General features: G+C 49.8%; 1 non-coding gene across 1 annotated transcript; it reads right to left on the bottom strand.

Annotated features, from left to right (window-relative positions):
- Positions 1-30208: 30208 nt before the first annotated feature.
- TRNAK-CUU (transfer RNA lysine (anticodon CUU)) lies at positions 30209-30281 on the bottom strand. Its single transcript has one exon. It is a non-coding gene; the product is annotated as a tRNA-Lys (tRNA).
- Between the last annotated feature and the right edge of the window lie 40832 nt (positions 30282-71113).

Raw genomic sequence — 71113 nt, 5'->3', positions numbered from 1 at the left:
GACCTGCATGCTCGTAGGTATATGAATTACTTGTCGAAGCCATAAGAAATGTGTGTCCTTTAGCCTTCTGTCTTGCAAGAATCAGCTCCTTCTCGTGTTAGAAACGAAAAGTTGCACTTTGCGAGATGAGCTTCGCTTAAGGAACAAAGTTGTTTTTCACCGAGAAAGAAAGATCCAGGACTGGATTCTCAGATGCATATGAGAATTTTTCTAAAGCCATAAGAAATATGTGTCCTAATACATTCTTTCTGACAGGAATCGACTGTTTCACTTGTTAGCAGAAAAATGCTAGTCTTTGCGAGCTGAACTTCCCCTAAGGAACAACTGTGCTTTGCATCCAGAAAGAGAGCTCCAGTCCTGGATTCTCTGATGCATGTGATTCACTAGCCAGAGCCATAAGAAAGCTGTGTCCTGATGCCTTCTGTCTGACAGGAATCGACTGTTTCACTTGTTAGCAAAGCAAAGTTGCACTTTGCTCTTTGAGCTTCCCCTAAGGAACAACAGTGCTTTGCACCGTGAAAGCAAACTCCAGCCCTGGAGTTTTAGATGCATATGATTTACTTTCCAAAACCATAACAAATATGTGCCCTGATGTCTCCTGTCTGTCAGAAATCAAGAGTTTCACGTGTTAGAAGAGCAAAGGTGCACTTTGCGATACGAGCTTCCCGTACGTAACAACTGTGTTTTTCACCAAGAGAGAAAGCTCCAGACCTGCATGCTCGAATGTATATGAATCACTTGTCGAAGCCATAAGAAATGTGTGTCCTTTAGCCTTCTGTCTTGCAAGAATCAGCTCTTTCTCTTGTTAGTAACGAAAAGTTGCACTTTGCGAGATGAGCTTCGCTTAAGGAACAAAGTTGTTTTTCACCGAGAAAGAAAGATCCAGGACTGGATTCTCAGATACATATTATTCACTTACCAAAGCCATAAGAAATGTGTGTCCTTATGCCTTTGGTCTTGCAAGAATCAGCTGTTTCTCTTGTTAGCAATGAAATTTGCCCTTTGTGAGATGAGCTTCCCCTAAGGAACAAAGTTTTTTTCACCGAGAAAGAAAGATCCAGGACTGGATTCTCAGATGCATGTGATTCACTAGCCAGAGCCATAAGAAAGCTGTGTCCGGATGCCTTCTGTCTGTCAGGAATCGACTGTTTCACTTGTTAGTAGAAAAATGCTACTCTTTGCGAGCTGAACTTCCCCTAAGGAACAACTGTGCTTTGCATCCAGAGAGAGAGCTCCAGTCCTGGATTCTCTGATGCATGTGATTCACTAGGCAGAGCCATAAGAAAGCTGTGTCCTGATGCCTTCTGTCTGACAGGAATCGACTGTTTCACTTGTTAGCAAAGCAAAGTTGCACTTTGCTCGTTGAGCTTCCCCTAAGGAACAACAGTGCTTTGCACCGTGAAAGCAAGCTCCAGCCCTGGAGTTTTAGATGCATATGATTTACTTTCCAAAACCATAAGAAATATGTGCCCTCATGTCTCCTGTCTGGCAGAAATCAAGAGTTTCACGTGTTAGAAGAGCAAAGGTGCATTTTGCGATACGACCTTCCCGTACGTAACAACTGTGTTTTTCACCAAGAGAGAAAGCTCCAGACCTGCATGCTCGAAGGTATATGAATCACTTGTCGAAGCCATAAGAAATGTGTGTCCTTTAGCCTTCTGTCTTGCAAGAATCAGCTCTTTCTCTTGTTAGCAACGAAAAGTTGCACTTTGCGAGATGAGCTTCTCTTAAGGAACAAAGTTGTTTTTCACCGAGAAAGAAAGATCCAGGACCGGATTCTCAGATGCATATTATTCACTTACCAAAGCCATAAGAAATGTGTGTCTTCATGCCTTTGGTCTTGCAAGAATCAGCTGTTTCTCTGTTAGCAATGAAATTTGCACATTGCGAGATGAGCTTCTCTTAAGGAACAAAGTTGTTTTTCACCGAGAAAGAAAGATCCATGACTGGATTCTCAGATCCATGTGATTCACTAGCCAGAGGCATAAGAAAGCTGTGTCCTGATGCCTTCTGTCTGACAGGAATCGACTCTTTCACTTGTTAGCAAAGGAAAGTTGCACTTTGCTCGTTGAGCTTCCCCTAAGGAACAACAGTGCTTTGCACCGTGAAAGCAAACTCCAGCCCTGGAGTTTTAGATACATATGATTTACTTTCCAAAACCATAAGAAATATGTGCCCTGATGTCTTCTGTCTGTCAGAAATCAAGAGTTTCACGTTTTAGAAGAGCAAAGGTGCACTTTGCGATACGAGCTTCCCGTACGTAACAACTGTTTTTTTCGCCAAGAAAGAAAGCTTCAGACCTGCATTCTCGAATGTATATGAATCACTTGTCGAAGCCATACGAAATGTGTGACCTTTGGCCTTCTGTCTTGCAAGAATCAGCTGTTTCTCTTGTTAGCAACGCAAAATTGCACTTTGCGAGCTGAACTTCCCCTAATGAACAACTGTACTTTGCATCCAGAAAGAGAGCTCCAGTCCTGGATTCTCTGATGCATGTGTTTCACTAGCCAGAGCCATAAGAAAGCTGTGTCCTGATGCCTTCTGTCTGACAGGAATCGACTCTTTCACTTGTTAGCCAAGCAAAGTTGCACTTTGCTCGTTGAGCTTTCCCTAAGGAACAACAGTGCTTTGCACCGTGAAAGCAAACTCCAGCCCTGGAGTTTTAGATACATATGATTTACTTTCCAAAACCATAAGAAATATGTGCCCTGATGTCTCCTGTCTGTCACAAATCAAGAGTTTCACGTGTTAGAAGAGCAAAGGTGCACTTTGCGATACGAGCTTCCCGTACGTAACAACTGTGTTTTTCACCAAGAGAGAAAGCTCCAGACCTGCATGCTCGAATGTATATGAATCACTTGTCGAAGCCATAAGAAATGTGTGTCCTTTAGCCTTCTGTCTTGCAAGAATCAGCTCCTTCTCGTGTTAGAAACGAAAAGTTGCACTTTGCGAGATGAGCTTCGCTTAAGGAACAAAGTTGTTTTTCACCGAGAAAGAAAGATCCATGACTGGATTCTCAGATGCATATGAGAATTTTTCTAAAGCCATAAGAAATATGTGTCCTAATACATTCTTTCTGACAGGAATCGACTGTTTCACTTGTTAGCAGAAAAATGCTAGTCTTTGCGAGCTGAACTTCCCCTAAGGAACAACTGTGCTTTGCATCCAGAAAGAGAGCTCCAGTCCTGGATTCTCTGATGCATGTGATTCACTAGCCAGAGCCATAAGAAAGCTGTGTCCTGATGCCTTCTGTCTGACAGGAATCGACTGTTTCACTTGTTAGCAAAGCAAAGTTGCACTTTGCTCGTTGAGCTTTCCCTAAGGAACAACAGTGCTTTGCACCGTGAAAGCAAACTCCAGCCCTGGAGTTTTAGATGCATATGATTTACTTTCCAAAACCATAAGAAATATGTGCCCTGATGTCTCCTGTCTGGCAGAAATCAAGAGTTTCACGTGTTAGAAGAGCAAAGGTGCACTTTGCGATACGAGCTTCCCATACGTAACAACTGTGTTTTTCACCAAGAGAGAAAGCTCCAGACCTGCATGCTCGAATGTATATGAATCACTTGTCGAAGCCATAAGAAATGTGTGTCCTTTAGCCTTCTGTCTTGCAAGAATCAGCTGTTTCTCTTTTTAGCAACGAAAAGTTGCACTTTGCGAGATGAGCTTCTCTTAAGGAACAAAGTTGTTTTTCACCGAGAAAGAAAGATCCAGGACCGGATTCTCAGATGCATATTATTCACTTACCAAAGCCATAAGAAATGTGTGTCTTCATGCCTTTGGTCTTGCAAGAATCAGCTGTTTCTCTGTTAGCAATGAAATTTGCACATTGCGAGATGAGCTTCTCTTAAGGAACAAAGTTGTTTTTCACCGAGAAAGAAAGATCCAGGACCGGATTCTCAGATGCATATTATTCACTTACCAAAGCCATAAGAAATGTGTGTCTTTATGCCTTTGGTCTTGCAAGAATCAGCTGTTTCTCTTTTTAGCAACGAAAAGTTGCACTTTGCGAGATGAGCTTCTCTTAAGGAACAAAGTTGTTTTTCACCGAGAAAGAAAGATCCAGGACCGGATTCTCAGATGCATATTATTCACTTACCAAAGCCATAAGAAATGTGTGTCTTCATGCCTTTGGTCTTGCAAGAATCAGCTGTTTCTCTGTTAGCAATGAAATTTGCACATTGCGAGATGAGCTTCTCTTAAGGAACAAAGTTGTTTTTCACCGAGAAAGAAAGATCCAGGACCGGATTCTCAGATGCATATTATTCACTTACCAAAGCCATAAGAAATGTCTGTCTTTATGCCTTTGGTCTTGCAAGAATCAGCTGTTTCTCTTTTTAGCAACGAAAAGTTGCACTTTGCGAGATGAGCTTCTCTTAAGGAACAAAGTTGTTTTTCACCGAGAAAGAAAGATCCATGACTGGATTCTCAGATGCATGTGATTCACTAGCCAGAGGCATAAGAAAGCTGTGTCCTGATGCCTTCTGTCTGACAGGAATCGACTCTTTCACTTGTTAGCAAAGCAAAGTTGCACTTTGCTCGTTGAGCTTCCCCTAAGGAACAACAGTGCTTTGCACCGTGAACGCAACCTCCAGCCATGGAGTTTTAGATGCATATGATTTACTTTCCAAAACCATAAGAAATATGTGCCCTGATGTCTCCTGTCTGGCAGAAATCAAGAGTTTCACGTTTTAGAAGAGCAAAGGTGCACTTTCCGATACGAGCTTCCTGTACGTAACAACTGTGTTTTTCGCCAAGAAAGAAAGCTTCAGACCTGCATTCTCGAATGTATATGAATCACTTGTCGAAGCCATACGAAATGTGTGACCTTTGGCCTTCTGTCTTGCAAGAATCAGCTGTTTCTCTTGTTAGCAACGCAAAATTGCACTTTGCGAGCTGAACTTCCCCTAAGGAACAACTGTGCTTTGCATCCAGAAAGAGAGCTCCAGTCCTGGATTCTCTGATGCATGTGTTTCACTAGCCAGAGCCATAAGAAAGCTGTGTCCTGATGCCTTCTGTCTGACAGGAATCGACTCTTTCACTTGTTAGCCAAGCAAAGTTGCACTTTGCTCGTTGAGCTTTCCCTAAGGAACAACAGTGCTTTGCACCGTGAAAGCAAACTCCAGCCATGGAGTTTTAGATGCATATGATTTACTTTCCAAAACCATAAGAAATATGTGCCCTGATGTCTCCTGTCTGGCAGAAATCAAGAGTTTCACGTGTTAGAAGAGCAAAGGTGCACTTTGCGATACGAGCTTCCCGTACGTAACAACTGTGTTTTTCACCAAGAGAGAAAGCTCCAGACCTGCATGCTCGAATGTATATGAATCACTTGTCGAAGCCATAAGAAATGTGTGTCCTTTAGCCTTCTGTCTTGCAAGAATCAGCTCCTTCTCGTGTTAGAAACGAAAAGTTGCACTTTGCGAGATGAGCTTCGCTTAAGGAACAAAGTTGTTTTTCACCGAGAAAGAAAGATCCATGATTGGATTCTCAGATGCATATGAGAATTTTTCTAAAGCCATAAGAAATATGTGTCCTAATACATTCTTTCTGACAGGAATCGACTGTTTCACTTGTTAGCAGAAAAATGCTAGTCTTTGCGAGCTGAACTTCCCCTAAGGAACAACTGTGCTTTGCATCCAGAAAGAGAGCTCCAGTCCTGGATTCTCTGATGCATGTGATTCACTAGCCAGAGCCATAAGAAAGCTGTGTCCTGATGCCTTCTGTCTGACAGGAATCGACTCTTTCACTTGTTAGCCAAGCAAAGTTGCACTTTGCTCGTTGAGCTTTCCCTAAGGAACAACAGTGCTTTGCACCGTGAAAGCAAACTCCAGCCATGGAGTTTTAGATGCATATGATTTACTTTCCAAAACCATAAGAAATATGTGCCCTGATGTCTCCTGTCTGGCAGAAATCAAGAGTTTCACGTGTTAGAAGAGCAAAGGTGCACTTTGCGATACGAGCTTCCCGTACGTAACAACTGTGTTTTTCACCAAGAGAGAAAGCTCCAGACCTGCATGCTCGAATGTATATGAATCACTTGTCGAAGCCATAAGAAATGTGTGTCCTTTAGCCTTCTGTCTTGCAAGAATCAGCTCCTTCTCGTGTTAGAAACGAAAAGTTGCACTTTGCGAGATGAGCTTCGCTTAAGGAACAAAGTTGTTTTTCACCGAGAAAGAAAGATCCATGACTGGATTCTCAGATGCATATGAGAATTTTTCTAAAGCCATAAGAAATATGTGTCCTAATACATTCTTTCTGACAGGAATCGACTGTTTCACTTGTTAGCAGAAAAATGCTAGTCTTTGCGAGCTGAACTTCCCCTAAGGAACAACTGTGCTTTGCATCCAGAAAGAGAGCTCCAGTCCTGGATTCTCGGATGCATGTGATTCACTAGCCAGAGCCATAAGAAAGCTGTGTCCTGATGCCTTCTGTCTGACAGGAATCGACTGTTTCACTTGTTAGCAAAGCAAAGTTGCACTTTTCTCGTTGAGCTTTCCCTAAGGAACAACAGTGCTTTGCACCGTGAAAGCAAACTCCAGCCCTGGAGTTTTAGATGCATATGATTTACTTTCCAAAACCATAAGAAATATGTGCCCTGATGTCTCCTGTCTGGCAGAAATCAAGAGTTTCACGTGTTAGAAGAGCAAAGGTGCACTTTGCGATACGAGCTTCCCGTACGTAACAACTGTGTTTTTCACCAAGAGAGAAAGCTCCAGACCTGCATGCTCGTAGGTATATGAATTACTTGTCGAAGCCATAAGAAATGTGTGTCCTTTAGCCTTCTGTCTTGCAAGAATCAGCTCCTTCTCGTGTTAGAAACGAAAAGTTGCACTTTGCGAGATGAGCTTCGCTTAAGGAACAAAGTTGTTTTTCACCGAGAAAGAAAGATCCATGACTGGATTCTCAGATGCATATGAGAATTTTTCTAAAGCCATAAGAAATATGTGTCCTAATACATTCTTTCTGACAGGAATCGACTGTTTCACTTGTTAGCAGAAAAATGCTAGTCTTTGTGAGCTGAACTTCCCCTAAGGAACAACTGTGCTTTGCATCCAGAAAGAGAGCTCCAGTCCTGGATTCTCTGATGCATGTGATTCACTAGCCAGAGCCATAAGAAAGCTGTGTCCTGATGCCTTCTGTCTGACAGGAATCGACTGTTTCACTTGTTAGCAAAGCAAAGTTGCACTTTTCTCGTTGAGCTTTCCCTAAGGAACAACAGTGCTTTGCACCGTGAAAGCAAACTCCAGCCCTGGAGTTTTAGATGCATATGATTTACTTTCCAAAACCATAAGAAATATGTGCCCTGATGTCTCCTGTCTGGCAGAAATCAAGAGTTTCACGTGTTAGAAGAGCAAAGGTGCACTTTGCGATACGAGCTTCCCGTACGTAACAACTGTGTTTTTCACCAAGAGAGAAAGCTCCAGACCTGCATGCTCGTAGGTATATGAATTACTTGTCGAAGCCATAAGAAATGTGTGTCCTTTAGCCTTCTGTCTTGCAAGAATCAGCTCCTTCTCGTGTTAGAAACGAAAAGTTGCACTTTGCGAGATGAGCTTCGCTTAAGGAACAAAGTTGTTTTTCACCGAGAAAGAAAGATCCATGACTGGATTCTCAGATGCATATGAGAATTTTTCTAAAGCCATAAGAAATATGTGTCCTAATACATTCTTTCTGACAGGAATCGACTGTTTCACTTGTTAGCAGAAAAATGCTAGTCTTTGCGAGCTGAACTTCCCCTAAGGAACAACTGTGCTTTGCATCCAGAAAGAGAGCTCCAGTCCTGGATTCTCTGATGCATGTGATTCACTAGCCAGAGCCATAAGAAAGCTGTGTCCTGATGCCTTCTGTCTGACAGGAATCGACTGTTTCACTTGTTAGCAAAGCAAAGTTGCACTTTGCTCGTTGAGCTTCCCCTATGGAACAACAGTGCTTTGCACCGTGAAAGCAAACTCCAGCCCTGGAGTTTTAGATGCATATGATTTACTTTCCAAAACCATAAGAAATATGTGCCCTGATGTCTCCTGTCTGTCAGAAATCAAGAGTTTCACGTGTTAGAAGAGCAAAGGTGCACTTTGCGATACGAGCTTCCCGTACGTAACAACTGTGTTTTTCACCAAGAGAGAAAGCTCCAGACCTGCATGCTCGAATGTATATGAATCACTTGTCGAAGCCATAAGAAATGTGTGTCCTTTAGCCTTCTGTCTTGCAAGAATCAGCTCTTTCTCTTGTTAGTAACGAAAAGTTGCACTTTGCGAGATGAGCTTCGCTTAAGGAACAAAGTTGTTTTTCACCGAGAAAGAAAGATCCAGGACTGGATTCTCAGATACATATTATTCACTTACCAAAGCCATAAGAAATGTGTGTCCTTATGCCTTTGGTCTTGCAAGAATCAGCTGTTTCTCTTGTTAGCAATGAAATTTGCCCTTTGTGAGATGAGCTTCCCCTAAGGAACAAAGTTTTTTTCACCGAGAAAGAAAGATCCATGACTGGATTCTCAGATGCATGTGATTCACTAGCCAGAGCCATAAGAAAGCTGTGTCCGGATGCCTTCTGTCTGTCAGGAATCGACTGTTTCACTTGTTAGTAGAAAAATGCTACTCTTTGCGAGCTGAACTTCCCCTAAGGAACAACTGTGCTTTGCATCCAGAGAGAGAGCTCCAGTCCTGGATTCTCTGATGCATGTGATTCACTAGGCAGAGCCATAAGAAAGCTGTGTCCTGATGCCTTCTGTCTGACAGGAATCGACTGTTTCACTTGTTAGCAAAGCAAAGTTGCACTTTGCTCGTTGAGCTTCCCCTAAGGAACAACAGTGCTTTGCACCGTGAAAGCAAGCTCCAGCCCTGGAGTTTTAGATGCATATGATTTACTTTCCAAAACCATAAGAAATATGTGCCCTCATGTCTCCTGTCTGGCAGAAATCAAGAGTTTCACGTGTTAGAAGAGCAAAGGTGCATTTTGCGATACGACCTTCCCGTACGTAACAACTGTGTTTTTCACCAAGAGAGAAAGCTCCAGACCTGCATGCTCGAAGGTATATGAATCACTTGTCGAAGCCATAAGAAATGTGTGTCCTTTAGCCTTCTGTCTTGCAAGAATCAGCTGTTTCTCTTTTTAGCAACGAAAAGTTGCACTTTGCGAGATGAGCTTCTCTTAAGGAACAAAGTTGTTTTTCACCGAGAAAGAAAGATCCAGGACCGGATTCTCAGATGCATATTATTCACTTACCAAAGCCATAAGAAATGTGTGTCTTCATGCCTTTGGTCTTGCAAGAATCAGCTGTTTCTCTGTTAGCAATGAAATTTGCACATTGCGAGATGAGCTTCTCTTAAGGAACAAAGTTGTTTTTCACCGAGAAAGAAAGATCCAGGACCGGATTCTCAGATGCATATTATTCACTTACCAAAGCCATAAGAAATGTGTCTCTTCATGCCTTTGGTCTTGCAAGAATCAGCTGTTTCTCTGTTAGCAATGAAATTTGCACATTGCGAGATGAGCTTCTCTTAAGGAACAAAGTTGTTTTTCACCGAGAAAGAAAGATCCATGACTGGATTCTCAGATGCATGTGATTCACTAGCCAGAGGCATAAGAAAGCTGTGTCCTGATGCCTTCTGTCTGACAGGAATCGACTCTTTCACTTGTTAGCAAAGCAAAGTTGCACTTTGCTCGTTGAGCTTCCCCTAAGGAACAACAGTGCTTTGCACCGTGAACGCAAGCTCCAGCCATGGAGTTTTAGATGCATATGATTTACTTTCCAAAACCATAACAAATATGTGCCCTGATGTCTCCTGTCTGGCAGAAATCAAGAGTTTCACGTTTTAGAAGAGCAAAGGTGCACTTTCCGATACGAGCTTCCCGTACGTAACAACTGTGTTTTTCGCCAAGAAAGAAAGCTTCAGACCTGCATTCTCGAATGTATATGAATCACTTGTCGAAGCCATACGAAATGTGTGACCTTTGGCCTTCTGTCTTGCAAGAATCAGCTGTTTCTCTTGTTAGCAACGCAAAATTGCACTTTGCGAGCTGAACTTCCCCTAAGGAACAACTGTGCTTTGCATCCAGAAAGAGAGCTCCAGTCCTGGATTCTCTGATGCATGTGTTTCACTAGCCAGAGCCATAAGAAAGCTGTGTCCTGATGCCTTCTGTCTGACAGGAATCGACTCTTTCACTTGTTAGCCAAGCAAAGTTGCACTTTGCTCGTTGAGCTTTCCCTAAGGAACAACAGTGCTTTGCACCGTGAAAGCAAACTCCAGCCCTGGAGTTTTAGATGCATATGATTTACTTTCCAAAACCATAAGAAATATGTGCCCTGATGTCTCCTGTCTGGCAGAAATCAAGAGTTTCACGTGTTAGAAGAGCAAAGGTGCACTTTGCGATACGAGCTTCCCGTACGTAACAACTGTGTTTTTCACCAAGAGAGAAAGCTCCAGACCTGCATGCTCGAAGGTATATGAATCACTTGTCGAAGCCATAAGAAATGTGTGTCCTTTAGCCTTCTGTCTTGCAAGAATCAGCTCCTTCTCGTGTTAGAAACGAAAAGTTGCACTTTGCGAGATGAGCTTCGCTTAAGGAACAAAGTTGTTTTTCACCGAGAAAGAAAGATCCATGACTGGATTCTCAGATGCATATGAGAATTTTCCTAAAGCCATAAGAAATATGTGTCCTAATACATTCTTTCTGACAGGAATCGACTGTTTCACTTGTTAGCAGAAAAATGCTAGTCTTTGCGAGCTGAACTTCCCCTAAGGAACAACTGTGCTTTGCATCCAGAAAGAGAGCTCCAGTCCTGGATTCTCTGATGCATGTGATTCACTAGCCAGAGCCATAATAAAGCTGTGTCCTGATGCCTTCTGTCTGACAGGAAACGACTCTTTCACTTGTTAGCAAAGCAAAGTTGCACTTTGCTCGTTGAGCTTTCCCTAAGGAACAACAGTGCTTTGCACCGTGAAAGCAAGCTCCAGCCCTGGAGTTTTAGATGCATATGATTTACTTTCCAAAACCATAAGAAATATGTGCCCTGATGTCTCCTGTCTGGCAGAAATCAAGAGTTTGACGTGTTAGAAGAGCAAAGGTGCACTTTGCGATACGAGCTTCCCGTACGTAACAACTGTGTTTTTCACCAAGAGAGAAAGCTCCAGACCTGCATGCTCGAATGTATATGAATCACTTGTCGAAGCCATAAGAAATGTGTGTCCTTTAGCCTTCTGTCTTGCAAGAATCAGCTCTTTCTCTTGTTACCAACGAAAAGTTGCACTTTGCGAGATGAGCTTCGCTTAAGAAACAAAGTTGTTTTTCACCGAGAAAGAAAGATCCAGGACTGGATTCTCAGATACATATTATTCACTTACCAAAGCCATAAGAAATGTGTGTCCTTATGCCTTTGGTCTTGCAAGAATCAGCTGTTTCTCTTGTTAGCAATGAAATTTGCCCTTTGCGAGATGAGCTTCCCCTAAGGAACAAAGTTGTTTTTCACCGAGAAAGAAAGATCCATGACTGGATTCTCAGATGCATATGAGAATCTTTCTAAAGCCATAAGAAATATGTGTCCTTATACATTCTTTCTGACAGGAATCGACTGTTTCACTTGTTAGCAGAAAAATGCTAGTCTTTGCGAGCTGAACTTCCCGTAAGGAACAACTGTGCTTTGCATCCAGAAAGAGAGCTCCAGTCCTGGATTCTCTGATGCATGTGATTCACTAGCCAGAGCCATAAGAAAGCTGTGTCCTGATGCCTTCTGTCTGACAGGAATTGACTCTTTCACTTGTTAGCAATGCAAAGTTGCACTTTGCTCGTTGAGCTTCCCCTAAGGAGCAACAGTGCTTTGCACCGTGAAAGCAAACTCCAGCCCTGGAGTTTTAGATGCATATGATTTACTTTCCAAAACCATAAGAAATATGTGCCCTGATGTCTCCTGTCCGTCAGAAATCAAGAGTTTCACGTGTTAGAAGAGCAAAGGTGCACTTTGCGATACGAGCTTCCCGTACGTAACAACTGTGTTTTTCACCAAGAAAGAAAGCTCCAGACCTGCATTCTCGAATGTATATGAATCACTTGTCGAAGCCATAAGAAAAGTGTGTCCTTTAGCCTTCTGTCTTGCAAGAATCAGCTGTTTCTCTTGTTAGCAACGAAAAGTTGCACTTTGCGAGATGAGCTTCGCTTAAGAAACAAGGTTGTTTTTCACCGAGAAAGAAAGATCCATGACTGGATTCTCAGATGCATATGAGAATCTTTCTAAAGCCATAAGAAATATGTGTCCTGTTACATTCTTTCTGGCAGGAATCGACTGTTTCACTTGTTAGCAGAAAAATGCTATTCTTTGCGAGCTGTACTTCCCTTAAGGAACAACTGTGATTTGCATCCAGAAAGAGAGCTCCAGTCCTGGATTCTCTGATGCATGTGATTCACTAGCCAGGCCCATAAGAAAGCTGTGTCCTGATGCCTTCTGTCTGACAGGAATCGACTGTTTCACTTGTTAGCAAAGCAAAGTTGCACTTTTCTCGTTGAGCTTCCCCTAAGGAACAACAGTGCTTTGCACCGTGAAAGCAAGCTCCAGCCCTGGAGTTTTAGATTCATATGATTTACTTTCCAAAACCATAAGAAATATGTGCCCTGATGTTTCCTGTCTGTCACAACTCAAGAGTTTCACGTGTTAGAAGAGCAAAGGTGCACTTTGCGATACGAGCTTCCCGTACGTAACAACTGTGTTTTTCACCGAGAAAGAAAGCTCCAGACCTGCATTCTCGAATATATATGAATAACTTTTTGAAGCCATAAGAAATGTGTTTTCTTTAGCCTTCTGTCTTGCAAGAATCAGCTGTTTCTCTTGTTAGCAACGAAAAGTTGCATTTTGCGAGATGAGTTTCTCTTAAGGAAGAAAGTTGTTTTTCACCGAGAAAGAAAGATCCATGACTGGATTCTCAGATGCATATTATTCACTTACCAAAGCCATAAGAAATGTGTGTCCTTATGCCTTTGGTCTTGCAAGAATCAGCTGTTTCTCTTGTTAGCAATGAAATTTGCACTTTGCGAGATGAGCTTCCCCTAAGGAACAAGGTTGTTTTTCACCGAGAAAGAAAGATCCAGGACTGGATTCTCAGATGCATGTGATTCACTAGCCAGAGCCATAAGAAAGCTGTGTCCTGATGCCTTCTGTCTGACAGGAATCGACTCTTTCACTTGTTAGCAATGCAAAGTTGCACTTTGCTCGTTGAGCTTCCCCTAAGGAACAACAGTGCTTTGCACCGTGAAAGCAAACTCCAGCCCTGGAGTTTTAGATGCATATGATTTACTTTCCAAAACCATAAGAAATATGTGCCCTGATGTCTCCTGTCTGTCAGAAATCAAGAGTTTCACGTGTTAGAAGAGCAAAGGTGCACTTTGCGATACGAGCTTCCCGTACGTAACAACTGTGTTTTTCACCAAGAAAGAAAGCTCCAGACCTGCATGCTCGAATGTATATGAATCACTTGTCGAAGCCATAAGAAAAGTGTGTCCTTTAGCCTTCTGTCTTGCAAGAATCAGCTGTTTCTCTTGTTAGCAACGAAAAGTTGCACTTTGCGAGATGAGCTTCTCTTAAGGAACAAAGTTGTTTTTCACCGAGAAAGAAAGTACCAGGACCAGATTCTCAGATGCATATTATTCACTTACCAAAGCCATAAGAAATGTGTGTCTTTATGCCTTTGGTCTTGCAAGAATCAGCTGTTTCTCTTGTTAGCAACGAAAAGTTGCACTTTGCGAGATGAGCTTCGCTTATGAAAACAAGGTTGTTTTTCACCGAGAAAGAAAGATCCAGTCCTGGATTCTCAGATGCATGTGATTCACTAGCCAGAGCCATAAGAAAGCTGTGTCCTGATGCCTTCTGTCTGACAGGAATCGACTGTTTCACTTGTTAGTATAAAAATGCTACTCTTTGCGAGCTGAACTTCCCCTAAGGAACAACTGTGCTTTGCATGCAGAAAGAGAGCTCCAGTCCTGGATTCTCTGATGCATGTGTTTCACTAGCCAGAGCCATAAGAAAGCTGTGTCCTGATGCCTTCTGTCTGACAGGAATTGACTGTTTCACTTGTTAGCAAAGCAAAGTTGCACTTTGCTCGTTGAGCTTCCCCTAGGGAACAACAGTGCTTTGCACCGTGAAAGCAAACTCCAGCCCTGGAGTTTTAGATGCATATGATTTACTTTCCAAAACCATAAGAAATATGTGCCCTGATGTCTCCTGTCTGTCAGAAATCAAGAGTTTCACGTGTTAGAAGAGCAAAGGTGCACTTTGCGATACGAGCTTCCCGTACGTAACAACTGTGTTTTTCACCAAGAAAGAAAGCTCCAGACCTGCATGCTCGAATGTATATGAATCACTTGTCGAAGCCATAAGAAATGTGTGTCCTTTAGCCTTCTGTCTTGCAAGAATCAGCTGTTTCTCTTGTTAGCAACGAAAAGTTGCACTTTGCGAGATGAGCTTCGCTTAAGAAACAAGGTTTTTTCTCACCGAGAAAGAAAGATCCAGGACCGGATTCTCAAATGCATATTATTCACTTACCAAAGCCATAAGAAATGTGTGTCCTTATGCCTTTGGTCTTGCAAGAATCAGCTGTTTCTCTTTTTAGCAATGAAATTTGCACTTTGTGAGATGAGTATCCCCTAAGGAACAAGGTTGTTTTTCACCGAGAAAGAAAGATCCATGACTGGATTCTCAGATGCATGTGATTCACTAGCCAGAGCCATAAGAAAGCTGTGTCCTGATGCCTTCTGTCTGACAGGAATCGACTGTTTCACTTGTTAGCAAAGCAAAGTTGCACTTTGCTCGTTGAGCTTCCCCTAAGGAACAACAGTGCTTTGCACCGTGAAAGCAAAATCCAGCCCTGGAGTTTTAGATGCATATGATTTACTTTCCAAAAACCATAAGAAATATGTGCCCTGATGTCTCCTGTCTGTCAGAAATCAAGAGTTTCACGTGTTAGAAGAGCAAAGGTGCACTTTGCGATACGAGCTTCCCGTACGTAACAACTGTGTTTTTCACCAAGAAAGAAAGCTCCAGACCTGCATTCTCGAATGTATATGAATCACTTGTCGAAGCCATAAGAAATGTGTGTCCTTTAGCCTTCTGTCTTGCAAGAACCAGCTGTTTCTCTTGTTAGCAACGAAAAGTTGCACTTTGCGAGATGAGCTTCGCTTAAGAAACAAGGTTGTTTTTCACCGAGAAAGAAAGATCCACGACTGGATTCTCAGATGCATATGAGAATCTTTCTAAAGCCATAAGAAATATGTGTCCTGATACATTCTTTCTGACAGGAATCGACTGTTTCACTTGTTAGCAGAAAAATGCTAGTCTTTGCGAGCTGAACTTCCCCTAAGGAACAACTGTGCTTTGCATCCAGAAAGGGAGCTCCAGTCCTGGATTCTCTGATGCATGTGATTCACTAGCCAGAGCCATAAGAAAGCTGTGTCCTGATGCCTTCTGTCTGACAGGAATCGACTGTTTCACTTGTTAGCAAAGCAAAGTTGCACTTTGCTCGTTGAGCTTCCCCTAAGGAACAACAGTGCTTTGCACCGTGAAAGCAAGCTCCAGCCCTGGAGTTTTAGATGCATATGATTTACTTTCCAAAACCATAAGAAATATGTGCCCTGATGTTTCCTGTCTGTCACAAATCAAGAGTTTCACGTGTTAGAGAGCAAAGGTGCACTTTGCGATACGAGCTTCCCGTACGTAACAACTGTGTTTTTCGCCAAGAAAGAAAGCTCCAGACCTGCATTCTCGAATGTATATGAATGACTTGTCGAAGCCATAAGAAATGTGTGTCCTTTAGCCTTCTGTCTTGCAAGAATCAGCTGTTTCTCTTGTTAGCAACGAAAAGTTGCAATTTGCGAGATGAGCTTCGCTTAAGAAACAAGGTTGTTTTTCACCGAGAAAGAAAGATCCATGACTGGATTCTCAGATGCATATGAGAATCTTTCTAAAGCCATAAGAAATATGTGTCCTGATACATTCTTTCTGACAGGAATCGACTCTTTCACTTGTTAGCAAAGCAAAGTTGCACTTTGCTCGTTGAGCTTCCCCCTAAGGAACAACAGTGCTTTGCACCGTGAAAGCAAACTCCAGCCCTCAAGTTTTAGATGCATATGATTTACTTTCCAAAACCATAAGAAATATGTGCCCTGATGTCTCCTGTCTGTCAGAAATCAAGAGTTTCACGTGTTAGAAGAGCAAAGGTGCACTTTGCGATACGAGCTTCCCGTACGTAACAAATGTGTTTTTCACCAAGAAAGAAAGTTCCAGACCTGCATGCTCGAATGTATATGAATCACTTGTCGAAGCCATACGAAATGTGTGTCCTTTGGCCTTCTGTCTTGCAAGAATCAGCTGTTTCTCTTGATAGCAACGCAAAGTTGCACTTTGAGAGATGAGCTTCTCTTAAGGAACAAAGTTGTTTTTCACCGAGAAAGAAAGTACCAGGACCAGATTCTCAGATGCATATTATTCACTTACCAAAGCCATAAGAAATGTGTGTCTTTATGCCTTTGGTCTTGCAAGAATCAGCTGTTTCTCTTGTTAGCAACGAAAAGTTGCACTTTGCGAGATGAGCTTCGCTTATGAAAACAAGGTTGTTTTTCACCGAGAAAGAAAGATCCAGTCCTGGATTCTCAGATGCATGTGATTCACTAGCCAGAGCCATAAGAAAGCTGTGTCCTGATGCCTTCTGTCTGACAGGAATCGACTGTTTCACTTGTTAGTATAAAAATGCTACTCTTTGCGAGCTGAACTTCCCCTAAGGAACAACTGTGCTTTGCATGCAGAAAGAGAGCTCCAGTCCTGGATTCTCTGATGCATGTGTTTCACTAGCCAGAGCCATAAGAAAGCTGTGTCCTGATGCCTTCTGTCTGACAGGAATTGACTGTTTCACTTGTTAGCAAAGCAAAGTTGCACTTTGCTCGTTGAGCTTCCCCTAGGGAACAACAGTGCTTTGCACCGTGAAAGCAAACTCCAGCCCTGGAGTTTTAGATGCATATGATTTACTTTCCAAAACCATAAGAAATATGTGCCCTGATGTCTCCTGTCTGTCAGAAATCAAGAGTTTCACGTGTTAGAAGAGCAAAGGTGCACTTTGCGATACGAGCTTCCCGTACGTAACAACTGTGTTTTTCACCAAGAAAGAAAGCTCCAGACCTGCATGCTCGAATGTATATGAATCACTTGTCGAAGCCATAAGAAATGTGTGTCCTTTAGCCTTCTGTCTTGCAAGAATCAGCTGTTTCTCTTGTTAGCAACGAAAAGTTGCACTTTGCGAGATGAGCTTCGCTTAAGAAACAAGGTTTTTTCTCACCGAGAAAGAAAGATCCAGGACCGGATTCTCAAATGCATATTATTCACTTACCAAAGCCATAAGAAATGTGTGTCCTTATGCCTTTGGTCTTGCAAGAATCAGCTGTTTCTCTTTTTAGCAATGAAATTTGCACTTTGTGAGATGAGTATCCCCTAAGGAACAAGGTTGTTTTTCACCGAGAAAGAAAGATCCAGTCCTGGATTCTCAGATGCATGTGATTCACTAGCCAGAGCCATAAGAAAGCTGTGTCCTGATGCCTTCTGTCTGACAGGAATCGACTGTTTCACTTGTTAGTATAAAAATGCTACTCTTTGCGAGCTGAACTTCCCCTAAGGAACAACTGTGCTTTGCATGCAGAAAGAGAGCTCCAGTCCTGGATTCTCTGATGCATGTGTTTCACTAGCCAGAGCCATAAGAAAGCTGTGTCCTGATGCCTTCTGTCTGACAGGAATTGACTGTTTCACTTGTTAGCAAAGCAAAGTTGCACTTTGCTCGTTGAGCTTCCCCTAGGGAACAACAGTGCTTTGCACCGTGAAAGCAAACTCCAGCCCTGGAGTTTTAGATGCATATGATTTACTTTCCAAAACCATAAGAAATATGTGCCCTGATGTCTCCTGTCTGTCAGAAATCAAGAGTTTCACGTGTTAGAAGAGCAAAGGTGCACTTTGCGATACGAGCTTCCCGTACGTAACAACTGTGTTTTTCACCAAGAAAGAAAGCTCCAGACCTGCATGCTCGAATGTATATGAATCACTTGTCGAAGCCATAAGAAATGTGTGTCCTTTAGCCTTCTGTCTTGCAAGAATCAGCTGTTTCTCTTGTTAGCAACGAAAAGTTGCACTTTGCGAGATGAGCTTCGCTTAAGAAACAAGGTTTTTTCTCACCGAGAAAGAAAGATCCAGGACCGGATTCTCAAATGCATATTATTCACTTACCAAAGCCATAAGAAATGTGTGTCCTTATGCCTTTGGTCTTGCAAGAATCAGCTGTTTCTCTTTTTAGCAATGAAATTTGCACTTTGTGAGATGAGTATCCCCTAAGGAACAAGGTTGTTTTTCACCGAGAAAGAAAGATCCATGACTGGATTCTCAGATGCATGTGATTCACTAGCCAGAGCCATAAGAAAGCTGTGTCCTGATGCCTTCTGTCTGACAGGAATCGACTGTTTCACTTGTTAGCAAAGCAAAGTTGCACTTTGCTCGTTGAGCTTCCCCTAAGGAACAACAGTGCTTTGCACCGTGAAAGCAAACTCCAGCCCTGGAGTTTTAGATGCATATGATTTACTTTCCAAAAACCATAAGAAATATGTGCCCTGATGTCTCCTGTCTGTCAGAAATCAAGAGTTTCACGTGTTAGAAGAGCAAAGGTGCACTTTGCGATACGAGCTTCCCGTACGTAACAACTGTGTTTTTCACCAAGAAAGAAAGCTCCAGACCTGCATTCTCGAATGTATATGAATCACTTGTCGAAGCCATAAGAAATGTGTGTCCTTTAGCCTTCTGTCTTGCAAGAACCAGCTGTTTCTCTTGTTAGCAACGAAAAGTTGCACTTTGCGAGATGAGCTTCGCTTAAGAAACAAGGTTGTTTTTCACCGAGAAAGAAAGATCCACGACTGGATTCTCAGATGCATATGAGAATCTTTCTAAAGCCATAAGAAATATGTGTCCTGATACATTCTTTCTGACAGGAATCGACTGTTTCACTTGTTAGCAGAAAAATGCTAGTCTTTGCGAGCTGAACTTCCCCTAAGGAACAACTGTGCTTTGCATCCAGAAAGGGAGCTCCAGTCCTGGATTCTCTGATGCATGTGATTCACTAGCCAGAGCCATAAGAAAGCTGTGTCCTGATGCCTTCTGTCTGACAGGAATCGACTGTTTCACTTGTTAGCAAAGCAAAGTTGCACTTTGCTCGTTGAGCTTCCCCTAAGGAACAACAGTGCTTTGCACCGTGAAAGCAAGCTCCAGCCCTGGAGTTTTAGATGCATATGATTTACTTTCCAAAACCATAAGAAATATGTGCCCTGATGTTTCCTGTCTGTCACAAATCAAGAGTTTCACGTGTTAGAGAGCAAAGGTGCACTTTGCGATACGAGCTTCCCGTACGTAACAACTGTGTTTTTCGCCAAGAAAGAAAGCTCCAGACCTGCATTCTCGAATGTATATGAATGACTTGTCGAAGCCATAAGAAATGTGTGTCCTTTAGCCTTCTGTCTTGCAAGAATCAGCTGTTTCTCTTGTTAGCAACGAAAAGTTGCAATTTGCGAGATGAGCTTCGCTTAAGAAACAAGGTTGTTTTTCACCGAGAAAGAAAGATCCATGACTGGATTCTCAGATGCATATGAGAATCTTTCTAAAGCCATAAGAAATATGTGTCCTGATACATTCTTTCTGACAGGAATCGACTCTTTCACTTGTTAGCAAAGCAAAGTTGCACTTTGCTCGTTGAGCTTCCCCCTAAGGAACAACAGTGCTTTGCACCGTGAAAGCAAACTCCAGCCCTCAAGTTTTAGATGCATATGATTTACTTTCCAAAACCATAAGAAATATGTGCCCTGATGTCTCCTGTCTGTCAGAAATCAAGAGTTTCACGTGTTAGAAGAGCAAAGGTGCACTTTGCGATACGAGCTTCCCGTACGTAACAAATGTGTTTTTCACCAAGAAAGAAAGTTCCAGACCTGCATGCTCGAATGTATATGAATCACTTGTCGAAGCCATACGAAATGTGTGTCCTTTGGCCTTCTGTCTTGCAAGAATCAGCTGTTTCTCTTGATAGCAACGCAAAGTTGCACTTTGAGAGATGAGCTTCCCCTAAGGAACAAGGTTGTTTTTCACTGAGAAAGAAAGATCCCGTCCTGGATTCTCAGATTCATATTATTCACTTATCAAAGCCATAAGAAATGTGTGTCCTTATGCCTTTGGTCTTGCAAGAATCAGCTGTTTCTCTTGTTAGCAATGAAATTTGCACTTTGAGAGATGAGTATCCCCTAAGGAACAAGGTTGTTTTTCACCGAGAAAGAAAGATCCAGTCCTGGATTCTCAGATGCATGTGATTCACTAGCCAGAGCCATAAGAAAGCTGTGTCCTGATGCCTTCTGTCTGACAGGAATCGACTGTTTCACTTGTTAGTAGAAAATGCTACTCTTTGCGAGCTGAACTTCCCGTAAGGAACAACTGTGCTTTGCATCCAGAAAGAGAACTCCAGTCCTGGATTCTCTGATGCATGTGATTCACTAGCCAGAGCCATAAGAAAGCTGTGTAGTGATGCCTTCTGTCTGACAGGAATCGACTGTTTCACTTGTTAGCAAAGCAAAGTTGCACTTTGCTCGTTGACCTTCCCCTAAGGAACAACAGTGCTTTGCACCGTGAAAGCAAACTCCAGCCCTGGAGTTTTAGATGCATATGATTTACTTTCCAGAACCATAAGAAATATGTGCCCTGATGTCTCCTGTCTGTCAGAAATCAAGAGTTTCACGTGTTAGAAGAGCAAAGGTGCACTTTGCGATACGAGCTTCCCGTACGTAACAACTGTGTTTTTCACCAAGAAAGAAAGCTCCAGACCTGCATTCTCGAATGTATATGAATCACTTGTCGAAGCCGTAAGAAAAGTGTGTCCTTTAGCCTTCTGTCTTGCAAGAATCAGCTGTTTCTCTTGTTAGCAACGAAAAGTTGCACTTTGCGAGATGAACTTCGCTTAAGAAACAAGGTTGTTTTTCACCGAGAAAGAAAGATCCATGACTGGATTCTCAGATGCATATGAGAATCTTTCTAAAGCCATAAGACATATGTGTCCTGATACATTCTTTCTGACACGAATCGACTGTATCACTTGTTAGCAGAAAAATGCTAGTCTTTGCGAGCTGAACTTCCCCTAAGGAACAACTGTGCTTTGCATCCAGAAAGAGAGCTCTAGTCCTGGATTCTCTGATGCATGTGATTCACTAGCCAGAGCCATAAGAAAGCTGTGTCCTGATGCCTTCTGTCTGACAGGAATCGACTCTTTCACTTGTTAGTAAAGCAAAGTTGCACTTTGCTCGTTGAGCTTCCCCTAAGGAACAACAGTGCTTTTCACCGTGAAAGGAAGCTCCAGCCCTGTCCATTTTCTAGAAGTAATGTGGCCCCATCATTGGCACCTGAGAGCCCTAGTTTGCCACCTTTTCCCTGCGCGCAAAGCTCGACAGTGCGTGCCACATTCTGTTCCCAGAAAGTGCCATTTTACAGCTCAGAATTGCAGACCAATGAAGACTCCTCCCAGGGAAAAGGTGCCAGGACAGAAAGCCATTGTGCCTTTTGTAAAGGTAATGGGGCCCCATCATTGGCACCTGAGAGCCCAAGACTGCCACCTTTTCCCTGAGCGCAAAGCTCGACGGTGCGTGCCACTTGCGGGTCCAGGAATGTGCTGTTTCTCATCCCAGAATTCGAGGCCGATGAAGATTTCTTCCATGGAAAAGGTGCCAGGACAGAAAGCCATTGTGCCTTTTCTAGGGTTAATGGGGCCCCAAAATTGACGCCTGAGAGCCCAAGGCTGCCACCTTTTCCCTGGGCGCAAAGCTCGACGGAGCGTACCCTCTGCGGGTCTGGGAAATTGCCATTTTTCAGCCCAGAATTCTAGACCTATGAAGATTCCTCAGAGGGAAAAGGTACCAGGAGACAAAGCCATTGTGTATTTTGTTATGCTAATTGCGCCCCATCATTGGCACCTGAGAGCCCAAGGCTGCCACCTTTTCCCTGGGTGCAAAGCTCGATGGTGCATACCCTGTACGGGTCCGGGAAAGGGCCGTTTTTCAGCCCTGAATTCCATACGGATGAAGAGTCCTCACAGGGAAGAGGCTCCCAGGACAGAAAGCCATTGTTCCATTTCTAGGGTTAATCGGGCCCCATCATTGGCACCTGAGAGCCCAAGGTTGCCTCCTATACCCTGGGCGCAAAGCTCGACCATGTGTGCTACGTGAGGGTCCGGGAAATTGCCCTTTCTCATTCCAGAATTCCAGACCGATGAAGATTCCTCCCTGGGAAAAGGTGCCAGGAGAGGAATCGATTTCTCCTTTTCTAGGAGTAATGGGGCCCCATCATTGGCACCTGAGAGCCCAAGGCTGCAACCTTTTCCCTGAGTGCAAAGCTCGACGGTGCGTGCCACTTGCGGGTCCAGGAATGTGCTGTTTCTCATCCCAGAATTCGGGGCCGATGAAGATTTCTCCCAGGGAAAAGGTGCCAGGATAGAAAGTGATTGTGCCTTTTCTAAGCTTAATGGGTCCCCAAAATTGACACCTGAGAGCCCAAGGCTGCCAACTTTTGCCTGGGCGCAAAGCTCGACGGAGCGTACCACGTGAGGGTCCGGGAAAGCGCCATTTTTCAGCCCAGAATTCCAGACCTATGAAGATTCCTCAGAGGGAAAAGGTACCAGGAGACAAAGCCATTGTGTATTTTGTAATGCTAATTGGGCCCCATCATTGGCACCTGAGAGCCCAAGGCTGCCACCTTTTTCCTGGGTGCAAAGCTTGACGGTGCATACCCTGTGCGGGTCCGGGAAAGGGCCGTTTTTCAGCCCAGAATTCCAGACGGAAGTCAATTCCTCCCTGGGAAAAGGTGTCAGGACAGAAAGCCATTGTGCCTTTTCTAGGGGTAATGGGGCTCCATCTTTGGCACCTGAGAGCCCAGGGCTACCAGCTTTTCCCTGGGCGCAAATGTCGACGGTGCGTGCCACTTGCAAGTCCGGGAATGTGCCGTTTCCAATCCCAGAATTCCAGGCCAGCGAAGATTTCTCCCTGGGAAAAGGTGCCAGGACAGAAAGCCATTGTGCCTTTTCTAGGGTTAATGGGGCCCCAAAATTGGCAGCTGAGAGCCCAGGGTTGCCACCTTTTCCCATGGGCAAAAATCTTGACGGTGCGTGCCACATGCGGGTAAGGGAAAGAGCCGTTTTCAGCCCAGAATTCGAGACCTATGAAGATTCCTCCCAGAGAAAAGGTGCCAAAACAGAAAGCGATTGTTTTTTTTCTAGGGGTAATGGGGCCCCATCATTGGCACCTGAGAGCCCAAGGCTGCCACCTTTTGCCTGGGCGCAAAGCTCGACGGTGCGTTCCACTTGCGGGTCCGGGGAATGCCGTTTTTCAGCCCAGAATTCCAGACGGACGAAAATTCCTCCCAGGGAAAAGGTGCCAGGACAGAAAGCGATCGTTATTTATCTAGAGTTAACGGGTCCCCATCATTGGCACCTGAGAGCCCAAGGCTGCCACCTTTTCCCTGGACGCAAAGCTCGATGGTGCGTTCCACTTGCGTGTCCAGAAAAGTGCTGATTCTCAGACCAGAATTCCAAACCGATGAAGATTCCTCCCAGGGAAAAGGTGCCAGGACAGAAAGGCATTGTTCCATTTGTAGGCGTAATGGGGCACCATCATTGGCACCTGAGAGCCCAAGGCTGCCCCCTTTTCCCTGGGTGCAAAGCTCAACGGTGTGTACCTTGTGCGGGTTTGGGGCAGTGACATTTTTGAACCCCGAATTCGAGACGGACGAAGATTCCTCCCAGGGAAAAGGTGCCAGGACAGAAAGCAAGTGTTATTTTATTAGTTTTAACGGGGCCCGATCATTGGCACCTGAGAGCCCAAGGCTGCCACCTTTTCCCTGGGCACAAATGTCGAGGGTGCGTGCCACTTTCTTGTCTGGGAAAGTGCCATTTTTTAGCCCAGAATTCTATACGGATAAAGATTCCTCCCAGGGGAAAGGTGCCAGGACAGAAAGCGATTGTTCCATTTCTAGGCGAAATCGGGCCCCGTCACAGGCACCTGAGAGCCCAAGTTTGCCTCCTTTAACCTGGGTGCAAAGCTCGACGGTGCGTGCTACATTAGGGTCTGGGAAATTGCCGTTTTTCATTCCAGAATTCCAGACCGATGAAGATTCCTCCCTGGAAAAAGGTGCCAGGACAGGAATCGATTTCTTCTTTTCTAGGGTTAATGGTGCTCCATCATTGGCACCTGAGAGCCCAAGGCTGCCACCTTTTCCCTGGGCTCAAAGCTCGACGGAGTGTGTCAGGTGCGGGTCCGGGTACGTGCCTTTTTTCAGCCCTGAACTCCAGACGGATGAAGATTCCTCCCAGGAAAAAGGTGCCAGGACAGAAAGCAATTTTTACATTTCTTGGATTAATGGGGCCCCTTCATTGGCACCTTAGAGTCCAAGGCTGCCACCTTTTCCCTTGCCGCAAAGCCGGACGGTGCATGCCACATTCTGTTTTTTAAGTCCAGAATTCCAGACGGACGATCATTCCTCCCTGGGAAAAAATGCCAGGACAGAAAGGGATTGTTCCATTATTTGGGTTAATGGGGCTCCATCATTGCCACCTGAGAGCCCAAGACTGCCACCGTTTCCCTGGGCTCAAAGATCGACGGTGCGTGCCACCTGCGCGTCAGGTAAAGTGCCTTTTTCAGCCCAGAATTCCAGATGGACCAAGAATCCTCCCAGGGAAAAGGTGCTAGGACAGAAAGGGATTGTTCCTTTTCTTCGGGTATTGGGGTGCCATCATTGGCACCTGAGAGCCCAAGGCTGCCACCTTTTCCCTGGCCTTAAAGCACGACGGAGTGTACCAGGTGCAGGTCAGGGAAAGTGCCGTTGTTCAGCCCAGAATTCCAGAAGTTTTTAGATTCTACCCTGGGATAAAGTGCCTGGACAGAAAACGATTGTTCCATTTCTAGGTTTAATGGGGCCCCATCATTGGCACCTGAGAGCCCAAGACTGCCACCTTTTCCCTGGGCTCAAATCTCGACGGAGTGTGCCAGGTGCGGTTCTGGGAAAGCGTAATTTTTCAGCCCAGATTTCCAGACGGATGAAGATTCCTGCCAAGGAAAAATTGTCAGGACAGAAAGCGTTTGTTCCTTTTCTAGGGTTAATGGGGCCCCATCATTGGCACCTGAGAGCCGAAGGCTGCCACCTTTTCCCTGGGCACAAAGCCTGGCGGTGCATGCCACATGCGGTTTTTTCAGCCCAGAATTCCAGACTAACGATGATTCCTCCCAGGGAAAAGGTGCCAGGACAGAAATCGATTGTTCCTTTTCTAGGGTTAATGCAGCCCCATCATTGACAACTGAGAGCCCAAGGCTGCCACCTTTTCTCTGGGCGCACACCCCAAAGGTCCATGTCACATGTGGGTTTTTCAGCCCAGAATTTTAGATGGATGAAGATTCCTCCCAGGTAAAAGTTGTCAGGACAGAAAGCGATTGTTCCTTTTCTAGGGTTAATGGGGCTCCATCATTGACACCTGAGAGCCCAAACCTGCCACCTTTTCCCTGGCCTCAAAGCTCGACAGTGCCGGCGAGGTGGGGGTCTGGGAAAATGCCGGTTTTCAGCCCAGAATTTTAGACGGCCCAAGATTCCTCCCAGGGAAAATGTGCCAGGACAAAAAGCGTTTGTTCCTTTTCTAGTTTAATGGGGCCCCATCATTGGCACCTGAGAGCCCAAGGTAGCTACCTTTCCCCTGGGCTCAAACCTCGACGGAACGTGGCACGTGCGTCTCTGGGAAAATGCCGTTTTTCACCCCAGAATTCCAAACGGCCCAAGATTCCTCCCAGGGATAAGGTGCTGGGACAGACAGCGAATGTTCCTTTTCTAAAAGTAGTGGTGCCCCATCACTGGCACCTGAGAGTCCAAGGCTGCCACCTTTTGCCTGGGCTCAAAGCTCGATGGAGCGTACCAAGTGCGGGTTCGGGAAAGTGCCATTTTTCAGCCCAGAATTCCAGACAGACGAAGATTCCTCCCAGGGAAAATGTGCCAAGACAGAAAGTGATTGTGCCTTTCCTAGGGGTAATTGGGCCCCATCACTGGCACCTGAGAGCCCAAGGCTGCCACCTTTTCCCTGGGCTCAAAGTCCGACGGCGCGTGCCTCTTGCGGGTTATTCAGCCCAGAATTCCAGACGGATGACGATTCCTCCCAGGGAAAACGTGCCTGGACAGAATGCGATTGTTCTTTTTCTAGTGTTAATGCGAGCCCACTTTTGACACCTGAGAGCCCAAGGGTGCCACCTTTTCTCTGGGCTCAAAACACGACGGAGTGTGCCACTTGCGGTTTAGGGAAAATGACGTTTATCAGCCCGGAATACCAGGCGGTTTAAGATTCTATCCTGGGATAAAGCGCCAGGGGAGAAAGCGATTGTTCAATTTCTAGGGTTAATGCGGACCCATCATTGACACCTGAGAGCCCAAGACTGCCACCTTTTCCCGGGGCTCAAACCTCGATGGAGTGTGCCACATTCGTGCCAGGGAAAGTGTAGTTTTTCAGCCCAGATTTCCGGACAGACGAAGATTCCACCCTGGGAAAAGCTGCCAGGACAGAAAGCGATTTTTACATTTCCTGGGTTAATGGGGCCCCATCACTGGAACCTGAGAGTCCAAGGCTGACACCTTTTCCCTGGGCGGAAAGCCTGACGGTGCCTACCACATGCAGTTTTTAAAGCCCAGAATTCCAGAGGGACGATGATTCCTCCCTGGGAAAAGGTACCAGGACAGAAAGGGATTGTTCCTTTTCTTGGGGTAACGGGGCACCATCATTGGCACCTGAGAGTCCAAGGCTGCCACCTTTTCCCTGGGCTCAAATCTCGACGGAGTGTGCCAGGTGCGGTTCTGGGAAAGCATAACTTTTCAGCCCAGATTTCCAGACGGATGAAGATTCCTGCCAAGGAAAAAGTGCCCGGACAGAAAGGGATTGTTCCTTTTCTAGGGGTAATGGGGCCCCATCATTGACAACTGACAGCCCAAGGCTGCCACCTTTTCCCTGGGGGCACACCCCAAAGGTCCATGTCACATGCGGGTTTTTCAGCCCAGAATTCTAGACGGATGAAGATTTCTCCCAGGAAAAAGGTGTCAGGACAGAAAGCGATTGTTTCTTTTCTAGGGTTAATGGGGCTCCATCATTGACACCTGAGAGCCCAAACCTGCCACCTTTTCCCTGGCCTCAAAGCTCGACAGTGCCGGCGAGGTGGGGGTCTGGGAAAATGCCGGTTTTCAGCCCAGAATTTTAGACGGCCCAAGATTCCTCCCAGGGAAAATGTGCCAGGACAAAAAGCGTTTGTTCCTTTTCTAGGTTATTGGGGCCCAATCATTGGCACCTGAGAGCCCAAGGTAGCTACCTTTCCCCTGGGCTCAAACCTCGACGGAACGTGGCACGTGCGTCTCCAGGAAAATGCCGTTTTTCAGCCCAGAATTCCAGACGGCCCAAGATTCCTCCCAGGGATAAGGTGCTGGGACAGACAGCGATTGTGCCTTTTCTAAGAGTAATGGTGCCCCATCATTGGCACCTGAGAGTCCAAGGCTGCCACCTTTTGCCTGGGCTCAAAGCTCGATGGAGCGTACCAAGTGCGGGTTCGGGAAAGTGCCATTTTTCAGCCCAGAATTCCAGACAGACGAAGATTCCTGCCAGGGAAAAGGTGCCAAGACAGAAAGTGATTGTGCCTTTCCTAGGGGTAATTGGGCCCCATCACTGGCACCTGAGAGCCCAAGACTGCCACCTTTTCCCTTGGCTCAAAACTCGATGGAGTGTGCCGGTTGCGGGTCAGGGTACGTGCCGTTTTTTAGCCCAGAATTCCAGACGGAAGGAGATTCCGCCCAGGGACAAAGTGCCAGGACAGGAAGCGATTGTTCAAGTTCTCGGGTAAATGCGGCCCCCTCAATGGCACCTGACAGCCCAAGGCTGTCACCTTTTCCCTGGGCTCAAAGCCCGACGAAGGGTGCCACTTGCGGGTTATTCAACCCAGAATTCCAGACGGATGAAGATTCCTGCCAGGGAAAATGTGCCTGGACAGAATGCGATTGTTCTTTTTCTAGTGTTAATGCGAGCCCACTTTTGACACCTGAGAGCCCAAGGCTGTCACCTTTTCCCTGGGCTCAAAGCCTGACGGTGCGTGCCACATGCCCTTTATTCAGCCCAGAATTCCAGACAGACGATGATTTCTCCCTGGGAGAAACTCGCCAGGACAGAAAGCGATTGTTCCTTTTCTAAGGTTAATGCGGCCCCATCTTTGGCAGCTGAGAGCCCATGGCTGCCACCTTTATCATGGGCTCAAAGCTCGACGGTGCATGCCAGGTGCGGATCCGGGAAATGCCTTTTTTCATCCCAGAATTCCAGACTGTTGAAGATTCCTCCCAGGGAAAAGGTGTCAGGACAGAAAGGGATTGTTCCTTTTCTAGGGTTAATCAGGCCCCATCATTGACACCTGAAAGCCCAAGACTGCCACCTTTTCCCTGGGGGCAAACCTCGATGGAGTGTGCCACATTCGTGCCAGGGAAAGTGTAGTTTTTCAGCCCAGATTTCCGGACAGACGAAGATTCCACCCTGGGAAAAGCTGCCAGGACAGAAAGCGATTTTTACATTTCCTGGGTTAATGGGGCCTCATCATTGGCACCTGAGAGTCCAAGGCTGCCACCTTTTCCCTGGGTAGAAAGCCCGACGGTGCGTACCACATGCAGTTTTTTAAGTCCAGAATTCCAGAGGGACGATGATTCCTCCCTGGGAAAAGGTGCCAGGACAGAAAGGGATTGTTCCATTTCTAGGTTTAAGGGGCCACATCATTGGCACCTGAGAGCCCAAGGCTGCCACCTTTTCCCTGGGCGCAAAGCTCGACGGAACGTGCCAAGTGCAGGTTTTTTAGCCCAGAATTCCAGACGGATGAAGATTCCTCCCTGGGAAAATGTGCCAGGACAGAAAGCGATTGTTACTTTTCTAGTGTTAATGCTGCCACACTTTTGGCACCTGAGAGCCCAAGGCTGCCACCTTTTCCCTGGGCTCAAAGCTCGATGCAGTGTGCCAAGTGCGGGTCTGGGAAAGTGCCGTTTTTGAGCCCAGAACTCCAGACTGACAGAGATTCCTCCCAGGGAATATGTGCTAGCACAGAAAGCGATTGTGCCTTTTTTAGGGGTAATGGGGCCCCATCATTGGCACCTGAGAGCCCAAGGCTGCCACCTTTTCCCTGGCCTCAAAGCACGACGGAGCGTGCCAGGTGCGGGTCAGGGAAAGAGCCGTTTATGAACCCGGAATTCCAGGCGGTTTAAGATTCTACCCTGGGATAAAGTGCCAAGACAGAAAGTGATTGTTCCATTTCTAGGTTTAAGGGGCCACATCATTGGCACATGGCAGCCCAAGGCTGCCACCTTTCCCCTGGCCTCAAAGCTCGACGGAGTGTGCCAGATTGATGAGGAATTCACCAAATGGCAGATATATTGCAAGCGCTGGGCGGACGAAGATGCGGAGGCCCGGTACTCCGGAGAGTGCGTGCAGCGGCTGGATCGGGACCGTGGGGGCTTTCGGATTGACACTTCCCCAGCTTGAATTTTATACACCCCAATGTGTCTACCCTGGTTGTTTTTCCCTTGGTAGTTCCTTGTCCGGGTTCCCTCTTCCCACAAAACCCTCCGGGTCGCAGCCCCCTGTCCTGGCCCCACCCGGTCATGGAGGCAGTTGCCGGCGGGGCTGCCCACGGGGCGCCACTGGAGCCCGCGTGGGGGCTGTGCTAGCCTCGAAGTGCCGGAAGCCCTACGGTAGAATTTCCCTGCCCATCTCATTCTCCCATTGGTCCTTTTGCCGCTCCTCCCCTCCCTCCTTCCCTTCGTTTGCATGTACCCAATGAACTGTGTTACTCCACCCCATCTCCACCCCTCTTCCCCGCCTACATCCGGGGAATTCCCATGCTCTCCTCAAAAGCTAGCGCGCGGCAATAAACTTGGCTTTTCCTCGTGGACTCCTGGCAAGTGTGGGCTTGTTCCGTTCGGGACGGTCGCCGGGCCGGGGGCGGGAGGAGCCGTCCCTCGCTTCTAAGGGGCCTGATCCTAGGGAGCCCTGCTTGTCGCTTTCCTAGCCTGGCTCCTGGAAGCGGAAACCTCTCCACCGTATCGGTGGGCTATTTACAATCCGCTGAAAATTGGCGCCCAACGTGGGGCATGAACCCACGACCCTGGGATTAAGAGTCCCATGCTCTACCGACTGAGCTAGCCAGGCTCCTGGAAGCGGAAACCTCTCCACCGTATCGGTGGGATATTTTTAATCCGCTGATAATTGACGCCCAACGCGGTGGTGGTACCCACTACGCCGAAGGCAGCATAAGCCACGGGACGGGTGAGTCCCTCGGTCATCAGTGGACCTCGGAGGAAGCGATCAGGCAGAGCACCTCGGCATTTCTTCAGCTATCGGCTGCCAATCCCTCGTTGTTTCGACGTGGGACCGAAGGACTGACCCTCAGCCTACCTTTACCCTGGGTAGGTAGCCCTCCGAGCAGACCCTGCTCCCTATCACCTTTATTTCATTTATTACAAATGGGGAAACTTCTCTCTAAGAGAGAAAAAGAGACTTACCGCCGCCTGAAGTCCCTTCTAACTCACGCTAACCGTAAAGTGGACAAGGCAGCAGTAAAATCGTTAATGAAATACATGGCTAAAGAGAACTACTCCCTGCCTTTTCATCTTACTACAACGGAGTGGAACTGTTTTGGACGAAAATTGTGGGCGGCGGCTAACAGAAACGGCAAACACGCCTCGCATACATTAGTACCATGGACACTGATGAACTCAATCCTAGAAGCAGACCAGGCCGCAGGGATCCAGGACAGAGTAGCGCAGGGAGTTGCGGTCGAAGCGCGGTACCTGCGTCGCGTTTTCAGGGGCCCCCCTCCACCGATCCACCGGCGAACCCTGGATTTATTGCTAGCACAGTGCCGGCCGCCGCTGGGGCCTCTCCACGTGCACGTGTTGGGTGCCCACAAGATGGCGGCAGAGAGCGTGGTGAAGGGCCGCCAAAAAATGGAGGTTGGGGGAAGGGGGAGGAGGCAGCCGATGCCCACCCCCTGGGCCTGGTGTCAAAAGGGGAGGGGCCGATCTCTGTGGTAGGCGGTCCCTGTGAGCCCTTACGCCACACCCAACTTCCTCTTTCCCACGGTGGCCCCGCCCCCTCCCTTTGTCAACATCCAGCCCAAGATGGCTGCGCCCATGGACCAGAAGTACTGGGATTACCAGAGATGTTGTTACCAACGTAGATTGTCTCCATCACAACACCAAAAAAGCCATCATGCCAAGTGAGAAGGATGAAGCAAGGTCTTCCTTCAGCTTTGATTATTTTTAAAGGGCAACGACAACCTTACGCAGTTGTAGGACAGATTGATGCCGCTAAGAAGGACTTTGTGTTGTGGGAATGGGTCTTTCTCAGTTTTCAATTTCAAAAGACAATAACTACCTTTCCAGAGATGCTCGCAAAAATCTGCCATAAGGGGCGAGTGAGATTTTGGGAGCTCTCAGGACAAGATCCTAATTTTCTTTACTTGCCCTTGTCTAAGTCTCAGTTGCATTATTTCGATGTTCACATATTTGATTTCCAAACAGTTATGGCTGATTTCACAGGAAAAATTCTGTATCATTTACCGTCTATTCCTTTTTTACAGTTTCTCTCTACTCAGCAGCCCAAACTTAAGGTAATGCTTTCTCATACACCCATTCCTAGAGCACAAACTGTGTTCACAGATGGCTCAGGCAGAACAGGAAGAGCTGTTGTGGCTTGGTCTGAAGGTGGAGTGTGGAAGACAGATGTCCACCAGGTGTCTGGATCCTCTCAACTAGTAGAGCTGTCAGCAGTACTGAGAGCATTTTGTTTGTTCCCACAACCTCTTAATGTCATTTCAGATTCTGCATATGTCGTGGGAGTTGTATCCCGTATAGAGAATGGTTACCTCAAGGATCTGTCTAACAAATCTCTTTTTCAAATGTTTAGTCAGCTCTTAAATGTTCTTCAAAGGAGAGAATGTCCATATTTCATCCAACATATCAGGTCACACACTGACTTGCCTGGGCCTATTGTGGAAGGTAATAGAGTAGCAGACAAAGCGACAAATTCGGATGTAATGATTAGTTTGGCTCCAGTTCCTAATGTGTTTGAGCAAGCACAAATTTCCCACAAATTTTTCCATCAAAGCGCTGAGTCGCTTCGAAAGACTTTTAGTTTGTCTGTTACTCAAGCTAGAGCCATAGTGTCCACTTGTCCAGACTGCCAGAAAGTCACTCCTGTATCACAAGAAGGGGTCAACCCCAGGGGGTTAAGCCCCTTAGAACTGTGGCAGACAGATGTGACACATGTGCAACAATTTGGCTGCCTAAGATTTGTACACGTCTCTGTGGACACCTGCTCAGGACTTATGGTTGCCACAGCCCATACCGGGGAGAAAGCAAAAGATGTTAAGCGGCATTTCTCCTCAGCCTTTTCCATTATGGGAGTCCCAAAGCAAATCAAAACAGATAATGGTCCTGCCTATGTCTCTTCCACGATGAGAGACTTTTTGTCTCTCTGGGGCATTAAACACATTACAGGTATACCACATTCGCCCCAAGGCCAGGCAATCATAGAGAGAGCCCACCTCACATTAAAAAACATGCTCATTAAACAATGCAATTCGGCTGCTGGGCTCTCCCCACAAGAACGGTTAAATAAAGCATTGTATGTTCTAAATTTTTTAAATAGACTACATGAAGACAATTCTCCCATTGAGCGACATTTTAAAGTTGAAAGACTAAAAAAGGGTGAGGCCAAGGTATGGTTCCGTGACATTGCCACAGGAGAGTGGGTTGGCCCTGTGCCATTGCTCACATGGGGCAGAGGCCATGCGTGTGTCTCCACAGGGTCCGGCCCTCGGTGGATCCCGTCCAGGTGCATCAGGTTCCACCAGAAAGACACTCTAGCAGGATGGGCAGCAGCAGAGGAAGAAGACGACTGGGGCCTCACCTTGCTTTTTGGATGACGGTGTTAATCAGTAGTGTGATGGTTGTGGTATTAGGACAGGAGGTACTACCATTATGGCAGAAGACTACAAGAAGTCCATTACTGTCATTTTCAGTGAAAGGACAAATAACAACGGTAAAGGGTGTCAGTAATCCAGTAATGCCTACGTGGGCAATAGCGTCATCAAAGAATATATGGATTGGCTTAGTGCAGTCCTTGAACACAGATTCCATCTGTTTGTCGACCATGGATCCATCAAACCCTTTTAAAACTTGTTTAGTGGGCATTCCGTGGTCAGCAGAACAATGGAGTCAGATCATTTCCCGTTATAAGGCTGTTTATAACAAGCCCGTAAGCTGTACTGGAAGCCCCTTTGTAGAATGTAAAGTTACACCCAAGGGTGAACCTGAGAATGGAATTAAGAACGAAGTGCACTGGGAGAGACCAGAAGAACTGGAAATTTTGGGTACCCTGCGATCTCCCATGTGCTTTTATTTTGAGCCAGAACTACGAGATGAGAGAACGGTCTATTTTAATGTGACATCTAAAGAGGCTTACTCCAATTTTAGTTTTTGGTGCAAGGAGGAGGTTCCCTTTTCAATACCACCCACACATGTTTCAATTATGCTACCGAAAGGGCTCTTTCTCCTCTGTGGAAAGAGAGCCTGGAAAGCCATCCCTCCAATGGCAATCGGGGGGCCTTGCACTGTGGGTAGACTGACCTTATATAACCCGGCTATATTCATTAATAAAAATAATTTGCAACTTGAAGACACTATAAATGCTGCTAACTTGCCAACACATGTCCATCGGCAATCCTTAAGACACCGAAGGGCTGTAGCTATGAAGGATGGAGGCAAGCCTGTTCGACAGCATGTAGGTTTCAGTGGGGGGAGACGCCCAGTAATGACAAGAAAGGAGGAAATAGCACCAAAAGGACAAGCAGCCTTAAGGCAACCACTACAAAATAGTGTAACCCCCGAGCTGCCACCTCCACAGATTTGGGAAGACCATCATCCCCTGCAAAAAATGGGTAACTTAAATGAGTTCACTGAAAGCTGTGATTCCACCATGACATTCTGGTCTCCGGGGAAAAACCTAGCAGGGAGTCTATCTTTATTCCTGCTATAGGGACTAAACACGCATTAGACTTGTTAACAAAAATGGGGTGCTGGTTAGCTAAAGAAGCCAATGCTACCAGCCAAGCCCTAGAAGAACTTTTAATGGATACTGAAAATAACAAAAAAGCGCTACTCCAAAATAGAGCTGCAGTTGATTTTCTGCTTTTAGTTAATGGGCATGGGTGCCAGGAATTTGAAGGGTTGTGTTGTATGAATTTCTCTGATCATTCACGCTCAATCCACTCCCATATTTCACAATTAAAAGACATGGTGCACCAAATAAAGAACGAAAAGGGTTTCAGCTTTAATGACCTGTTCAGCTGGCTTCCCTTTAAAGGGTGGTCAGAGACCATTAAGAAAATAGTAGTTAGTGCCTTTATAGTGTTAATTGTTGTTGTCATGTTTCTATGTGTCATCCCTTGTGTCCTTCAATGTTCTCGAACATGCAAAGCTGCATCCTCTCCTCAAGCTTTTTCAGCTCAACAACAAAATAAAAAAGGGGCAGATGTCGGAGGAGACCAGACTGATGAGGAATTCACCAAATGGCAGATATATTGCAAGCGCTGGGCAGACGAAGATGCGGAGGCCTGGGACCCCGGAGAGCGCGTGCAGCGGCTGGATCGGGACCGTGGGGGCTTTCGGATGGACACTTCCCCAGCTTGAATGTTATACACCCCAATGTGTCTACCCTGGTTGTTTTTCCCTTGGTAGTTCCTTGTCCGGGTTCCCTCTTCCCACAAAACCCTCCGGGTCGCAGCCCCCTGTCCTGGCCCGACCCGGTCATGGAGGCAGTTGCCCGCGGGGCCACCCACGGGGCGCCGCTGGAGCCCCCGTGGGGGCTGTGCTTGCCTCGAAGTGCCGGAAGCCCTGCGGTAGACTTTCCCCGCCCATCTCATTCTCCCATTGGTCCTTTTGCCGCTCCTCCCCTCCCTCCTTCCCTTCGTTTGCATGTACCCAATGAACTGTGTTACTCCACCCCATCTCCACCCCTCTTCCCCGCCTACATCCGGGGAATTCCCATGCTCTCCTCAAAAGCTAGCGTGCGGCAATAAACTTGGCTTTTCCTCGTGGACTCCTGGCAAGTGCGGGCTTGTTCCGTTCGGGACGGTTGCCGGGCCGGGGGCGGGAGGAGCCGTCCCTCGCTTCTAAGGGGCCTGATCCTAGGGAGCCCTGCTTGTCGCTTTCCTAGCCTGGCTCCTGGAAGCGGAAACCTCTCCACCGTATCGGTGGGCTATTTACAATCCGCTGAAAGCGATTGTTTCTTTTTTAGGGTTAAGGGGGCCCCATCATTGGCACCTGAGAGCCGAAGGCTGCCACCTTTTCCCTGGGCTCAAAGCCCGACGGTGCATGCCACATGCGGTTTTTTCAGCCCAGAATTCCAGACGGAGGATGATTCCTCCCTGGGAAAAGGTGCCAGGGCAGAAAGCCATTGTGCCTTTTTTAAGAATAATGGGGCCCCATCACTGGCAGCTGAGACCCCAAGGCTGCCACCTTTTCCCTGGGCTCAAGCCTCGACGATGCATGCCTTGCGCGGGTCCGGCAAATGCAGTTTTTCATCCCCGAATTCCAGATGGATGAAGATTCCTCCCAGGAAAAAGGTGCCAAGAGAGAAAGCGATTGCTCCAAGTCTAGGGTTAATGGGGCCCCCTCATTGGCACCTGAGAGGCCAAGGCTGTCACCTTTTCCTGGACGCAAAGCCCGACGGTGCGTGCCATTTGCGGGTTTTTCAGACCAGATTTCCAGACGGATGAAGATTCCTCGCAGGGAAAATGTGCTAGGACAGAAAGCGATTGTTCCTTTTCTAATGTTAATGGAGCCCCACTTTTGGAACCTGAGAGCCCAAGGCTGCCACCTTTTCCCTGGGCTCAAAGCACAACGGAGCGTGCCAGGTGCGGGTCAGGGAAAGCGTAATATTTCAGCCCAGATTTCCAGACAAACCAAGATTCCTCCCTGGGAAAAGGCGCCAGGACAGAAAGCGTTTGTTCCTTTTCTAGGGTTAATGGGGCCCCATCATTAGCACCTGAGAGCCCAAGGCTGCCACCTTTGGGCGCAAAAGCCCGACGGTGCGTGCCACATGCAGTTTTTTTTAGCCCAGAATTCCAGACGGACGATTATTCCTCCCTGGAAAAAACGTGCCAGGATAGAAAGCGATTGTGCCTTTTCTAAGGCTATTGGGGCCCCATCATTGACAGCTGAGAGCCCAAGGCTGCCACCTTTTCCCTAGCCTCAAAGCTCGACGGAGCGTGCCAAGTGCGGGTCCGGGACAGTGCCGTTTTTCAGCCCAGAATTCCAGACAGACGAAGATTCCTCCCAGCGAAAAGGTGCCAGGACAGAAACCGATTGTTCCTTTTCTAGGGTTAATGGGGCCCAGTCATTCGCACCTAAGAGCCCAAGACTGCCACCTTTTCACTGGGCGCAAAGCTCGACGGAGCGTGGCAAGTGCGAGTCAGGGAAAGTGCGGTTTTTCAGCCCAGATTTCCAGACGGACGAAGATTCCTCCCTGGGGAAAAGTGCCAGGACAGAAAGCAATTTTTATATTTCTTGGGTGAATGGGGCCCCATCATTGGCACTTGAGAGTCCAAGGCCTCAACATTTTCCCTGGGCGCAAAGCCCGACGGAGCGTGCCAGGTGCAGGTTTTTCAGCCCAGAATTCCAGATGAACCAAGATTCCACCAAGGGAAAATGTGCCAGGACAGAAAGCGATTGTTCCTTTTCAAGGATTAATGGGACCCCTTCATTGGCACCTGACAGCCCAAGCCTGCCACCTTTTCACTGGGAACAAAGCTCGATGGAGCCTGCCATGTGTGGGTCTGGGAAAGTGCTTTCTGTCCTGGCACCTTTTCCCTGGGAGGAATCATCGTCCATCTGGAATTCTGGGCTGAAAAAACCGCATGTGACACCCACCGTCGGGCTATGCGCCCAGGGAAAAGGTGGCAGCCTTTGGCTGTCAGGTGTCTGATGCCGAAAGGGTTTTTGTTCTGATTTTCACATTTTGTAGATTTTAGGAACACAGTAGTTGTAGATTTTTAGAGGGTTAATATTTCTAACAGTTTAATGCCTTTCTATCACTACCCCTGTCCCAGAACAGGGAGCTCAAATTCCTTTAGTTAATTAATCTTGTTTAGACTCCTTTCCAAGGTAAAGAGCTGAAGGATATCAGAAGGCCTACAGAATGAAACATAAACATAGGTCAGAGTGACCCAAAAGCCAGAATTGGATGAACTCCAAGAGACCTTTGTGTGCCTGAGGAAGAAGAGCTGATGAAGACAGAGGGTCCTGATGACCCCAGACCCAATTCCAGGGGGTTGGACCAGGGGTGGGACTGGGGCTGGACTGAGTAATGTGTAAAGCAATGATTGGAGGGATCTTATTATAAAAGCCATGGAAAGAAGAACTAAGACATGCATGTCATCCTGTATTCCTGTGGGCTGTAGGCCCTGTGTTATTAAAGGACCTTTACTTTTTATCTTACCCTACACTAACGTGGCTCGAAGTCCTGTTTTTGGGGGGAAGGGTCATTCACGGCATCATGTCAATGATGAGGCCCCAATAGCCCTAGAAAAGGAACAAACGCTTTCTGTCCTGGCACCTTTTCCTAGGGAGGAATCTTGGTTTGTCTGGAAATCTGGGCTGAAAAATTACGCTTTCTCAGAACCGCACCTGGCACACTCCGTCGAGCTTTGAGGCCAGGGAAAAGGTGGCAGCCTTGGGCTCTCAGGCGCCAATGATTGGGCGCCTTAAACCCAGAAATGGAAAAATCGCTTGCTGTCTTGGAACTTTATCCCAGAGTACAATTTTAAACCTCCTGGAATTCTGCGCTGATAAACGGCACTTTCCCTGACCCGCAACTGACACGCTCCATCGAGCTTTGAGCCCATGGAAGAGGTGGCAGCCTGGGGCTATCTGGTGCCAAATGTGGGGCCGCATTAACATTAGAAAAAGCACGATCGCTTTGTGTCCTGGCACCTTTTCCCTGGGAGGAATCTTCATCCGTAAGGAATTCTGGGCTCAAAAACGGCACTTTCCCTGACCAGCACTTGGAACTATCCATTGTGCTTTGAGCCCAGGGAAAAGGTGGCAGCCTTGGGCTCTCAGCTGCCAATGATGGGGCCCTATTACCCTTAGAAAAGGCACAATCGCTTTGTGTCCTGGAACATTTTCCCTGGGATGAATCTTGGTGCGTCTGGAATTCGGGGATGAAAAAGGGCACTTTCACGGACCCACACGTGGCACGCGCCGTCGAGCTTTGAGCCCACGGTAAAGGTGGCAGCCTTGGACTCTCAGGTGCCAATGATGGGGCCCCATTAACCCTAGAAAAGTCACAATCGCTTTCTGTCCTGGCACCTTTTCCCTGGGAGGAATCTTCATCCGTCTGGTATTCAGGGCTGAAAAACCCACAAGTGGCACGCACCGTCGGGCTTTGCGCCCAGGGAAAAGGTGACACTCTTGGGCTGTCAGGTGCCAATGAGGGGGCCGCATTAACCCTAGAATTGGAACAATCGCTTTCTGTCCTGGCACCTTTTCCCTGGCGGAAATCTTCGTTCGTCTGGAAATCTGGGATGAAAAATTGCACTTTCCCCGACCCACACATGGCACGCTCTCTCTAGCTTTGTGCCCAGTGAAAAGGTGGCAGTCTTGGGCTCTCAGGTGCCAATGATGGGGACCCATTAACCCTAGAAAAAGCACAATTGCTTTCTGTCCTGGCACGTTTTTCCTGGGGGGGAATCATTGTCCGTCTGGAATTTGGGGCTGAAAAAACCGCATGTGGTGCGCACCGTCTGGCTTTGCACCCAGGGAAAAGCTGGCAGCCTTGGGCTCTCAGGTGCCAATGATGGGGCCCCTTAAACCTAGAAATGGAAAAATCGCTTTCTGTCTTGGCACTTTATCCCAGGGTAGAATCTTCACCCGTCTGGAATTCTGGGATGATAAAAGGCAATTTCCTTGACCCGCACCTGACACGCTCCGTCGAGCTTTGAGCCCAGGGAAAAGGTGGCAGCCTTGGGCTCACAGGTGCCAATGATGGGGCCCCATTAACCCTAGAAATGGAAAAATCGCTTTCTGTCTTGGCACTTTATCCCAGGGTAGAATCTTCATCCGTCTGGAATTCTGGGATGATAAACGGCACTTTCCTTGACCCGCACGTGACACGCTCCGTCGAGCTTTGAGCCCATGGAAAAGGTGGCAGCCCTGGGCGCTCAGGTGCCAATGATGTGGCCCCATTACCCCAAGAAAAGGAACAATCCCTTTCTGTCCTAGCACCTTTTCACTTTGAGGAATCTTGGTCCATCTGGAATTCTGGGCTGAAAAAAGGCACTTTACCTGACCCGCAGGTGGCACTCACCGTCGATCTTTCAGCCCAGGGAAAAGGTGACAGTCTTGGGCTCTCAGCTGCCAATGATGGGGCCCCATTAACCCAAGATATGGAATAATACCTTTCTGTCCTAGCAGATTTTCTCAGGGAGGAATCATCGTCCGTCTGGAATTCTGGGTTTAAAAACAGCATGTTTCATGCACGGTCCGGCTTTGCACCCATGGGAAAAGATGGCGGCCTTGGACTCTCAGGTGCTATTGATGGGGCCCCATTAAACCAAGAAATGTAAAAATCGCTTTCTGTCCTTGCACCTTTTCCCAGGGAGGAATCTTCGTCCATCTGGAAATCTGGGCTGAAAAACCGCAATTTCCCTGACTCGCACTTGCCACGCTCCATTGAGGTTTGAGTCCAGGGAAAAGGTGGCAGCCTTGGGCTCTCAGATCCCAAAGATGGGGCCGCATTAACCTTAGAAAAGGAACAATCGCTTTCTGTCCTGGCACCTTTTCCCTGGGAGGAATCATTGTCCGTCTGGAATTCTGGGCTGAAAAAACTGCATGTGGCATGCAGCTTTGGGCTTTGAGCCCAGGGAAAAGGTGACAGCCTTGGGCTGTGACGTGCCAATGAGGGGGCCGCGTTTACTCTAGAACTGGAACAATCGCTTTCTATCCTGGCACATTTTCCCTGGGAGGAATCTTCGTCATTCTGGAAATCTGGGCTGAAAAAAGGCACGTACCCTGACCAGCACCTGGCACACTCTGTGGAGCTTTGAGCCCAGGGAAAAGGTGGCAGGCTTGGGCTCTCAGCTGCCAATGATGGGGCCCCATTACACCTAAGAAAGGCACAATCGCTTTCTGTCCTGGCACCTTTTCGCTGGGAGGAATCATGGTCTGCCTGGAATTCTGGGCTGAAAAACGGCACTTTTCCTTACCCGCACTTGGCACGCTCCGTCGAGCTTTGAGCCCAGGGAAAAGGTGGCACCCTTGGGCTCTCAGCTGCTAATGATGGGGCCCCATTACTCTTAGAAAAGGCACAATCACTTTCTGTCCCAGCACCTTTTCATTGGGAGGAATCTTGGGCCGCCTGGAATTCTGGGTTGAAAAACGGCACTTTCCCGGACCCGCACGTGGCACGCTCCGTCGAGGTTTGAGCCCAGGGAAAAGGTGGCAGCCTTGGGCTCTCAGGTGCCAATGACGGGGTCCCATTAAACTTAGAAATGGAACAATCGCTTTCTGTCCAGGCACTTTATCCCAGGGTAGAATCGTAAAACCCCTGGAATTCCGGGCTCATAAACGGCACTTTCCCTGACCCGCACCTGGTACCCTCCGTCGTGCTTTGAGGCCAGGGAAAAGGTGGCAGCCTTGGACTCACAGGTGCCAATGATGGGACCCCATTACCCCAAGAAAAGGAAAAATCCCTTTCTGTCTAAACACCTTTTCTCTGGGAGAAATCTTGTTCCATCTGGAATTCTGGGCTGAAAAAAGGCACTTTACCTGACGCGCAGGTGGCACGCACCGTCGATCTTTGAGCCCAGGGAAAAGGTGGCAGTCTTGGGCTCTCAGCTGCCAAAGATGGGGCCGCATTAACCCTAGAAAAGGAGCAATCGCTTTCTGTCCTGTCACATTTTCCCTGGGAGGAATGATCGTCCGTCTCAATTTCTGGGCCGAAAAAAGAGCATGTGACATGCACCGTCGAGCTTTGCGCCCAGGGAATAGGTGGCAACCTTCAGCTCTCAAGTGCCAATGATGGGGCCCCATTAAGCCTAGAAAAGGAAGAAATGCTTTATGTCAAGGCACCTTTTCCCTGGGAGGAATCTTCATCCTTCTGGAAATCTGGACTGAAAAATAGCGCTTGCCCAGAAGCGCTCCTGGCACAATCCGTCGAGCTTTGAGGCCAGGGAAAAGGTGGCAGCTTTTGGCTCACAAGTGCCAGTGATGGGGCCCCTTAAACCTAGAAATGGAACAATCGCTTTCTGTCTTGGAACTTTATCCCAGGGTAGAATTTTAAACCGCTTGGAATTCTGGGCTGATAAATGGCACTTTCCCTCACTCGCACCTTGTATGCTCCGTGAAGCTTTCAGCCCAGGGAAAAGGAGGCAACCTTGGGCTCTCAGTTGCCAAAAGTGGGGCCGCATTAACACTAGAAAAGGAAGAATCGCTTTCTGTCCTGGCACATTTTCCCTGGCAGGAATGTTCATCCGTCTGGAAATCTGGGCTGAAAAACACGCAAATGCCACTCACCGTCGGGCTTTGCGACCAGGGAAAAGGTGACAGCCTTGGGCTGTCAGGTGCTAATGAGGGGGTCGCATTAACCCTAGAATTGGAACAATCGCTTTCTGTCCTGGCACCTTTTCCCTGGGAGGAATCTTGGGCCCTCTGCAATTCTGGGCTGAAAACCGGCACTTTCCCAGACCCGCACCTCGACCGAACTGTCGAGCTTTGAGCCCAGGGAAAAGGTGGCAGCCTTGGACTGTCAGGTGCCTAAGATGGGTCCGCATTAACCCTGGAAAAATAACAATCTCTTTCTGTCCTGGCACGATTTCCCAGGAAGGAATCTTCATCCGTCTAGAATTCTGGGCTGAAAAAACCGCATGCGACATGGACCTTTGGGGTGTGCGCCCAGGGAAAAGGTGGCAGCCTTGGGCTCTCAGTTGTCAATGATGGGGCCACATTAACCCTAGAAAAGGAACAATCGCTTTCTGTCCTGGCAACTTTCCCAGGGAGGAATCTTCATCCGTCTGGAATTCTGGGCTGAAAAACCGGACTTTCCAGGGCCCGCACTTGGCACCCTCCGTCATGCTTTGAGGCCAGGAAAGAGGTGGCAGCCTTGCGCTCTCAGGTGCCAATGATGGGGCCGCATTAGCCCTAGAAAAGGCACAATCGTATTCTCTGCTAGCACCTATTCCCTGGGAGGAATCTTCGTCCATCTGGAATTCTGGACTGAAAAACGGCACTTGCCCAGACCCGCAAGTGGAACGCACCATCGAGCTTTGCGCCCAGGCAAAAGGTGGCAGCCCTGGGCTCTCAGCTGCCAATTTTGGGGCCCCATTAACCCTAGAAAAGGCACAATCGCTTTCTGTCCTGGCACTTTTTCCCAGGGAGAAATCTTCGCTGGCCTGGAATTCTGGGATGAGAAACGGCACATTCCCGGACTTGCATGTCGCACGCGCCGTCGACATTTGCGCCCACGGAAAAGGTGGCAGCCTTGGGCTCTCAGGTGCCAAAGATGGGGCCCCATTACCCCTAGAAAAGGCACAATGGCTTTCTGTCCTGGCACCTTTTCCCATGGAGGAATCTTCATCGGTCTGGAATTCTGGAATGAGAAAGGGCAATTTCCCGGACCCTCACGTAGCACGCATGGTCGAGCTATGTGCCCAGGGTATAGGAGGCAACCTTGGGCTCTCAGGTGCCAATGATGGGGCCCGATTAACCCTAGAAATGGAACAATCGCTTTCTGTCCTGGGAGCCTCTTCCCTGTGAGGAGTCTTCATCCGTCTGGAATTCAGGGCTGAAAAACGGCACTTTCCCGGACAAGAAAGTGGTACGCGCCGTTGATGTTTGCGCCCACGGAAAAGGTGGCAGCCTTGAACTCTCAGGTGCCAATGATGGGGCACCATTAAGCCTAGAAAAGGACAATTCGATTTCTGACCTGGCACCTTTTCCTTGGGAAGTATCTTCGTCCGTCTGGAATTCTGGGCTGAAAAATGGCACTTCCCCGGACCCGCAAGTGGCACGCGCCGTCGACATTTGCGCCCAGGGAAAAGCTGGCAGCCTTGGGCTCTCAGGTGCCAAGGATGGGGCCCCGTTAACACTAAAAAAATAACACTTGCTTTCTGTCCTGGCACTTTTCCCTGGGAGGAATCTTCGTCCGTCTGGAAATCTGGGTTCAAAAATGACACTGCCCCAAACTCGCACAAGGTACACACCGTTGAGCTTTGCGCCCAGGGAAAAGGGGGCAGCCTTGGGCTCTCAGCTGCCAATGATGGTGCCCCATTACCCCTACAAAAGGCACAATGGCTTTCTGTCCTGGCACCTTTTCCCAGGGAGGAATCTTCATCGGTTTGGAATTCTGGTCTGAGAATCGGCACTTACCTGGACCCGCAAGTGGAACGCACCATCGAGCTTTGCGTCCAGGGAAAAGGTGGCAGTCTTGGGCTCTCAGGTGCCAATGATGGGGCCCCATTACCTTTACAAAAAGCACAATGGCTTTCTGTCCTGGCACCTTTTCCCTGGGAGGAGTCTTCATTGGTCTGGAATTCTGGGCTGTAAAGTGGCACTTTCTGGGACCAGCACATGGCACGCACTGTCGAGCTTTGCGCCCAGGGAAAAGGAGGCAACCTCTGGCTCTCAGATGCCAATGACGGGCCCCCATTAACACTAAAAATGGAACAATCGCTTTCTGTCCTGGGACCCTTTCCCTGGGAGGAATCTTCATCGGTCTGGAATTCTGGAATGAGAAACGGCAATTTCTCGGACCCTCACGTAGCACGCATGGTCGAGCTTTGCACCCAGGGTATAGGAGGCAACCTTGGGCTCTCAGGTGCCAATGATGGGGCCCGATTAACCCTAGAAATGGAACAATCGCTTTCTGTCCTGGGAGCCTTTTCCCTGTGAGGAGTCTTCATCCGTCTGGAATTCAGGGCTGAAAGACGGCACTTTCCCGGACCCGCACAGGGTACGCACCGTCGAGCTTTGCACCCAGGGAAAAGGTGGCAGCCTTGGGTATTCAGGTGGCAGTGATGGGGCGCCATTATCATTACAAAATACACTATGGCTTTGTCTCCTGGTACCTTTTCCCACTGAGGAATCTTCATAGGTCTGGTATTCTGGGCTGAAAAATGGCACTTTCCCAGACCCGCACATGGAACGCTCCGTCAAGCTTTGCGCCCAGGGAAAAGGTGGCAGCCTTGGGCTCTCAGGTGTCAATTTTGGGGCCCCATTATCCCTAGAAAAGGCACAATCGCTTTCTGTCCTGGCACCTTTTCCCTGGGAGAAATCTTCATCGGCCCCGAAGCCTGGGATGAGAATCAGCACATTCCTGGACCCGCAAGTGGCACGCACCGTCGAGCTTTGCGCTCAGGGAAAAGGTTGCAGCCTTGGGCTCTCAGGTGCCAATGATGGGTCCCCATTACTCCTAGAAAAGGAGAAATCCATTCCTGTCCTGGCACCTTTTCCCAGGGAGGAATCTTCATCGGTCTGGAATTCTGGAATGAGAAACGGCAATTTCCCGGACCCTCACGTAGCACGCATGGTCGAGCTATGTGCCCAGGGTATAGGATGCAACCTTGGGCTCTCAGGTGCCAATGATGGGGCCTGATTAACCCTAGAAATGGAAAAATCGCTTTCTTTCCTGGGAGCCTCTTCCCTGTGAGGAGTCTTCATCCGTCTGGAATTCAGGGCTGAAAAACGGCACTTTCCCGGACAAGAAAGTGCTACGCGCCGTTGATGTTTGCGCCCACGGAAAAGGTGGCAGCCTTGAACTCTCAGGTGCCAATGATGGGGCACCATTGACCCTAGAAAAGGACAATTCGATTTCTGACCTGGCACCTTTTCCCTGGGAGGTGTCTTCGTCCGTCTGGAATTCTGGGCTGAAAAATGGCACTTCCCCGAACCCGCAAGTGGCACGCGCCGTCGACATTTGCTCCCAGGGAAAAGGTGGCAGCCTTGGGCTCTCAGGTGCCAATGATGTGGCCCCATTATCCCTAGAAAAGGAGAAATCGATTCCTGTCCTGGCACCTTTTCCCAGGGAGGAATCTTCGTCGGTCTGGAATTCTGGAATGAGAAACGGAATTTTCCCGGACCCTCACGTAGCACGCACCGTCAATCCTTGCACCCAGGATAAAGGAGGCAAACTTGGGCTCTCAGGTGCCAATGATGGGGCCCGATTTTGCCTAGAAATCGAACAATCGCTTTCTGTCACCGTTTCCCAGGGAGGAATCTTCATCCGTCTAGAATTCTGGGCTAAAAACGGCACTTTCCCAGACAAGAAAGTGGCACGCACCCTCGACATTTGCGCCCAGGGAAAAGGTGGCAGCCTTGGACTCTCAGGTGCCAATGATGGGGCACCATTAAGCCTAGAAAAGGACAATTCGATTTCTGACCTGGCACCTTTTCCCTGGGAGGTATCTTCGTCTGTCTGGAATTCTGGGCTGAAAAATGGCACTTCCCCGAACCCGCAAGTGGCACGCGCCGTCGACATTTGCGCCCAGGCAAAAGCTGGCAGCCTTGGGCTCTCAGGTGCCAACGATGGGGCCCCGTTAACACTAAAAAAATAACACTTGCTTTCTGTCCTGGCACTTTTCCCTGGGAGGAATCTTCATTGGTCTGGAATTCTGGGTTCAAAAATGGCACTGCCCCAAACCTGCACAAGGTACACACCGTCGAGCTTTGTGCCCAGGGAAAAGGAGGCAACCTCTGGCTCTCAGATGCCAATGACGGGCCCCCATTAACACTAGAAATGGAACAATCGCTTTCTGTCCTGGGAGCCCTTTCCCTGGGAGGAGTCATCATCCGTCTGGAATCCTGGGCTGAACAAAGCACTTTCTCTGACCTGCACGTGGCAGGCACCATCTAGCTTTGTGCCCAGGCAAAAGGTGACAGCCTTGGGCTCTCAGGTGCCAATGATGGGTCCCCGTTAACACTAGATAAATAACAATCGCTTTCTGTCCTGGCACCTTTTCCCTGGGAGGAATTTTCATCCGCCTGGAATTCTGGGCTGAAAACCGCTCTTTCCCTTACCCGCATGTGGCACGCACTGTCGAGCTTTGCGCCCAGGCAAAAGGTGGCAGCCCTGGGCTCTCAGCTGCCAATGTTGGGGCCCCATTAACCCTAGAAAAGGCACAATGGCTTTCTTTCCTGGCACCTTTTCCCAGGGAGAAATCTTCGCTGGCCTGGAATTCCTGGATGAGAAACGGCACATTCCCGGACTTGAAAGTGGCACGCGCCGTCGACATTTGCGCCCAGGGAAAAGGTGGCAGCCTTGGGCTCTCAGGTGCCAATTTTGGGGCCTCATTACTCCTAGAAAAGGCACAATGCCTTCCTGTCCTGACACCTTTTCCGAGGGAGGAATCGACTTCCGTCTGGAATTCTGGGCTTAAGAACGGCCCTTTCCCGGACCCGCACAGGGTATGCACCGTCGAGCTTTGAACCCAGGGAAAAGGTTGAAGCCTTGGGCTCTCAGGTGCCAATGATGGGGCCCAATTAGCATTACAAAATACACAATGGCTTTGTCTCCTGGTACCTTTTCCCTCTGAGGAATCTTCATAGGTCTGGAATTCTGTGCTGAACAAAGCACTTTCTCTGACCTGCACGTGGCAGGCACCATCTAGCTTTGCGTCCAGGGAAAAGGTGGCAACCTTGGGCTCTCAGGTGCCAATGATGGGTCCCCGTTAACACTAGATAGATAACAATCGCTTTCTGTCCTGGCACCTTTTCCCTGGGAGGAATTTTCGTCCGTCTGGAATTCTGGGCTGAAAAACGGCACTTTCCCTTACCCGCATGTGGCACGCACCGTCGAGCTTTGCACCCAGGGAAAAGGTGGCAGCCCTGAGCTCTCAGCTGCCAAATTTGGGGCCCCATTACCCCTACAAAAGGCACAATGGCTTTCTGTCCTGGCACCTTTTCCCAGGGAGAAATCTTCGCTGGCCTGGAAATCTGGGATGAGAAACGGCACATTCCCGGACTTGCAAGTGGCACGCGCCGTCGACATGTGCGCCCAGGGAAAAGGTGGCAGCCTTGGGCTCTCAGGTGCCAATGATGGTGCCCCATTACCCCTACAAAAGGCACAATGGTTTTCTGTCCTGGCACCTTTTCCCAGGGAGGAATCTTCATCGGTTTGGAATTCTGGTCTGAGAATCGTCACTTTCCTGGACCCGCAAGTGGACCGCACCATCCAGCTTTGCGTCCAGGGAAAAGGTGGCAGTCTTGGGCTCTCAGGTGCCAATGATGGGGCCCCATTACCTTTACAAAAAGCACAATGGCTTTCTGTCCTGGCACCTTTTCCCTGGGAGGAGTCTTCATTGGTCTGGAATTCTGGGCTGTAAAATGGCACTTTCTGGGACCAGCACGTGGCACGCACTGTCGTGCTTTGTGTCCAGGGAAAAGGTGGCAGCCTTGGGCTCTCAGGTGCCAATGACAAGCTCCCATTAACACTAGAAATGGAACAATCGCTTTCTGTCCTGGGAGCCTTTTCCGAGGCAGGAGTCGTCATCCGTCTGGCATCCTAGGCTGAACAAAGCACTTTCTCTGACCTGCACGTGGCAGGCACCATCTAGCTTTGCGTCCAGGGAAAAGGTGGCAGCCTTGGGCTCTCAGGTGCCAATGATGGGGCCCCGTTAACACTAGATAAAAAACAATCGCTTTCTGTCCTGGCACCTTTTCCCAGGGAGGAATTTTCGTCCGTCTGGAATTCTGGGCTGAAAACCGCTCTTTCCCTTACCCGCATGTGGCACGCACCGTCGAGCTTTGCACCCAGGGAAAAGGTGGCAGCCCTGGGCTCTCAGCTGCCAAATTTGGGGCCCCATTACCCCTACAAAAGGCACAGTGGCTTTCTGTCCTGGCACCTTTTCCCAGGGAGAAATCTTCGCTGGCCTGGAATTCTGGGATGAGAAACGGCACATTCCCGGACTTGCAAGTGGCACGCGCCGTCGACATGTGCGCCCAGGGAAAAGGTGGCAGCCTTGGGCTCTCAGGTGCCAATGATGGGGCCCAATTAGCCTTACAAAATACAGAATGGCTTTGTCTCCTGGTACCTTTTCCCTCTGAGGAATCTTCATAGGTCTGGAATATTGGGCTGAAAAATGGCACTTTCCCGGACCCGCACGTGGAACGCTCCGTAGAGCTTTGCGCCCAGGGAAAAGGTGGCAGCCTTGGGCTCTCAGGTGTCAATTTTGGGGCCCCATTAAGCCTAGAAAAGGCACAATCGCTTTCTGTCCTGGCACCTTTTCCCTGGGAGAAATCTTCATCGGCCTCCAATTCTGGGATGAGAAACAGCACATTCCTGGACCCGCAAGTGGCACGCACCGTCGAGCTTTGCGCTCAGGGAAAAGGTTTCAGCCTTCGGCTCTCAGGTGCCAATGATGGGTCCCCATTACTCCTAGAAAAGGAGAAATCGATTCCTGTCCTGGCACCTTTTCCCATGGAGGAATCTTCATCGGTCTGGAATTCTGGAATGAGAAAGGGCAATTTCCCGGACCCTCACGTAGCACGCATGGTCGAGCTATGTGCCCAGGGTATAGGAGGCAACCTTGGGCTCTCAGGTGCCAATGATGGAGCCCGATTAACCCTAGAAATGGAACAATTGCTTTCTGTCCTGGGAGCCTCTTCCCTGTGAGGAGTCTTCATCCGTCTGGAATTGAGGGCTGAAAAACGGCACTTTCCCGGACAAGAAAGTGGTATGTGCCGTTGATGTTTGCGCCCACGGAAAAGGTGGCAGCCTTGAACTCTCAGGTGCCAGTGATGGGGCAACATTGACCCTAGAAAAGGAAAATTTGATTTCTGACCTGGCACCTTTTCCCTGGGAGGTGTCTTCGTCCGTCTGGAATTCTGGGCTGAAAAATGGCACGTCCCCGGACCTGCAAGTGGAACGCACCGTTGAGCTTTGTGCCCAGGCAAAAGGTGGCAGCCATGGGGTCTCAGGTGCCAATGATGGGGCACCATTACCCCTACAAAAGGCACAATGGCTCTCTGTCCTGGCACCTTTTCCCAGGGAGGAATCTTCATCGGTTTGGAATTCCGGTCTGAGAATCGGCACTTTCCTGGACCCGCAAGTGGAACGCACCATCCAGCTTTGCGTCCAGGGAAAAGGTGGCAGTCTTGGACTCTCATGTGCCAATTATGGGGCCCCATTACCTTTACGAAACGCACAATGGCTTTCTGTCCTGGCACCTTTTCCCTGGGAGGAGTCTTCATTGGTCTGGAATTCTGGGCTGTAAAATGGCACTTTCTGGGACCACCACGTGGCACGCACTGTCGAGCTTTGCGCCCAGGGAAAAGGAGGCAACCTCTGGCTCTCAGATGCCAATGACGGGCCCCCATTAACACTAGAAATGGAACAATCGCTTTCTGTCCTGGGAGCCTTTTCCCTGGGAGGAGTCGTCAGCCGTCTGGAATCCTGGGCTGAACAAAGGACTTTCTCTGACCTGCACGTGGCAGGCACCATCTAGCTTTGCGCCCAGGGAAAAGGTGGCAGCCTTGGGCTCTCAGGTGCCAATGATGGGTCCCCGTTAACACTAGATAAATAACACTTGCTTTCTGTCCTGGCACCTTTTCCCTGGGAGGAATTTTCGTCCGTCTGGAATTCTGGGCTGAAAAACGACACTTCCCCGGACCTGCAAGTGGAACGCACCGTCGAGCTTTGTGCCCAGGCAAAAGGTGGCAGCCTTGGGCTCTCAGGTGGCAATGATGGGGCCCCATTACCTTTACAAAAAGCACAATGGCTTTCTGTCCTGGCACCTTTTCCCAGGGAGGAATCTTCATTGGTCTGGAATTCTGGGCTGAAAACGGCTCTTTCCCTTACCCGCATGTGGGACGCACCGTCGAGCTTTGCACCCAGGGAAAAGGTGGCAGCCCTGGGCTCTCAGGTGCCAATTTGGGGCCCCATTAACCCTAGAAAAGTCACAATGGCTTTCTGTCCTGGCACCTTTTCCAAGGGAGAAATCTTCGCTGGCCTGGAATTCTGGGATGAGAAACGGCACATTCCCGGACTAGCAAGTGGCACGCGCCGTCGAGCTTTGCACCCAGGGAAAAGGTGGCAGCCTTGGGCTCTCAGGTGCCAAAGATGGGGCCCAATTAGCATTACAAAATACACAATGGCTTGGTCTCCTGGTACCTTTTCCCTCTGAGGAATCTTCATAGGTCTGGAATATTGGGCTGAAAAATGGCACTTTCCCGGACCGGCACGTGGAACGCTCCGTCGAGCTTTGCGCCCAGGGAAAAGGTGGCAGCCCTGGGCTCTCAGGTGTCAATTTTGGGGCCCCATTAAGCCTAGAAAAGGCACAATTGCTTTCTGTCCTGGCACCTTTTCCCTGGGAGAAATCTTCATCGGCCTCAAATTCTGGGATGAGAAACAGCACATTCCCGGACCTGCAAGTGGCACGCACCGTCGAGCTTTGCGCTCAGGGAAAAGGTTTCAGCCTTCGGCTCTAAGGTGCCAATGATGGGTCCCCATTAACCCTAGAAAAGGAACAATCGCTTTCTGTCCTGACACCTTTTCCCAGGGAGGAATCTTCATCGGTCTGGAAATCTGGAATGAGAAACGGCAATTTCCCGGACCCTCATGTAGCGCGCATGGTCGAGCTTTGCGCCCAGGGTATAGGAGGCAACCTTGGGCTCTCAGGTGCCAATGATGGGGCACCATTAACCCTAGAAAAGGCACAATCACTTTCTGTCCTGGCACCTTTTCCCAGGGAGGAATCTTCATCGGTTTGGAATTCTGATCTGAGAATCGGCACTTTCCTGGACCCGCACAGGGTATGCACCGTCGAGCTTTGCACCCAGGGAAAGGTTGCAGCCTTGGGCTCTCAGGTGCCAATGATGGGTCCCCGTTAACACTAGATAAATAACAATCGCTTTCTATCCTGGCACCTTTTCCCTGGGAGGAATTTTCGTCCATCTGGAATTCTGGGCTGAAAAACGGCACTTCCCCGGACCTCCAAGTGGAACGCACCGTCGAGCTTTGTGCCGAGGCAAAAGGTGGCAGCCTTGGGCTCTCAGGTGCCAATGATGGGGCCCCATTACCCCTAGAAAAAGAACAATCGCCTTCTGTCCTGGCACCTTTTCCCTGGGAGGAATCTTCATTGGTCTGGAATTCTGGGCTGAAAACGGCTCTTTCCCTTACCCGCATGTGGCACGCACCGTCGAGCTTTGCGCCCAGGGAAAAGGTGGCAGCCCTGGGCTCTCAGCTGCCAATTTTGGGGCCCCATTAATCCTAGAAAAGGCACAACGGCTTTCTGTCCTGGCACCTTTTCCCAGGGAGAAATCTTCCCTGGCCTGGAATTCTGGGATGAGAAACGGCACAATCCCGGACTTGCAAGTGGCACGCACCGTCGACATTTGCGCCCAGGGAAAAGATGGCAGCCTTGGGCTCTCAGGTGCCAAAGATGGGGCCCCATTACCACTAGATAACGCACAATGGCTTTCTGTCCTGACACCTTTTCCCAGGGAGGAATCGACTTCCGTCTGGAATTCTGGGCTGAAAAACGGCCCTTTCCCGGATCCGCACAGGGTATGCACCGTCGAGCTTTGCACCCAGGGAAAAGGTGGAAGCCTTGGGCTCTCAGCTGCCAATGATGGGTCCCCGTTAACACTAGTTAAACAACAACGGATTTCTGTCCTGGCACCTTTTCCCTGGGAGGAATTTTTATCCGTCTGGAATTCTGGGCTGAAAAACGGCACTTCCCCGGACCTGCAAGTGGAACGCACCGTCGAGCTTTGTGCCCAGCAAAAGGTGGCAGCCTTGGGCTCTCAGGTGGCAATGATGGGGCCCCATTACCTTTACAAAAAGCACAATGGCTTTCTGTCCTGGCACCTTTTCCCAGGGAGGAATCTTCATTGGTCTGGAATTCTGGGCTGAAAACGGCTCTTTCCCTTACCCGCAAGTGGCACGCACCGTCGAGTTTTGCGCCCAGGGAAAAGGGGGCAGCCTTGGGCTCTCAGGTGCCAATGATGGTGCCCCATTACCCCTACAAAAGGCACAATGGCTTTCTGTCCTGACACCTTTTCCCAGGGAGGAATTTTCGTCCGTCTGGAATCTGGGATGAAAAATGGCCCTTTCCCGGACCCGCACAGGGTATGCACCGTCGAGCTTTGCACCCAGGGAAAAGGTGGCAGCCTTGGGCTCTCAGGTGCCAATGATGGGGCCCAATTAGCATTACAAAATATACAATGGCTTTCTGTCCTGGCACCTTTTCCCTCTGAGGAATCTTCATAGGTCTGGAATTCTGGGCTGAAAAATGGCACTTTCCTGGACCCGCACGTGGAACGCTCCATCGAGCTTTGCGCCAGGGAAAAGGTGGCAGCCTTGGGCTCTCAGGTGTCAATTTTGGGGCCCCATTAACCCTAGAAAAGGCACAATTGCTTTCTGTCCTGGCACCTTTTCCCTGGGAGAAATCTTCATTGGCCTCGAATTCTGGGATGAGAAACCGCACATTCCTGGACCCGCAAGTGGCACGCACTGTCGAGCTTCGCGCTCATGGAAAAGGTTGCAGCCTTCGGCTCTCAGGTGTCAGTGATGGAGCCCAATTAACCTTAGAAAAGGAACAATTGCTTTCTGTCCTGACACCTTTTCCCAGGGAGGAATCTTCATCGGTCTGGAATTCTGGAATGAGAAACGGCAATTTCCTGGACCCTCACGTAGCACGCATGGTCGAGCTTTGCGCCCAGGGTATAGGAGGCAACCTTGGGCTCTCAGGTGCCAATGATGGGGCATGATTGACCCTAGAAATGGAACAAGGGCTTTCTGTTGTGGAAGCCTCTTCCCTGTGAGGATTCTTCATCAGTCTGGAATTCAGTGCTGAAAAACGGCACTTTCCTTGACAAGAAAGTGGTACGTGCCGTTGATGTTTGCGCCCACGGAAAAGGTGGCAGCCTTGAACTCTCAGGTGCCAATGATGGGGCACCATTTACCCTAGAAAAGGACAATTCGATTTCTGACCTGGCACCTTTTCCCTGGGAGGTGTCTTCATCCGTCTGGAATTCTGGGCTGAAATATGGCACTTCTCCGGACCTGCAAGTGGAACGCGCCGTCGACATTTGCTCCCAGGGACAAGGTGGCAGCCTTGGGCTCTCAGCTGCCAATGATGGGGCCCCGTTAACACTAGAAAAATAACACTTGCTTTCTGTCCTGGCACCTTTTCCCAGGGAGGAATCTTCGTCCGTCTGGAAATCTGGGTTCAAAAATGGCACTGCCCCAAACTCGCACAAGGTACACACCGTTGAGCTTTGCGCCCAGGGAAAAGGGGGCAGCCTTGGGCTCTCAGCTGCCAATGATGGTGCCCCATTAACACTTCAAAATTAACACTTGCTTTCTGTCCTGGCACCTTTTCCCAGGGAGGAATCTTCATCGGTTTGGAATTCTGGTCTGAGAATCGGCACTTTCCTGGACCCGCAAGTGGAACGCACCATCGAGCTTTGTGTCCAGGGAAAAGGTGGCAGTCTTGGGCTCTCAGGTGCCAATGATGGGGCCCCATTACCTTTACAAAAAGCACAATGGCTTTCTGTCCTGGCACCTTTTCCCTGGAGGAGTCTTCATTGGTCTGGAATTCTGGGCTGTAAAATGGCACTTTCTGGGACCACCACGTGGCACGCACTGTCGTGCTTTGCGCCCAGGGAAAAGGAGGCAACCTCTGGCTTTCAGATGCCAATGACGGGCCCCCATTAACACTAGAAATGGAACAATCGCTTTCTGTCCTGGGAGCCTTTTCCCTGGGAGGAGTCGTCAGCCGTCTGGAATCCTGGGCTGAAAAAAGCACTTTCTCTGACCTGCACGTGGCAGGCACCATTGAGCTTTGCGCCCGAGGAAAAGGGGGCAGCCTTGGGCTCTCAGGTGTCAATGATGGGGCCCCGTTAACACTAGATAAAAAACAATCGCCTTCTGTCCTGGCACCTTTTCCCAGGGAGGAATTTTCGTCCGTCTGGAATTCTGGGCTGAAAACGGCTTTTCCCTTACCCGCATGTGGCACGCACCGTCGAGCTTTGCGGCCAGGCAAAAGGTGGCAGCCCTGGGCTCTCAGCTGCCAATTTTGGGGCCGCATTAACCCTACAAAAGGCACAATCGCTTTCTGTCCTGGCACCTTTTCCCAGGGAGACATCATCGCTGGCCTGGAATTCTGGGATGAGAAACGGCACATTCCCGGACTTGCATGTCGCACGCGCCGTCGACATTTGCGCCCACGGAAAAGGTGGCAGCCTTGGGCTCTCAGGTGCCAATGATGGGGCCCCATTACCTTTACAAAAAGCACAATGGCTTTCTGTCTTGGCACCTTTTCCCTGGGAGGAGTCTTCATTGGTCTGCAATTCTGGGCTGTAAAATGGCACTTTCTGGGACCAGCACGTGGCACGCACTGTCGTGCTTTGCGCCCAGGGAAAAGGAGGCAACCTCTGGCTCTCAGATGCCAATGACGGGCCCCCATTAACACTAGAAATGGAACAATCGCTTTCTGTCCTGGGAGCCCTTTCCCTGGAGGAGTCGTCAGCTGTCTGGAATCCTGGGCTGAAGAAAGCACTTTCTCTGACCTGCACGTGGCAGGCACCATCTAGCTTTGCGCCCAGGGAAAAGGTGGCAGCCTTGGGCTCTCAGGTGCCAATGATGGGTCCCCATTAACACGAGAAAAATAACACTTGCTTTCTGTCCTGGCACCTTTTCCCAGGGAGGAATTTTCGTCCATCTGGAATTCTGGGCTGAAAACGGCTCTTTCCCTTACCTGCATGTGGCACGCACCGTCGAGCTTTGCGCCCAGGGAAAAGGGGGCAGCCTTGGGCTCTCAGCTGCCAATGATGGTGCCCCATTACCCCTACAAAAGGCACAATGGCTTTCTGTCCTGGCACCTTTTCCCAGAGAGGAATCTTCATCGGTTTGGAATTCTGGTCTGAGGATCCGCACTTTCCTGGACCCGCAAGTGGACCCGCACCATCGAGCTCTGCACCCAGGGAAAAGGTGGCAGCCTTGGGCTCTCAGGTGCCAATGATGGGGCCCAATTAGCATTACAAAATACACAAAGGCTTTCTGTCCTGGTACCTTTTCCCTTTGAGGAATCTTCATAGGTCTGGAATTCTGTGCTGAATAAAGGTCTTTCTCTGACGTGCACGTGGCAGGCACCGTCGAGCTTTCTGCCCAGGGAAATGGTGGCAGCCTTGTGCTCTCAGCTGCCAATGATGGGTCCCCGTTAACACTAGATAAATAACTATCGCTTTCTGTCCTGGCACCTTTTCCCTGGGAGGAATTTTCGTCCGTCTGGAATTCTGGGCTGAAAAACGGCACTTTCCCTTACCCGCATGTGGCACGCACAGTCGACATTTGCGCCCAGGGTAAAGGTGGCAGCCTTGGGCTCTCAGGTGCCAAAGATGGCGCCCCATTACCCCTACAAAAGGCACAATGGCTTTCTGTCCTGACACCTTTTCCCAGAGAGGAATCGACTTCCGTCTGGAATTCTGGGCTGAAAAACGGCCCTTTCCCGGACCTGCACAGGGTATGCACCGTCGAGCTTTGCACCCAGGGAAAAGGTGGCAGCCTTGGGCTCTCAGGTGCCAGTGATGGGGCCCAATTAGCATTACAAAATACACAATGGCTTTGTCTCCTGGTACCTTTTCCCTCTGAGGAATCTTCATAGGTCTAGAATTCTGGGCTGTAAAATGGCACTTTCTGGGACCAGCACGTGGCACGCACTGTCGTGCTTTGCGCCCAGGGAAAGGAGGCAACCTCTGGCTCTCAGATGCCAATGACGGGCCCCCATTAACACTAGAAATGGAACAATCGCTTTCTGTCCTGGGAGCCCTTTCCCTGGGAGGAGTCGTCAGCCGTCTGGAATCCTGGGCTGAACAAAGGTCTTTCTCTGACCTGCACGTGGCAGGTATCATCTAGCTTTGCGCCCAGGGATAAGGTGGCAGCCTTGGGCTCTCAGGTGCCAATGATGGGTCCCCATTAACACTAGAAAAATAACACTTGCTTTCTGTCCTGGCACCTTTTCCCTGGGAGGAATTTTCGTCCGTCTGGAATTCTGGGCTGAAAACGGCTCTTTCCTTTACCCGCATGTGGCACGCACCGTCGAGCTTTGCGCCCAGGGAAAAGGTGGCAGCCCTGGGCTCTCAGCTGCCACATTTGGGGTCCCATTACCCCTACATAAGGCACAATGGATTTCTGTCCTGGCACCTTTTCCCAGGGAGAAATCTTCGCTGGCCTGGAATTCTGGGATGAGAAACGGCACATTCCCGGACTTGCAAGTGGCACGCGCCGTCGAGCTTAGCGCCCAGGGAAAAGGTGGCAGCCTTGGGCTCTCAGGTGTCAATTTTGGGGCCCCATTAACCCTAGAAAAGGCACAATTGCTTTGTGTCCTGGCACCTTCTCCCTGGGAGAAATCTTCATCGGCCTCGAATTCTGGGATGAGAATCAGCACATTCCTGGACCCGCAAGTGGCACGCACCGTCGAGCTTTGCGCTCAGGAAAAAGGTTGCAGCCTTCGGCTCTCAGGTGCCAATGATGGGTCCCCATTACTCCTGGAAAAGGAGATATCCATTCCTGTCCTGGCACCTTTTCCCAGGGAGGAATCTTCATCGGTCTGGAATTCTGGAATGAGAAAGGGCAATTTCCCGGACCCTCACGTAGCTCGCATGGTCAAGCTTTGCGCCCAGGGTATAGGAGGCAACCTTGGGCTCTCAGGTGCCAATGATGGGGCCCGATTAACCCTAGAAATGGAACAATCGCTTTCTGTCCTGGGAGCCTCTTCCCTGTGAGGAGTCTTCATCCGTCTGGAATTCTGGGCTGAAAAATGGCACTTCCCCGGACCCGCAAGTGGCACGCGCCGTCGACATTTGCGCCCAGGCAAAAGGTGCCATCCTTGGGCTCTCAGGTGCCAACGATGGGGCCTCGTTAACACTAGAAAAATAACACTTGCTTTCTGTCCTGGCACCTTTTCCCAGGGAGGAATCTTCGTCCGTCTGGAAATCTGGGTTCAAAAATGGCACTGCCCCAAACCCACACAAGGTACGCACCGTCGAGCTTTGCGCCCAGGGAAAAGGGGGCAGCCTTGGGCTCTCAGCTGCCAATGATGGTGCCCCATTACCCCTAGAAAAGGCACAATGGCTTTCCGTCCTGGCACCTTTTCTCAGGGAGGAATCTTCATCGGTTTGGAATTCTGGTCTGAGAATCGGCACTTACCTGGACCCGCAAGTGGAACGCACCTTCGAGCTTTGCGCCCACGGAAAAGGTGGCAGTCTTGGGCTCTCAGGTGCCAATGATGGGGCCCCATTACCTTTACAAAAAACACAATGGCTTTCTGTCCTGGCACCTTTTCCCTGGGAGGAGTCTTCATTGGTCTGCAATTCTGGGCTGTAAATGGCACTTTCTGGGACCTGCACGTGGCACGCACTGTCGTGCTTTGCGCCCAGGGAAAAGGTGGCAACCTCTGGCTCTCAGATGCCAATGACGGGCCCCCATTAACACTAGAAATGGAACAATCGCTTTCTGTCCTGGGAGCCCTTTCCCTGGGAGGAGTCGTCAGCCGTCTGGAATCCTGGGCTGAACAAAGCACTTTCTCTGACCTGCACGTGGCAGGCACCATCTAGCTTTGCGCCCAGGGAAAAGGTGGCAGCCTTGGGCTCTCAGGTGCCAACGATGGGGCCCCGTTAACACTAGAGAAATAACAATCGCTTTCTGTCCTGGCACCTTTTCCCTGGGAGGAATTTTCGTCCGTCTGGAATTCTGGGCTGAAAAACGGCACTTCCCCGGACCTGCAAGTGGAACGCACCGTCGAGCTTTGTGCCCAGGCAAAAGGTGGCAGCCTTGGGCTCACAGGTGCCAATGACGGGGCCCCATTACCCCTAGAAAACGAACAATCGCTTTCTGTCCTGGCACCTTTTCCCTGGGTGGAATCTTCATCGGTGTGGAATTCTGGGCTGAAAATGGCTCTTTCCCATACCCGCATGTGGCACGCACCGTCAAGTTTTGAGCCCAGGGAAAAGGTGGCAGCCCTGGGCTCTCAGCTGTCAATTTTGGGGCCCCTTTAACCCTTGGAAAGGAACAATTGCTTTCTGTCCTGGCACCTTTTCCCTGGGAGAAATCTTCATCGGCCTCGAATTCTGGGATGAGAAACAACACATTCCTGGACTCGCAAGTGGCACGCACCGTCGAGCTTTGCGCTCAGGGAAAAGGTTTCAGCCTTCGGCTCTCAGGTGCCAATGATGGGTCCCCATTACTCCTGGAAAAGGAGAAATCCATTCCTGGCCTGGCACATTTTCCCAGGGAGGAATCTTCATCGGTCTGGAATTCTGGAATGAGAAACGGCAATTTCCGGGACCCTCACGTGGCACGCGTGGTCGAGCTTTGCCCCCAGGGTATAGGAAGCAACCTTGGGCTCTCAGGTGCCAATGATGGGGCCCGATTAACCTTAGATATGGAACAATCGCTTTCTGTCCTGGGAGCCTCTTCCCTGTGAGGAGTCTTCAACCGTCTGGAATTCAGGGCTGAAAAACGGCACTTTCCCAGACAAGGAAGTGGTACGCGCCGTTGATGTTTGCGCCCACGGAAAAGGTGGCAGCCTTGAACTCTGAGGTGCCAATGATGGGTCCCCATTTTTCCTAAAAAAGGAGAAATCGATTCCTGTCCTGGCACCTTTTCCCAGGGAGGAATCTTCATCGGTCTGGAATTCTGGAATGAGAAACGGCAATTTCCCGGACCCTCACATAGCACGCACCATCGAGCTTTGCACCCAGGTTAAAGGAGGCAAACTTGGGCTCTTAGGTGCCTGTGACGGGGCCCGATATCGCCTAGAAATGGAACAATCACTTTCTGTCCTGCCACATTTTCCCTGGGAGGAATCTTCATCTGTCTAGAATTCTGGGCTAAAAAATGGCACTTTCCCAGACAAGAAAGTGGCACGCACCCTTGACATTTGCGCCCGGGGAAAAGGTGGCAGCCTTGGGCTCACAGGTGCCAATGATGGGGCCCCGTTAACACTAGAAAAATAACACTTGCTTTCTGTCCTGGCACCTTTTCCCAGGGAGGAATCTTCGTCCGTCTGGAATTCTGGGTTCAAAAATGGCACTGCCCCAAACCCGCACAAGGTACGCACCGTCGAGCTTTGCGCCCAGGCAAAAGGGGGCAGCCTTGGGCTCTCAGGTGCCAATGATGGGGCCCCATTACCCTTAGAAAAAGAACAATAGCTTTCTGTCCTGACACCTTTTCCCTGGTAGGAATCTTTATCGGTCTGGAATTCTGGGCTGAAAACGGCTCTTTCCCTTACCCGCATGTGGCACGCACAAGTCGAGCTTTGAGCCCAGGGAAAAGGTGGCAGCCTTGGGCTCTCAGCTGTCAATTTTGGGGCCCCTTTAACCCTTGGAAAGGAACAATTGCTTTCTGTCCTGGCACCTTTTCCCTGGGAGAAATCTTCATCGGCCTCGAATTCTGGGATGAGAAACAACACATTCCTGGACTCGCAAGTGGCACGCACCGTCGAGCTTTGCGCTCAGGGAAAAGGTTGCAGCCTTGGGCTCTCAGGTGCCAATGATGGGTCCCCATTACTCCTAGAAAAGGAGAAATCCATTCCTGGCCTGGCACATTTTCCCAGGGAGGAATCTTCATCGGTCTGGAATTCTGGAATGAGAAACGGCAATTTCCGGGACCCTCACGTGGCACGTGTGGTCGAGCTTTGCCCCCAGGGTATAGGAGGCAACTTGGGCTCTCAGGTGCCAATGATGGGGCCCGATTAACCTTAGATATGGAACAATCGCTTTCTGTCCTGGGAGCCTTTTCCCTGTGAGGAGTGTTCATCCGTCTGGAATTCAGGGCTGAAAAACGGCACTTTCCCAGACAAGGAAGTGGTACGCGCCGTTGATGTTTGCGCCCACGGAAAAGGTGGCAGCCTTGAACTCTGAGGTGCCAATGATGGGTCCCCATTTTTCCTAAAAAAGGAGAAATCGATTCCTGTCCTGGCACCTTTTCCCAGGGAGGAATCTTCATCGGTCTGGAATTCTGGAATGAGAAACGGCAATTTCCCGGACCCTCACGTAGCACGCACAGTCGAGCTTTGCGCCCAGGGTATAGGAGGCAACCTTGGGCTCTCAGGTGCCAATGATGGGGCCTGATTAACCCTAGAAATGGAACAATCGCTTTCTGTCCTGGGAGCCTCTTCCCTGAGAGGAGTCTTCATCCGTCTAGATTTCAGGGCTGAAAAACGGCACTTTCCCGGAAAAGAAAGTTGTACGCGCCGTTGATGTTTGCGCCCACGGAAAAGGTGGCAGCCTTGAACTCTCAGGTGCCAATGATGGGGCACCATTGCCCTTAGAAAAGGACAATTCGATTTCTGTCCTGGCACCTTTTCCCTGGGAGGATTCTTCATCCGTCTGGAATTCTAGGCTCAAAAAATGGCACTTTCCCAGACAAGAAAGTGGCATGCACACTTGACATTTGCGCCCAGGGAAAAGGGGGCAGCCTTGGGCTCTCAGGTGCCAATGATGGGACCCCATTAACACTAGAAAAATAACGCTTGCTTTCTGTCCTGGCACGTTTTCCCAGGGAGGAATCTTCATCGGTCTGGAATTCTGGAATGAGAAACGGCAATTTCCCGGACCCTCACGTAGCACGCATGGTCGAGCTTTGCGCCCACGGTATAGGAGGCAACCTTGGGCTCTCAGGTGCCAATGATGGAGCCCGATTAACCCTAGAAATGGAACAATCGCTTTGTGTCCTGGGAGCCTCTTCCATGTGAGGAGACTTCATTCGTCTGGAATTCAGGGCTCAAAAACGGCACTTTCCCCAACAAGAAAGTGGTACGCGCCGTTGATGTTTGCGCCATCGGAAAAAGGTGTCAGACTTGAACTCTCAGGTGCCAATGATGGGGCACCCTTGACCCTAGAAACGGACAATTCGATTTCTGACCTGGCACCTTTTCCCTGGGAGGTGTCTTCATCCGTCTGGAATTCTGGGCTGAAAAATGGCACTTCCCCGGACCCGCAAGTGGCACGCGCCGTCGACATTTGCGCCCAGGCAAAAGGTGGCAGCCTTGGGCTCTCAGGTGCTAATGATGGGGCCCCGTTAACACTAGAAAAATAACACTTGCTTTCTGTCCTGGCACCTTTTCCCAGGGAGGAATCTTCGTCCATCTGGAAATCTGGGTTCAAAAATGGCACTGCCCCAAACTCGCAAAAGGTACACACCGTCGAGCTTTGCGCCCAGGCAAAAGGGGGCAGCCTTGGGCTCTCAGCTGCCAATGATGGTGCCCCATTACCCCTACAAAAGGCACAATGGCTTTCTGTCCTGGCACCTTTTGCCAGGGAGGAATCTTCATGGGTTTGGAATTCTGGTCTGAGAATCCGCACTTTCCTGGACCCGCAAGTGGAACGCACCATCGAGCTTTGCGTCCAGGGAAAAGGTGGCAGTCTTGGGCTCTCAGGTGCCAATGATGGGGCCCCATTACCTTTACAAAAAGCACAATGGCTTTCTGTCCTGGCACCTTTTCCCTGGGAGGAGTCTTCATTGGTCTGGAATTCTGGGCTGTAAAATGGCACTTTCTGGGACCAGCACGTGGCACGCACTGTCGTGCTTTGCGCCCAGGGAAAGGGAGGCAACCTCTGGCTCTCAGATGCCAATGACGGGCCCCCATTAACACTAGAAATGGAACAATCGCTTTCTGTCCTGGGAGCCTTTTCCCTGGGAGGAGTCGTCATCCGTCTGGAATCCTGGGCTGAACAAAGCACTTTCTCTGACCTGCACGTGACAGGCACTATCTAGCTTTGCACCCAGGGAAAAGGTGGCAGCCTTGGGCTCTCAGGTGCCAACGATGGGTCCCTGTTAACACTAGATAAATAACACTTGCTTTCTGTCCTGGCACCTTTTCCCTGGGAGGAATTTTCGTCCATCTGGAATTCTGGGCTGAAAAACGGCACTTCCCCGGACCTCCAAGTGGAACGCACCGTCGAGCTTTGTGCCGAGGCAAAAGGTGGCAGCCTTGGACTCTCAGGTGCCAATGATGGGGCCCCATTACCCCTAGAAAAAGAACAATCGCCTTCTGTCCTGGCACCTTTTCCCTGGGAGGAATCTTCATTGGTCTGGAATTCTGGGCTGAAAACGGCTCTTTCCCTTACCCGCATGTGGCACGCACCGTCGAGCTTTGCGCCCAGGGAAAACGTGGCAGCCCTGGACTCTCAGCTGCCAATTTTGGGGCCCCATTAACCCTAGAAAAGGCACAATCGCTTTCTGTCCTGGCACCTTTTCCCTGGGAGAAATCTTCGCTGGCCTGAAATTCTGGGATGAGAAACGACACATTCCCGGACTTGAAAGTGGCACGCGCCGTCGACATTTGCGCCCAGGGAAAAGGGGGCAGCCTTGGGCTCTCAGGTGCCAATGATGGGGCCCCATTAACACTAGAAAAATAACACTTGCTTTCTGTCCTGGCACCTTTTCCCAGGGAGGAATCTTCATCGGTCTGGAATCCTGGAATGAGAAACGGCAATTTCCCGGACCTTCACGTAGCACGCATGGTCAAGCTTTGCGCCCACGGTATAGGAGGCAACAATGGGCTCTCAGGTTTTCCCAGAGAGGAATCGACTTCCGTCTGGAATTCTGGGCTGTAAAACGGCCCTTTCCCGGACCCGCACAGGGTATGCACCGTCGAGCTTTGCACCCAGGGAAAAGGTGGCAGCCTTGGGCTCTCAGGTGCCAATGATGGGGCCCAATTAGCATTACAAAATATACAATGGCTTTGTCTCCTGATACCTTTTCCATCTGAGGAATCTTCATAGGTCTGGAATTCTGGGCTGAAAAATGGCACTTTCCCGGACCCGCAGGTGGAACGCTCTGTCGAGCTTTGCGCCCAGGGAGAAGGTGGCAGCCTTGGGCTCTCAGGTGTCAATTTTGGGGCCCCATTAACCCTAGAAAAGGCACAATTGCTTTCTGTCCTGGCACCTTTTCCCTGGGTGAAATCTTCATCGGCCTCGAATTCTGGGATGAGAATCAGCACATTCCTGGACCCGCAAGTGGCACGCACCGTCGAGCTTTGCGCTCAGGGAAAAGGTTGCAGCCTTCGGCTCTCAGGTGCCAATGATGGGTCCCCATTACTCCTGGAAAAGGAGAAATCCATTCCTGGCCTGGCACATTTTCCCAGGGAGGAATCTTCATCGGTCTGGAATTCTGGAAAGAGAAACGGCAATTTCCCAGACCCTCACGTAGCACGCATGGTCGAGCTTTGCGCCCAGGGTATGGGAGGCAACCTTGGGCTCTCAGGTGCCAATGATGGAGCCCGATTAACCCTAGAAATGGAACAATCGCTTTCTGTCCTGGGAGCCTCTTCCCTGTAAGGAGTCTTCATCCGTCTGGAATTCTGGGCTGAAAAACGGCACTTTCCCCGACAAGAAAGTGCTACACGCCGTTGATGTTTGCGCCATCGGAAAAAGGTGGCAGACTTGAACTCTCAGGTGCCAAGGATGGGGCACCCTTGACCCTAGAAAAGGACAATTCGATTTCTGACCTGGCACCTTTTCCCTGGGAGGTGTCTTCGTCCGTCTGGAATTCTGGGCTGAAAAATGGCACTTCCCCGGACCCGCAAGTGGCACGCGCCGTCGAGCTTTGCGCCCAGGGAAAAGGGGGCAGCCTTGGGCTCTCAGGTGCCAATGATGGTGCCCCATTACCCCTACAAAAGGCACAATGGCTTTCTGTCCTGGCACCTTTTCCCAGGGAGGAATCTTCATCGGTTTGGAATTCTGGTCTGAGAATCGGCACTTTCCTGGACCCGCAAGTGGAACGCACCATCGAGCCTTGCGTCCAGGGAAAAGGTGGCAGTCTTGGGCTCTCAGGTGCCAATGATGGGGCCCCATTACCTTTACAAAAAGCACAATGGCTTTCTGTCCTGGCACCTTTTCCCTGGGAGGAGTCTTCATTGGTCTGGAATTCTGGGCTGTAAAATGGCACTTTCTGGGACCAGCACGTGGCACGCACTGTCGTGCTTTGCGCCCAGGGAAAAGGAGGCTACCTCTGGCTCTCAGATGCCAATGACGGGCCCCCATTAACACCAGAAATGGAACAATCGCTTTCTGTCCTGGGAGCCCATTCCCTGGGAGGAGTCGTCATCCGTCTGGAATCCTGGGCTGAACAAAGCACTTTCTCTGACCTGCACGTGGCAGGCACCATCTAGCTTTGCGCCCAGGGAAAAGGTGGCAGCCTTGGGCTTTCAGGTGCCAATGATGGGTCCCCGTTAACACTAGATAAATAACAATCGCTTTCTGTCCTGGCACCTTTTCCCTGGGAGGAATTTTTGTCCGTCTGGAATTCTGGGCTGAAAAACGGCACTTTCCCGGACCTGCAAGTGGAACGCACCGTCGAGCTTTGTGCCCACGCAAAAGGTGGCAGCCTTGGGCTCTCAGGTGCCAATGATGGCGCCCCATTACCCCTAGAAAAAGAACAATTGCTTTCTGTCCTGGCACCTTTTCCCTGGGTGGAATCTTCATTGGTCTGGAATTCTGGGCTGAAAACGGCTCTTTCCCTTACCCGCATGTGGCACGCACCGTCGAGCTTTGCGCCCACGCAAAAGGTGGCAGCCCTGGGCTCTCAGCTGCCAATTTTGGGGCCCCATTAACCCTAGAAAAGGCACAATCGCTTTCTGTCCTGGCACCTTTTCCCAGGGAGAAATCTTCGCTGGCCTGAAATTCTGGGATGAGAAACAGCACATTCCCGGACTTGAAAGTGGCACGCGCCGTCGACATTTGCACCCAGGGAAAAGGTGGCAGCCTTGGGCTCTCAGGTGCCATAGATGGGGCCCCATTACCCCTACAAAAGGCACAATGGCTTTCTGTCCTGACACCTTTTCCCAGAGAGGAATCGACTTCCGTCTGGAATTCTGGGCTGAAAAACGGCCCTTTCCCGGACCCGCACAGGGTATGCACTGTCGAGCTTTGCACCCAGGGAAAAGGTGGCAGCCTTGGGCTCTCAGGTGCCAATGATGGGGCCCAATTAGCGTTACAAAATACACAATGGCTTTTTCTCCTGGTACCTTTTCCCTCTGAGGAATCTTCATAGGTCTGGAATTCTGGGCTGAAAAATGGCACTTTCCCGGACCCGCATGTGGAACGCTCTGTCGAGCTTTGCGCCCAGGGAAAAGGTGGCAGCCTTGGGCTCTCAGGTGTCAATTTTGGGGCCCCATTAACCCTAGAAAAGGCACAATTGCTTTCTGTCCTGGCACCTTTTCCCTGGGAGAAATCTTCATCGGCCTCGAATTCTGGGATGAGAATCAGCACATTCCTGGACCCGCAAGTGGCACGCACCGTCGAGCTTTGCGCTCAGGGAAAAGGTTGCAGCCTTCGGGTCTCAGATGTCAATGATGGAGCCCCATTAACCCTAGAAAAGGAACAATCGCTTTCTGTCCTGACACCTTTTCCCAGGGAGGAATCTTTATCGGTCTGGAATTCTGGAATGAGAAACGGCAATTTCCCAGACCCTCACGTAGCACGCATGGTCGAGCTTTGCGCCCAGGGTATAGGAGGCAACCTTGGGCTCTCAGGTGCCAATGATGGATCCCGATTAACCCTAGAAATGGAACAATCGCTTTCTGTTTTGGGAGCCTCTTCCCTGTGAGGAGTCTTAATCCGTCTGGAATTCTGGGCTGAAAAACGGCACTTTCCCCAACAAGAAAGTGGTACGCGCCGTTGATGTTTGCGCCATCGGAGAAAGGTGTCAGACTTGAACTCTCAGGTGCCAATGATGGGGCACCCTTGACCCTAGAAAAGGACAATTCGATTTCTGACCTGGCACCTTTTCCCTGGGAGGTGTCTTCATCCGTCTGGAATTCTGGGCTGAAAAATGGCACTTCCCCGGACCCGCAAGTGGCACGCGCCATCGACATTTGCGCCCAGGCAAAAGGTGGCAGCCTTGGGCTCTCAGGTGCCAATGATGGGGCCCCGTTAACACTAGAAAAATAACACTTGCTTTCTGTCCTGGCACCTTTTCCCAGGGAGGAATCTTCGTCCGTCTGGAAATCTGGGTTCAAAAATGGCACTGCCCCAAACTCGCAAAAGGTACACTCCATCGAGCTTTGCGCCCAGGCAAAAGGGGGCAGCCTTGGGCTCTCAGGTGCCAATGATGGTGCCCCATTACCCCTAGAAAAGGCACAATGGCTTTCTGTCCTGGCACCTTTTCCCAGGGAGGAATCTTCATCGGTTTGGAATTTTGGTCTGAGAATCGGCACTTTCCTGGACCTGCAAGTGGAACGCACCATCGAGCTTTGCGTCCAGGGAAAAGGTGGCAGTCTTGGGCTCTCAGGTGCCAATGATGGGGCCCCATTACCTTTACAAAAAGCACAATGGCTTTCTGTCCTGGCACCTTTTCCCTGGGAGGAGTCTTCATTGGTCTGGAATTCTGGGCTGTAAAATGGCACTTTCTGGGACCAGCACATGGCACGCACTGTCGTGCTTTGCGCCCAGGGAAAAGGAGGCAACCTCTGGCTCTCAGATGCCAATGACGGGCCCCCATTAACACTAGAAATGGAACAATCACTTTCTGTCCTGGAAGCCTTTTCCCTGGGAGGAGTCGTCATCCGTCTGGAATCCTGGGCTGAACAAAGCACTTTCTCTGACCTGCACGTGACAGGCACTATCTAGCTTTGCGCCCAGGGAAAAGGTGGCAGCCTTGGGCTCTCAGGTGCCAAAGATGAGGTCCCATTACCTCTAGAAAAGGCACAATGGCTTTCTGTCCTGGCACCTTTTCCCAGAGAGGAATCGACTTCCGTCTGGAATTCTGGGCTGAAAAACGGCCCTTTCCCGGACCCGCACAGGGTATGCACCGTCGAGCTTTGCACCCAGGCAAAAGGTGGCAGCCTTGGGCTCTCAGGTGCCAATGATGGGGCCCAATTAGCATTACAAAATATACAATGGCTTTGTCTCCTGATACCTTTTCCCTCTGAGGAATCTTCATAGGTCTGGAATTCTGGGCTGAAAAATGGCACTTTCCCAGACAAGCATGTGGAACGCTCTGTCGAGCTTTGCGCCCAGGGAGAAGGTGGCAGCCTTGGGCTCTCAGGTGTCAATTTTGGGGCCCCATTAACCCTAGAAAAGGCACAATTGCTTTCTGTCCTGGCACCTTCTCCCTGGGAGAAATCTTCATCGGCCTCAAATTCTTGGATGAGAATCAGCACATTCCTGGACCCGCAAGTGGCACGCACCGTCGAGCTTTGCGCTCAGGGAAAAGGTTGCAGCCTTCGGCTCTCAGGTGCCAATGATGGGTCCCCATTACTCCTGGAAAAGGAGAAATCGATTCCTGGCCTGGCACCTTTTCCCAGGGAGGAATCTTCATCGGTCTGGAATTCTGGAATGAGAAACGGCAATTTCCCAGACCCTCACATAGCACGCATGGTCGAGCTTTGCGCCCAGGGTATAGGAGGCAACCTTGGGCTCTCAGGTGCCAATGATGGAGCCCGATTAACCCTAGAAATGGAACAATCGCTTTCTGTTTTGGGAGCCTCTTCCCTGTGAGGAGTCTTCATCCGTCTGGAATTCTGGGCTGAAAAACGGCACTTTCCCCGACAAGAAAGTGGTACGCGCCGTTGATGTTTGCGCCATCGGAAAAAGGTGGCAGACTTGAACTCTCAGGTGCCAAGGATGGGGCACCCTTGACCCTAGAAAAGGACAATTCGATTTCTGACCTGGCACCTTTTCCCTGGGAGGTGTCTTCGTCCGTCTGGAATTCTGGGCTGAAAAATGGCACTTTCCCGGACCCGCAAGTGGCACGCGCCATCGACATTTGCGCCCAGGCAAAAGGTGGCAGCCTTGGGCTCTCAGATGCCAATGATGGGGCCCCGTTAACACTAGAAAAATAACACTGGCTTTCTGTCCTGGCACCTTTTCCCAGGGAGGAATCTTCGTCCGTCTGGAAATCTGGGTTCAAAAATGGCACTGCCCCAAACCCGCACAAGGTACACACCGTCGAGCTTTGCGCCCAGGGAAAAGGGGGCAGCCTTGGGCTCTCAGGTGCCAATGATGGTGCCCCATTACCCCTAGAAAAGGCACAATGGCTTTCTGTCCTGGCACCTTTTCCCAGGGAGGAATCTTCATGGGTTTGGAATTCTGGTCTGAGAATCGGCACTTTCCTGGACCCGCAAGTGGAACGCACCATCGAGCGTTGCGTCCAGGGAAAAGGTGGCAGTCTTGGGCTCTCAGGTGCCAATGATGGGGCCCCATTACCTTTACAAAAAGCACAATGGCTTTCTGTCCTGGCACCTTTTCCCTGGGAGGAGTCTTCATTGGTCTGGAATTCTGGGCTGTAAAATGGCACTTTCTGGGACCAGCACGTGGCACGCACTGTCGTGCTTTGCGCCCAGGGAAAAGGAGGCAACCTCTGGCTCTCAGATGCCAATGACGGGCCCCCATTAACACTAGAAATGGAACAATCGCTTTCTGTCCTGGGAGCCCTTTCCCTGGGAGGAGTCGTCATCCATCTGGAATCCTGGGCTGAACAAAGCACTTTCTCTGACCTGCACGTGGCAGGCACCATCTAGCTTTGCGCCCAGGGAAAAGGTGGCAGCCTTGGGCTTTCAGGTGCCAATGATGGGTCCCCGTTAACACTAGATAAATAACAATCGCTTTCTGTCCTGGCACCTTTTCCCTGGGAGGAATTTTCGTCCGTCTGGAATTCTGGGCTGAAAAACGGCTCTTTCCCTTACCCGCATGTGGCACGCACCGTCGAGCTTTGCGCCCAGGGAAAAGCTGGCAGCCCTGGACTCTCAGCTGCCAATTTTGGGGCCCCATTAACCCTAGAAAAGGCACAATCGCTTTCTGTCCTGGCACCTTTTCCCAGGGAGAAATCTTCGCTGGCCTGGAATTCTGGGATGAGAAACGGCACATTCCCGGACTTGCAAGTGGCACGCGCCGTCGACATTTGCACCCAGGGAAAAGGTGGCAGCCTTGGGCTCTCAGGTGCCAAAGATGAGGCCCCATTACCCCTAGAAAAGGCACAATGGCTTTCTGTCCTGACACCTTTTCCCAGAGAGGAATCGACTTCCGTCTGGAATTCTGGGCTGAAAAACGGCCCTTTCCCGGACCCGCACAGGGTATGCACCGTCGAGCTTTGCACCCAGGGAAAAGGTGGCAGCCTTGGGCTCTCAGGTGCCAATGATGGGGCCCAATTAGCATTACAAAATACACAATGGCTTTGTCTCCTGGTACCTTTTCCCTCTGAGGAATCTTCATAGGTCTGGAATTCTGGGCTGAAAAATGGCACTTTCCCGGACCCGCACGTGGAACGCTCTGTCGAGCTTTGCACCCAGGGAAAAGGTGGCAGCCTTGGGCCCTCAGGTGTCAATTTTGGGGCCCCATTAACCCTAGAAAAGGCACAATTGCTTTCTGTCCTGGCACCTTTTCCCTGGGAGAAATCTTCATCGGCCTCGAATTCTGGGATGAGAATCAGCACATTCCTGGACCCGCAAGTGGCACGCACCGTCGAGCTTTGCGCTCAGGGAAAAGGTTGCAGCCTTCGGCTCTCAGGTGCCAATGATGGGTCCCCATTACTCCTGGAAAAGGAGAAATCCATTCCTGGCCTGGCACCTTTTCCCAGGGAGGAATTTTCATCGGTCTGAAATTCTGGAATGAGAAACGGCAATTTCCCGGACCCTCACGTAGCACGCATGGTCGAGCTTTGCGCCCAGGGTATAGGAGGCAACCTTGGGCTCTCAGGTGCCAATGATGGGGCCCGATTAACCCTAGAAATGGAACAATCGCTTTCTGTCCTGGAAGCCTCTTCCCTGTGAGGAGTCTTCATCCGTCTGGATGTCAGGGCTGAAAAACGGCACTTTCCCGGACAAGAAAGTGGTACGCGCCGTTGATGTTTGCGCCCACGGAAAAGGTGGCAGCCTTGAACTCTCAGGTGCCAATGATGGGGCACCCTTGACCCTAGAAAAGGATAATTCGATTTCTGTCCTGGGAGCCGCTTCCCTGTGAGGAGTCTTCATCCCTCTGGAATTCTGGGCTGAAAAATGGCACTTCCCCGGACCCGCAAGGGGCACGCGCCGTCGACATTTGCGCCCAAGCAAAAGGTGGCAGCCTTGGGCTCTCAGGTGCCAACGATGGGTCCCCGTTAACACTAGATGAATAACAATCGCTTTCTGTCCTGGCACCTTTTCCCTGGGAGGAATTTTTGTCCGTCTGGTATTCTGGGCTGAAAAACGGCACTTCCCCGGACCTGCAAGTGGAACGCACCGTCGAGCTTTGTGCCCACGCAAAAGGTGGCAGCCTTGGGCTCTCAGGTGCCAATGATGGCGCCCCATTACCCCTAGAAAAAGAACAATTGCTTTCTGTCCTGGCACCTTTTCCCTGGGTGGAATCTTCATTGGTCTGGAATTCTGGGCTGAAAACGGCTCTTTCCCTTACCCGCATGTGGCACGCACCGTCGAGCTTTGCGCCCACGCAAAAGGTGGCAGCCCTGGGCTCTCAGCTGCCAATTTTGGGGCCCCATTAACCCTAGAAAAGGCACAATCGCTTTCTGTCCTGGCACCTTTTCCCAGGGAGAAATCTTCGCTGGCCTGAAATTCTGGGATGAGAAACAGCACATTCCCGGACTTGCAAGTGGCACGCGCCGTCGACATTTGCACCCAGGGAAAAGGTGGCAGCCTTGGGCTCTCAGGTGCCATAGATGGGGCCCCATTACCCCTAGAAAAGGCACAAGGGCTTTCTAAACTGACACCTTTTCCCAGAGAGGAATCGACTTCCGTCTGGAATTCTGGGCTGAAAAACGGCCCTTTCCCGGACCCGCACAGGGTATGCACCGTCGAGCTTTGCACCCAGGGAAAAGGTGGCAGCCTTGGGCTCTCACGTGCCAATGATGGGGCCCAATTAGCATTACAAAATACACTATGGCTTTGTCTCCTGGTACCTTTTCCTTCTGAGGAATCTTCATCGGCCTCGAATTCTGGGATGAGAATCAGCACATTCCTGGACCCGCAAGTGGCACGCACCGTCGAG

The sequence above is a fragment of the Pithys albifrons genome, chromosome 8 (assembly GCF_047495875.1).
Source record: "Pithys albifrons albifrons isolate INPA30051 chromosome 8, PitAlb_v1, whole genome shotgun sequence".
Classification (NCBI taxonomy): Eukaryota; Metazoa; Chordata; class Aves; order Passeriformes; family Thamnophilidae; genus Pithys; species Pithys albifrons.
This window is presented reverse-complemented; position numbering and strand designations above follow the sequence as displayed.